The 72,089-nt window shown below is 36.9% G+C and overlaps 4 protein-coding genes across 4 annotated transcripts; 3 read left to right on the forward strand and 1 right to left on the reverse strand.

Annotated features, from left to right (window-relative positions):
* The first annotated feature begins 26,878 nt into the window (after positions 1-26,878).
* Positions 26,879-29,977, forward strand: LOC142641008 (putative serine/threonine-protein kinase PBL23). Its single transcript, XM_075815361.1, has 5 exons — positions 26,879-27,289; positions 27,974-28,155; positions 28,250-28,439; positions 28,861-29,252; positions 29,475-29,977. The coding sequence occupies exons 1-5, from the start codon at positions 27,166-27,168 to the stop codon at positions 29,736-29,738; spliced, it is 1,152 nt and encodes a 383-aa protein (XP_075671476.1). The 5' UTR covers positions 26,879-27,165; the 3' UTR covers positions 29,739-29,977.
* A 6,659-nt stretch (positions 29,978-36,636) lies between these two features.
* On the forward strand, positions 36,637-49,684 carry LOC142640381 (DNA polymerase I A, chloroplastic/mitochondrial). The gene is made up of 12 exons (XM_075814438.1): positions 36,637-37,026; positions 38,010-38,709; positions 39,338-39,529; positions 41,850-42,550; positions 43,490-43,940; positions 44,894-44,989; positions 45,613-45,705; positions 45,786-45,980; positions 46,701-46,793; positions 46,876-47,088; positions 48,028-48,117; positions 49,016-49,684. Exons 1-12 carry the CDS (start codon positions 36,902-36,904, stop codon positions 49,175-49,177), a joined length of 3,111 nt encoding a protein of 1,036 aa, XP_075670553.1. The 5' UTR covers positions 36,637-36,901; the 3' UTR covers positions 49,178-49,684.
* Positions 49,685-51,185: 1,501 nt separating this feature from the next.
* On the reverse strand, positions 51,186-57,204 carry LOC142641020 (microtubule-associated protein TORTIFOLIA1). The gene is made up of 6 exons (XM_075815372.1): positions 56,338-57,204; positions 54,733-54,924; positions 53,908-54,010; positions 53,096-53,811; positions 52,126-53,013; positions 51,186-51,576 (listed from the first exon to the last, which is right to left on the reverse strand). Exons 1-6 carry the CDS (start codon positions 57,052-57,054, stop codon positions 51,379-51,381), a joined length of 2,814 nt encoding a protein of 937 aa, XP_075671487.1. The 5' UTR covers positions 57,055-57,204; the 3' UTR covers positions 51,186-51,378.
* Positions 57,205-63,359: 6,155 nt separating this feature from the next.
* On the forward strand, positions 63,360-68,814 carry LOC142641218 (putative nucleobase-ascorbate transporter 10). Its single transcript, XM_075815621.1, has 14 exons — positions 63,360-63,534; positions 63,874-63,971; positions 64,053-64,229; positions 64,338-64,438; positions 64,548-64,623; positions 64,756-64,827; positions 65,358-65,542; positions 66,263-66,359; positions 66,601-66,687; positions 66,793-66,851; positions 67,651-67,742; positions 68,125-68,202; positions 68,324-68,487; positions 68,596-68,814. Exons 1-14 carry the CDS (start codon positions 63,366-63,368, stop codon positions 68,812-68,814), a joined length of 1,674 nt encoding a protein of 557 aa, XP_075671736.1. The 5' UTR covers positions 63,360-63,365.
* Positions 68,815-72,089: the final 3,275 nt, after the last annotated feature.

Genomic DNA, 72,089 nt, shown 5'->3' on the forward strand with positions numbered 1-72,089 from the left:
CAGATTTGTCCTCAAGAAGGACATCATTCCTAAGAAAAGATATGACCGGGTTAATCCAACTAGGTCCAGGCCTTATTAGATGGATGCGAGGTGTGTTGGCAATGACAACAGAGGGTTCTAGTAAATCCTCAACGAGGATAACCCTAGGTAAACCTTGAGCCGAGGTAGTTGCCAGCGTGGCTAAGGAGTCTGCATGGGTGTTTTCGGTCCGAAAGATATGAATTAAGGCGAAGGAGTCAAATTCAGCTTGTTGACGTTTGACCTGGGCCAAATATTCCTGCATTCTGGGGTCTCTAGCCTCCATGGTCCCCATGACTTGGCCGACCACTAACTGAGAGTCCGAGAACATATGGATTTCCCTTCCACCCATTCTACATACCATCTGCATGCCTACCAAAACTGCTTCATACTCGGCCTCATTGTTAGTAGCCGAGAATACCAATCTTAAAGATTTTTCGAAAACAATTGCTTCAGGGGACATTAGATTAAGTCCAACACCAGACCCTCTCTGATTAGCACCCCCATCCACATACACTTTCCAAGCCGAGGGCACTGCGGCCGTGATCACTCCAACTGATTTTACATCCATGTGTGCTTCCTTTAAAGCTTCTTCTAGCAATGGTTCAGTAAACCCTGCCACCAAGTCAGCAAGGACCTGGCCCTTCACCGAGGTGCGAGGCTTGTACTTAACGTCAAAAGCCCCTAGGATGGTCCCCCACTTTGCTATCCTGCCCGAGTAGTCGACACTACGTAGTACTTCCTTGAAGGGCAATTGGGTCAGAACAACCACTGTGTGAAACTGAAAATAATGGGGAAGCTTTCGCGTGGCATGAACCACGGCCAGGAGCGCTTTCTCTAAGGGTTGATAACGCACCTCGGCATCACCCAAAGACTTACTAACGTAATATACCGGTCTTTACACCCCGTTATCATCTCTTATCAGGACCAGGCTGACCGCGTGGACGGCCACTGCCAGATAAGCAAACAAAATCTCATGTGCCTCCGGACGAGACAGAATGGGTGGCCGAGAAAGATATTGCTTGAGCTGTTGAAAAGCTAACTCGCAGTCCTCAGTCCATCGAAACCCTTTCCACTTATTCAACAGTTGGAAGAAAGGACGACACCGGTCAGCTGACCGAGATATGAACCTATTCAAGGCGGCGATCATTCCCGTTAACTTTTGAATTTCTTTTGGGTTGCGAGGGGGCTGCAAGTCCTGAATAGCCTTGACCTGCGCCGGGTTTACCTCTATGCCTCTATGAGTAATCATGTATCCCAAGAACTTTCCAGACCCCACGCCGAAAGAACACTTTGAGGCGTTGAGGCGCAACTTGTGCTTTCTCAGTATCTGAAAAGTGTCGGCCAAATCTTTTACGTGTGAGGATATTGTTTTGCTTTTCACCACCATATCGTCAACGTATACTTCAATGGTTTTCCCCATTTGTTGTTCGAACATTCTGGTCATCATCCTTTGATAGGTAGCCCCAGCATTCTTCAAGCCGAATGGCATGACCTTATAATGATAATTCCCCGTCGGTGTAATGAAGGCAGTCTTCTCCTGATCCTCTAATGCCAAGGGAATCTGGTGATAACCCTGGAAGGCGTCCAAAAAACTCATCCGAGGATGTCCGACAGTGGCATCCACCAGTTGATCAATACGTGGTATTGGGAACGAATCTTTAGGACAGGCCTTGTTCAGATCCGTAAAGTCCACACATACCCTCCACGTTCCATTTTTCTTTTTAACGACAACTGTATGGGCCAACCACTCGGGGTAGAAAACCTCTTTGATAGCCCCAGCCCTCTTGAGTTTAAGCACCTCTTCCTTCACAGCCTCAGAATGTTCTCTGGAAGAGCGCCAAGGTGGCTGCCTTCTCGGAATAATAGCTGGGTTGACATTTAAGTGATGACAAATGAAGCCCGGATCCACGCCTGGAGCTTCATAAGGATCCCACGCAAAAACATCAACATTGTCCTTCAAGAATTCTAACAATTCCATCTTCTCTTGGGGTGGCAAAAGTACACCGACTTGGAAGAATCTCTCCGGGTCATCGGCCACTGGAAACTTCTCTAACCCCTCGCAATGTGTCTCATCTCCTGTCACCATTCCAGATGAATCAGGAGCCGTTAACTGCTATAAGTCTTTGGTGATTAAAGCTGAAGTCTCAGCTTCTGTCTGATGCAATACTGCAGCCGATATGCACTGCCTGGCTACCGATTGGCTGCCGAGGATTTCCTCGACACATTCCCCCGAGGGGAATTTAACTTTAACATGTAAGGTAGAGGAGACGGCTCCAAGCGAGTGCAGCCAAGGCCGGCGAGGATGGCTGTATATGGAAGCGTCAACCACAATGAAATCCACCTCAACCGTTTCTGAGCCGGATTGAACGGGCAAACGGATTTGTCCCTTCGGCACAACGGCTCTCCCTTCAAAGCTTATAAGCGGCGAATCATAAGGAGTAAGGTCTTCCAACTTCAACCTTAACCCCTTAAATAGATCAGGGTACATGATATCTGCACCGCTGGCCTGATCTATCATCACCCTCCTCACATCATAGTTCCCTATTCTGAGGGTGACCACAAGAGCATCGTCATGGGGCTGGATAGTCCCCACCTTATCCTCCTCGGAGAAATATAAGACGGGCAAAGTGCCATTCAATCTCTTCGACCTGCGACCCACATCCTCGGCCTGAGGATGGGAAACTGCCATCACCCTAGTGGGACCTGAGCCGGTCCTACCAGGGGCAGCGAAGATAACAGTAATTGTTCCCAATGCTGGCCGAGATGCATTGTTCCTCTGGTTATTTGAGCCAACTTGACTGACTTGCCCAGTGGGCTGACACAAGTGCTGCTTTAACTTTCCCTCACCGACGAGCTGCTCCAGATGGTTCCACAGGGTCCGACAGTTCTCGGTAGTGTGGCCCACATCCTGATGGTACTGGCAAAAGAGGTTCTGATTTCTCATCGCAGGGTCCCTTGACATCTTACCAGGCCATTTAAAGAAGGGCTCCTTACGAACTTTCTCCAACAGCTGATGTACTGGTTCTCGGAATACAGTGTTCACAGCCTAAGGTGCTGCCGAGGCGGACTGTCCAACGTAATCTCTCCTCGGCTTGTTGTTGTGGTACCTGTCCGACCTGAAATCCCTTCTTTCCTGCGGGATAACCTTTTCCTTACCCTTTCCTTACTGCTGGTCCTCCTCCACCCTCTTGTACTCGTCAATACGATCCATGAGACGACGTACGCTGCGAACGGGCTTTTTGGTCAAAGACTTTCTCAAGTCATGATCAGTAGGAAGACCCACCTTAAAGGTATTGAGCGCAACCTTATCAAAGTCGCCATCTATTTCATTAAACATCTCCCAATAACGATCGGAGTATGCTTTCAACGTCTCCCATTCCCTCATGGTCATGGATAACAGCGAGTCCAATGGCCGAGGTACTCTGCTACACGTAATGAACCGTGAAGCGAATGCTCTAGTGAGCTCCCCAAACAAACTTATAGACCCCGACTTAAGGCCGTTGAACCACCTCATAGCAACAGGTCCCAGGCTAGAGGGGAAAACTTTACACATCAGGGTCTCGTTGTGAGAGTGCACCGCCATCCTCTGGTTAAAGTGACTCACATGCTCCATCGGATCAGTCCGGCCATTATAGATGGTGAAAGAGGGCTGGGTAAACCTTCTGGGAAGCCTTCCTTTCTCAATCCTCCGTGCAAATGGAGATTTGGAGAGCTGGTGTAACGCCCTACTCATAGCATCATTGCCTAAGCCCCTAGAATGAGGCTTCTTACGTCTGCGAGTTGGCTGGTCGTCCTCCTCACCGGAGGATGTTGCACTGGTGGGAGAGCGCGACCTTGAGCTGTAGCCAGCTCCCCTATCCTCCTCTGAGGAAGAATTAGATGAGGACGGTGAAAACCTACGCTTGGCGCGGCGTAGCTTTCTCTTTAAACGGTTGATTTCCTTCTGCATGGATTTAGAACCCTCATCGTGGGTGGTGTTACTCCCCTCACGAATATGGCTAGCACCTGGGTATTCTGTATGGACACTCCCCTCACGATCCCTTCGATGTTCTAGACGTTCGAAATGATCTTCCGGCTGTGATCCCTGTGACTCTGCATGGTGAGCACCTAAGCCTGCCATAGTATCCCTACCTCTTCTAGACTAGATTTCCCACAGACGGCGCCAATTGTAAGCGCACAATTGCACCTGGCCCCAAGAACAGTTACGGGCTCAGGCCCAATGAGCCTTAAACAATATGAATTTGTAGAGTGTGGGCTTGAAACCTAGGTTAGAAGTGAATAAGGATTAAATGACAAGTCAAAGATTGCTAACACTTGAAAACAACAAGGTATATTGTAAATCAACCTGCTCGGACGCAAGCCGAGAGCTGTTCTTATATTATCTCTTTCTCTTTTTTTCTCTTTTCCTTTTGGATTACAAAAAAGTCAGTCCCCATTTTCTGTTCTAGGTTGCTCCTTAAATACTCTTCTTTTTGATACTTTGTACACGTGTTGCCCCAACTCCCCCCTAGCCTAGATATTTCTGTTCTCAGTGCCTTTGAATAGTAACCAAAAGTTTCCCTTCCACTGTTCAGGTGTCACTTCCCCATTGATGCGGCCAGAGTGGTAGGTGCAGGGTCTTTAATGTGGAGGTGGCAGCCTTTATCTTTGGTATTTCCTTAACATCGGTGCTTCTAGGACATTCAAGGGTTTCCCCCCTTTAACCATCGGTCTTGACCATGTCATTCCCTAACCTTTATCATGAAGTCCCGGGTTCTCCAATGTCCGTCCGTAGAGAAATTCACCCTCGGCTGGATCCTCGGATCCTCGGCGTATGGGCCGACCCGTAGTACTAACAAGTTCTAAACCCAAGAGCAGGTCGGCCTTCCCAAGCATGGCCCAAAGACCCACATTCCCATCGGGGTCTTTTTACCCCCCACATATATATATAAAATAAACAATCTCTTTCTCATTATGATGGGATTTGGATTTTGCACGTGGGAGCTGCAATTATTTATAATTAAAAAATACATTTTATTTACTCATTATTTGTTGTGGCGTACTAGCATATGGGGTTTTCATCATCTTGGCTGGTGGAGTGTCGGTGTCAACACGGAGCTGTTTCATACTCATAAAAATTTCAACAAATTAAGAAGTTATATCCTCATCAAAAACAAAGATTTAAAATTGATCTCTCTCTAGACTTTAGAGCCCTTATTTAACTATTCTTTCACTTTAACTACTTTAGTTTAATTACTCTACGAATACTCTTTTTTTTTTTTTTTGAAATTATAGATAAATTAATAATAAAAGGTTTATATGAAGAATTTGGATTGTAATCAAATTAAATTTTTTATCAACTTAGAAATTATAGGAGAAAAAGATAAGGACAAAAAATATATATCTATTTTTTTATTTTAGAGTTTGTTGATAACATTTTAGAGAGACACAACTGTTATAGTTGTAAATCAAATACTACTTTCTTTCATTACTTTATTTGTCATATTTATCCAAAAAATATGTATATATCTATTCTTAAAATCTATAAATTTATTAAAATTTTTGCAATTTAGTGAAATCACGTGGCGCAACCACAACTTTTAAGCCCAACTTTTATTATTATTATTATTATTATTATTATTATTATTATTATTATTATATAAAATAAAAGTGTTAATTTGTCCCACATCGATAAGGTGTGACATTGAGAAGGAATTTATCACTTGCTCCGCGATACTAATTACCGCATGCAGTTTTGGTGTTGGCGTGTGTGTGTGTATTCTCTTATCTCATCCCCCTTCCCCTATATATATGAGATGAGTTCAAATTACACATTTTTTAAATCATTGGATTTAAGTAGATCTAACAGTAAAAAAAAAAACCATCATTAATACTAATATACTAATTGATCTCATTTAGTATCCCTTATTTAATACATTTGATACTTATTTCTAACCCAAAAAAATTTATACATATGACTCTCTCTCTCTCTCTCTCTCTCTCTCTCTCCCTTTGCACATCTCTCTCTCTCTATCTCCTCTATGGCTCTTCCACCTCCACGGCCAGATCGCCGACACCAACAAAAAAAAAAAAAAAGCCATAGCCGCCAGACTTTGTTGAGTAACACAACTATTGCTTTTAGTTGTTCTCTACCTCCACGTTTCTCTCTCTTTCTCCTCCACTACTCTTCCACCTCCACGAATAGGTTGCCAACAACCCCCAAAAGAAAAAAAAAACAAAAAAACAAAACAAAACAACTGCTGGACACTAACATTAAATACTTTGGAAGAAATCAGTTTAAAATTCTAGTTTGAGCAATTATGTTTCCATCATTTTGTATTTGTGAAATTTTTATAGAGAATTATAGCGAATTTTATAGTGCAATTCTAGCAAATTCATTACAACAATGCAATCCTATTGATTAAGGTAACATACTAATTATCGAAGAATTCTTATCTTCCTTTCCTAGAAAATATTTAAAATAAAATGAATTTCTTTTTCAACATATGTATTTCATTAAAAGCCATCCTTTGAGGCATTAACACGTCTTGGGCAAAATTGTTATTCATTGATAGCCATCCGTTAAGGCATTCACACGTTTTGGGCAAAATTGTTATTCAATTGTTATACATTGAAAGCCATCCTTTGAGGCATTAACACGTGTAGTGGAGAGAGAGAGTCAAACGTATAATTTTTTATAAATTTAGAAATAAGTATGGAATATATTAAATAAGTGATAATAAATGAGATTAATTAGAATATTTGCATTAATGAGGGTATTTTTTTTACCATTGAATATACATAAATCTAATGGTTTAAAAAAAGTGTAACCTTTTAGAGTTACACTAGGTGTAACTTTGCAAAAATTACATCATTTTTAAACGATTGATTCCTATTAAATCTAATGATAGATAAAAAGTAGTGGTCATGTCGTTAACTCCCTCCAGCCAACTTATTAAATGTTTTGTCCCCTTATAAAAAATTAATAAACTTTCCTTTCTTTACCATAATTTTCTCACCACATCTTCGTACAATTGATTTTGACCCTTTTTGCCAACATAAACGTATATCTCCCCACTATAAATCCCGCCACTGAGTCTACAGAAAAAAAAATAACAACCCAAGTGAGAGCTTAGGATTTGGGATTCACCAAACAATTTAATTGTTAAAAAAAAAAATCAGCTACTGTCCTTAGTTTTTTAAGAATTTAGATTCTACATGGAGCTCACCAAGTAATTCAAAGATACAAAACCTAGGAGAGAGCTTAGGATTTTGGGAGAGTGCTATACCAGCATATGTGTTTTCGACTACATTTGATATTGTTAATTGTCATAGATGTTGTCTCCACTTTTGAGAGACAAAATGCAAACCCCTTAACCTTCCTCCACCATTCCCCTTATCCTTCTTCCAAAACAAAAACCCACAGCCAAACCTGCTCCCCAAACCACCATTCTCCACCTTTGTGACATGAAATCAATTTTCTTTTAATGATTGGGAAGATCACCAATCTATCTGTAACCAAAAGAAAAGGAGAATTAAATCATGCGGATGGGTCTTTGGTTTATTTCTACCCAAAATCAAATTAAATGGTTTCTGATCTTTGTTTTTTCTTTACTTTATAAATAAATATTATATTTTTATAATTAAAAGTGTTGTATTTGAACAGGCACAACAATTGCTTCAAATACATGCACAAATGATTACACCAGAAGCACTTGAGAGCGTAAAGGCTGCCCTTGCAAGCAGTGAGATTGAGCACAAAGTAGAAACCAAGAAGAAAGTAGCTGCTCACAAAGTTGCTGGCCAAGCTTGGGGGGACTCGACACTAGCAGCTTGGCCAAAATGTACAAATTATTTCTCCCTTCTCTTATTCACTATGTGTTGGTACTTAATTTATATGATACTAAGGCCAGATTTACTGATCTATAATGGGTGAAGGCTAATATTCATAATTTTGCAACCGATTTTTTTTTTCACAATTTTTTTATAAAACTCAATTCATTCAACTACTAGGTCTTACTCATGCTATCCTTTTATAACATTTGATCTGATTCTCTTATGATGATACTATGATAGTAACGTGGGAATTAAATAGTAAATTTTATTGTCTTGATACTATGAAGTTACTATGTCTGATTTTTATTTTATATAAATTGATAGAGTTTATGTTTGATTGAACTTGGATCAGTTTAAGGTTTTTTCACTAATTTAATTTGCTGTGTATGTGCTATACTCAATTTTCTTTACTAAATTTAATGTGAAAAAAAAAATGTTTTCTTACATGGTCTTGACATTGATTTGACTTAATTTATATTCAATTTATTTTTCATTTTTAAATTATTCAATCAAGCTCACAAATTACAATTCAGACCCTGATATTAAATTCACTTACAAAGGAACATGAATTTGCTATGGCTGTCAACTATGAAGATTTATTAGGAAAAAGAAAAAGTTCAACTATTTAGTTAGAATTCTTTTTTATCATTGGTTGTGTAATACTCCATTTTCAGTATTACATAACTCGCATTGCATATCATTCCTCTTTCTCTTTTGTCTTAATTTAAGTTTTTTTGTTTTTGTTTTTGCAGAGTTCCCATGTCTTCTTCTTCTTCCTTTGGATTGGATTTTTGGTATTGGACTTTATTTTTCCCTTTTTCTTTGTATGCTATTTTTATTGGATTTTAACAAGTATGTTTTTAACATGGGGATTGAGACTATAAACTAATGAGTAATGACCCCGGCACACTAGGACAGAGTTTATTATTTCAACATGATTTGGTTATTATGGTGCATGCAGATCTGCAAATGCTTGCAATCCTTTAGCAAACTCAATCAAAATATGAGCAAATATTATGTTCATAATAATGATCATATCATGGCTCTAAGCCAACTTCAATTCTTTGTTTTTCAATGATTTTTACACTTTTTTTTTGGCTCAAAACCTGATTTCCCAACAGCAAGATGCGATTAGGCCAACTTTATATTACAAATTGTAGATGATATGCTCCCATTTTTGCAGATGATTATTGTGGCTGATATTGATTTTTCCTTAATTGATTCAGAGAAAGCAAAGATGCCAATTGCCAAGGTAAGCTCTAAAACCAATTTCTTAAAAAAAAAAAAGAGCCATGGTTAATAAATAGAGCCTCAAAATTTATAATTGGAGTGGGTACTTTCTCTATTTATTAGCTGTGGACTAGTTGCCCCATTAGGCACAATTATACTGCCCTGACACTAGGTGGATATGATGTTGACGATAGGCCTGTATTCTTGAAGCTAGCATGGTATTTTAACAAGTATGTTTGATTGACATTGTAAGTACAAGCACTAGAAATTTGGATCTTTCTAGACTAAAATTACTACTTCTACCTAACATGGGTGTCTAGAGCTCCTCAAGCACACAACTATTTCTCTGGATGTGTTTAGTATCCCCATCTCTCTTACATGTACATAAGCTGCTTGATAAAATTCCTATGTGTTTTTTTTTTGTTTGTTATTCTAGGAGTCATATTACATGGAGATTGGTAAGGAAGAAGATAAGTAAAGAATGTGATGCCATGTTGCTGTTTTAATCAAGTTGAGACGTGTTTGTTGGCCTTCTTTTTTCAATGTCATTTTTTGTGATGTAAAAAAATGACTGGCTAGGTTGCTTATGCCTCTAGACAATTAAAGAATTTTGAACAAAAATTACCCAAACTTATGATTTGAAATTGGCTGCTGTGGTTTTTGCTTCAAATCTAATGGTAAAGTATTGAATGTTAATAATAGGCCCTTGGTTACAAAATTGTTATGATCCGATATGTAGGTATGATATATAAAAGGTCCATATATGATTTTGGATGAGGGATAGCATGAATGGTTTATATAATTAGTGTAAAGAACTCCACTCATTTTTCTTATGCTTTTTCAATTGAACTAGGATGGATTTTGTTTCTCCAACTTAAAACGAATGATTGGCTTTTATGTGCTACACCTATTCTTTGAACTTGCTTTAAAGTTTCATATGATTGTATTCTTTAAGAAAATATCTATTAAAAATTTGTTGTTTTTTACCTTGTGGAATATGCTTTTACATCCTTTATGAGATTTTGTGTTACCAACATTTGCTATAGCTTAGTTTGTTGTATAGTTTACAGTGGTGGAACGACTGAGTGTGTATGTTGGTTTCTACAATGAAAATAGTTGGTTTAAGATCTCTAAAGATGACAAGAATTATTTGCAAAGTTGTGAAGTTTTTTAAATTATTCTAATTATTCATATTATTTTTTTCCAATAAAGTTTTTTTTTCCCAAATTGTCACCATTAGCAATTCATTACTACTTTTTTTTTCTCAAAGTCATAATATTAATTTTGTGATTTTTCTTGGGTTGTCCTTGATTAATTTAAGTTGAATCTTTAAATTGAATAGTGATTTTTCCTGTTACATTTGTAGTTTTGCAATGATTTATGACTATTATGCTACTATTTTAAAGTTGAGCATGGACATTTTTAATAATGTTCACTTTCATTAAGTGTTGTTGCTTTTACATGTACACAAGGTGTTTGATGAAATTTCTTATGAGTTCTAGGAGCCATAATACATGGAGAGTCGTAAAGAGGAAGATAGGTAAGAAATGTGATGCTCTATTGTTGATCTAATTAAGGTAAGCTGTGTTTGATTCTTATTACTATTTATCAATTAGAAATGTATTGTATTCTAATCAAGGGGTTGCTAATATTTCCTAGAGGTATGAAAGGTTTGATTTAGCATTGACAAAAAGTAGATAACCCAATTCAATTATGATCCTGCTTTCATGGAGGAAATGAGGACAAGAAAAAAAACATCTCATGAGTTTCACATACACAGTTGTAGAACCATTTCATAAACCATAGAAATATGGAATATGCAAATGAACAAATGTCCATGTACAATGATAGATTTTCTAAGAAGTGTTCATAAAAGAAATATTCAACTTGTGGTGGTGTTCATAAAAGTAACGTTCAACTAGCATTGATAACACCGACTCTTCTAAGTTTATAAAATGTTACATGTATTACTTTTGTGATCTTTTGAAATTATGTTGTTTTAGGTTTTTACAAGTTCTCTGTTTATTTTTATTTTTATTTGAACTTTTATTTTGAACAAATTGTTTTTATTTTCATATAATTTCAAGTCAATACCTTGAACAAAATAAATATATTTAACTTCTATTTAACTATCTCATGCATCGCACAGGTTAGCGACTAGTTTTTTTAAAATCCATTTTAATATGATTTTTTTGAGAAAATACTAAAGTTATAACAAATTTTACTACAAACTGGTGTTGTAATGAATGTGATCAATGACATGAGGCTTACAAAAATACTGGAAATATTATAAAATTTACAACATGAGAATTACAAAGATATATCACCAATCACAAATATTCATTCAAAAATGCATTTAATAGTTCGTTGAAATTCACCTATCATATTCATTGTCACATCAAATTATAAAAGTTATAGAGACTACCACGCACTCTTGGTTCAATGATCACTCCATAAGTGTAAGTTCTTGTGGGGTGTGAGGGGCAATAACCGAGATTTAAGTCTCTAGAAGAGAATTTTGCACACATATACACTTAGATTAGACTAGGGTAGAATTTTTTTATCTTGTATAAAAATAATTAAATAAATAAAAGCTATGTAGTAAAATTTATAGTATTTTTAACATTTTCTATTTGAATTACTTGTGATTAGTAACACGTCTATTTGCAAGACCTATTTACTTAAATTTGTCTTATCTCTATCTCTAGTATTACTTAATTCTTTAAGCCTTCTTAATAGTGAAAAAAAATGTAAACTAAAATATTTTAATATCTCCAAAAAATATTTTTATATATATAAAAAAAAAATTGCCCCCAAATTTGGGGCCTTCTCTAGTAAGGGGCCCTAGGCAATGGCCTAATTGGCCTAAGCCTAGGGCCGGCCTTGATCACCTATTTGTAGAAGGTTGATGACATGACCATTAGAGTGTTTCTACCATTAGATTTATTACAAATCAATGACTTATAAAAGTTGTAACTCTTACAAAGTTACACCAGATTGGTTTAAGTTACACCCTGTGTAATTCTTGTAAAGTTACACATTTTTTAAACTATAGATTTCTAAGAAATCCAACGGTTAAAAAAACGTTATTAAATATTATTGTTTTTCACCTTATTACCTCATTAATACTAGCATTTATCTTCTCTCTCTCCTTGTTTATTGTGTGCCTCTATTTTAATTTGCAATCTATACTCATTTACTAAGAGCATTCTCATCAAACATTTTTAAAAATTTAGCATTTACTATCTCAAAACACTACTGTAAGTGCACAAGTGCACCTGGCCCCAAGAACAGTTATGGGCTCAGGCCCAATGAGCCTTAAACAATATGAATTTGTAGAGTGTGGGCTTGAAACCCAGGTTAGAAGTGTGTGGGGATTAAATGACAAACTAAAGGTTGCAAATACTTGGAAACAACAAGGGATATTGTAAATCGGCCTTCTCTGACGTAAGCCAAGAGCTGTTCTTATATTATATCTTTCTCCTTGTCTTTTTTCTTTTTTAGGTTACAAAAAGTTCGTCCCCTTTTTCTGTCTTAGATTGCTCTTTAAATACTACTCTTTTGAATACTTTGTACACGTGTTGCCTCACCTCCCCCTTAGCCTAGATATTTCTTTTCTCAGTGCCTTTGAATAGTAACCAGAAGTTTCTCTTCCACTGTTCAGGTGTCACTTCCCCATAAATGCGGCCAGGGTGGTAGGTGCAGGGTCTTTAATGTGGAGGTAGCAGCCTTTATCTTTGACATTTCTTCAACACCGGTGCTTCTGGGGCGTTCTAGGGTTCCCCCCTTTTAACCATTGGCCTTAACCATGCCATCCCCTAATCTTTACTATGAAATCCCGAGTTCTTCGGTGTTCATCCGAGGGTAAGGTCACCCTCGGCTGGATCCTCGGATCCTCAGCGTATAGGCCGACCCATAGAAATAACAAATTCTAAACCCAGGATCAGGTCGGCCTTCCTTAACACGGCCCAAAAGGCCCACGTTCTCATCAGGATCTTTTTGCCCCCCACAATAGCCCCTCAAAACTCTAATTTTCAACGTCCGAGGAGAAAAATAGGGTTTTGATCCGACGAGAACCTACTCCACTCACTTTGTGAGTAATGGCACGTGTGGAAATCGTTTCGCGTCCCAGAAGATGCCACTTGGCGGTTTTATTTTCAAAAATGCGCGCATTTATTACTGTAAGTTACTCTTTGTCTCCCACGTTCAACGGTGAGATGGACATCCAACGATCCTCGTTACTCCACGAAATTTTAGGCGGGACAAACATAATTTCGAGGCCGCCTTTTCGCACGTCGTGACGCTTCGGGAACCTGCGCCTTCATTTAATTCATCAGGGATCAATCCCATCAAAACACCAACAATCATTCTTTACCAGCAGAAAACTGTGGAAACCCGTACCTTTAACTTTGTAAGTTCTTGCTCTCTTTATTCTTAACCTTTTCTCCTCGGATACAGTCCTCGGCTGTCTTCGTAAACATTCTCCCCTTTAGAGTTTAACCTTTCGTTCTTTTCTAATGGGTAGGTTTAAGTGTCTAGTTGATACCGCTGCTGGGATGGAAGGCTTTAGGGCTAAATATCGTATTCCCAGCGATGTAGAACTAAAATATTGCCCGGCAGAAGCTGTGGCCGGTTCTAGGAAAGAGGGAGAGGTTATCATCCCTATGATAGCCTTTATAAAGGGTGGGATGACCCTTCCAATGAAACCTGTAACTAGGGAGTACCTTCGCAACCACCGGTTGTGTCCCGATCAATGCCTCCCAAACGTTTTTAGAGTTCTAGGTAGTGTAGATGCTCTAAACGAGCAGATGGGTTTAAACCTCACATGGCACGATGTCGTGTTCCTATATGAGTCCCATAAACTTTCTAAGGTAGGTTATTATATTAAGTCTCGGTCCAGCACCGTTAGGCTAATCTCCTGTCTGCCCAAATCAAACAAAGGCATGAAGGACGACTACTTGATCGTGTCTGGGAACTGGCACGACGGCCTCCACTGCCCAGTTGAATGGGGGGATCCAGGTGCGATGCCGTAGGATTAATCTCCCCACAACACAACTTCTTCTAACACACACAGAAATGCGTATTCGTACTTACTTAAATTTGTTAAATATCCATGTGAATCTGACCAGGTTTGTTTGTTTTGACGTCTTTTTTGCAGATAAGCAGCACGTACGTCCTCGTCTGAGTCACTGTAACATCGCAGATTTAAACAGAGTACTTCGCTCCGAGGTGTTCGTTAGCGAAGACTTACAACTCCGGGCTGCTCACCTCATTCTAGGGTACACTCCCCTTTCCTTGGACTTCCAGGAGATAGAGAACGCCATAATTGCGGGCGACCGAAGACGAAGGAGGATAAACGTAGCTCGGCCCCACTTTCTGGACGACCGCGACCTTCCGGACGCTCCTAACACCTTTTTATACAACCAGCCTATAGCAGCAATTCCCCTTGCTGTGCACTCACAAGCAACTGTCGTTCCAGAAGAGCAGGTGTCTTCTTCACACACACTTGACGACGAGATAGATCAATTCTATCTCGAAGACACCGAGAGATCTCGCGGAAACCAGTTTGTGGTACTTTCCAACGAGGAGGAAGAAGCCACTGAGGCCTCTGGAATTGCAGGGTTTGTGGTTGCCCTTCCCGAGGACGAATTTGAAGAAGACATGGGAAGAATGGAGGGTCTCCTCATCAATAGGACTACTAAGGTTGCAGAGAAAAAGAGGGGGACGTCTCAAGTTCCCCCATCCTTACCACCTCCCCCTCCTCCAGCTGTGCCAAAACTTCCAGCCGAGGATCCAAAGAAGAAGAGGAAAGGGGATAACGAGGGGACGATTAATAAAGACCCCAAGAAACCACGACAACAACTCCCACTGGCCAAGCAGCAGAAGGTGGACAAGGGCAAGGGTAGGGCCCGCTCGGTTGAAATCGGGGAATTCAGGGACGAGGCTGAAGTGCGCCGAGCACCGACCACCTGGTCCCCCGATCTAAGACTGGACGGCGCACCCATCTCCTGCCAGTCCAGTATAAGGGCGATTCAACAAGGCCATGCCCACCACCTGGCCGAGGTCTTGGAACGCCCTCTCCTGCTGCCCAAGGACATGGAGACCTTGGAAAAAATGGGCCAGCCACAACTATTCCTCTCCCTAAAAAGAGACTTAGTGCTGGTAAGTGTTTCTCCTTTTTTCCGGAAGATTCCACTTTTAACAATATATATAAGTAAGTTTGTTTTTTACTGTTCTTAACTCCATCATACTTTGTTACAGGCTATTCAGGAGGTCTTTGTAGCTGAGAAGTTTATTGAAGACACTCGAAAAATACCCAGAACTGAGCTCGAAGTCAGGCTGGAGACTGAAAAGTCCTTGGGTACAGCCCTTGCCGAGAACGAGAAGCTGACCTCTGAGGTGGCGGATCTGAGGAGAGAGAAAAATGGGGTCGAGTCAAACTTGAAGACTATGAAGACCCAGATAGAAGGACAGCGCAAGCTCCTTCATGAAAGAGATGAAGAACTCTCCCAAACTCAAAGGGAGTGCTCGGATCTGAAGAAGGAACTGGCGTTGATGAAGAAAGAAGCCAGCTCCTTCCAACTCTCTCTCCACGCTGCCAAGCAGGCAAGTTTCGATGAAGGGGTAGCAACCACAGAGGAGCAGCTGACAGAGGAGTTCGCAGCTTTATGCCGCGAATACTGTCAAAAAGTATGGGGGGAAGCTTTAAACGTAGCAGGAGTTCCCCAATCTTCGGATCTGAGGAAGTCCGAGAACGTTTGGCTTCCCCTAGAAATACAGGAGATTGAAGAGGCTCCTGCTGCTACTCCTACCCCCGAGACAACTCTTCCTGCTCCACCTCCGGTGGTCCCAACAAGTTCTGATCCTACAGAACCCTCTGGTTCCAACAAAGAGAAGGAAGGAGAAGGGGATGCAGAGAAGGACTTGAGCCAGATAGTGGAACCCAACGTCCTTCCAACGAAGACAGCAGATAAAGGAAAGCAAGTTTTGACTCCTTTTGAGCTGGAGTTGAGAAAGACCGAGGGTACCAGTACCTCTCAGCAAGACCCCCCTCTAAAGGCTTAGGACTTATCTTTAGGACTTCTCTTTTTCCATGTTTGAATTATATATGTAATGTATATTTGACTAATTAATGAAGAACAATTTCACTTTGCTTTTCACTTAGGTTGTATCTGTTTTTACTTTATACTTTTTGTTCTTATTACAGAGGTTTCTCAGAGTAAACAACTCTAACACCAAGGATCGCACAATCATAACTTTCATATAATCACACACATATTATTAAAGACTTAATAAAAGGTGACATGGTTAATGTATTTAAACAATGCCTTGACTAAAAAGAAGAAAGGACTTCATATAACGATTAAGCCCTTATAATGCATAACACTGTTTCTAGTAGGATGTAAGATCCGAGGACCGTTCCTTACAAAAAATTGCTTAACAACCAAAGATATGAAACTTAAGATCCGAATTTAATAAACAGTAACGCATTAACATCCAATCATAATAAGGAGACAACCTTGATCAAAGTTGTGGTCCGAAGATAAGACTTAAACCAATTTTCCGTTTGATTCTTAAAAATTATAACTTCAAATGTTAATTTTCCCAAAGTAGGAGATTCAAAGACCCGACATAACTAAGGTTCTGTTTAACAAATGACAAGACATCAATTTCCACAAGGTTTATGGTCCGAGGACTGCACTTAACCAAGTTTCTGTTTGATTCTTAAAAATGATAACTTCAAATGTTACTTTTCCCAAAGTAGGAGGTCCGAAGACCCGTCATAACTAATGTTATTTTTAACAAATGACAAGACATCAATTTCCACAAGGTTTATGGTCCGAGGACTGCACTTAACCAAGTTTCTGTTTGATTCTTAAAAATGATAACTTCAAATGTTACTTTTCCCAAAGTAGGAGGTCCGAAGACCCGGCATAACTAAGGTTCTGTTTAACAAATGACAAGACATCAATTTCCACAAGGTTTATGGTCCGAGGACTGCACTTAACCAAGTTTCTGTTTGATTCTTAAAAATGATAACTTCAAATGTTAATTTTCCCAAAGTAGGAGGTCCGAAGACCCGGCATAACTAAGGTTCTGTTTAACAAATGACAAGACATCAATTTCCACAAGGTTTATGGTCCGAGGACTGCACTTAACCAAGTTTCTGTTTGATTCTTAAAAATGATAACTTCAAGAATCAGAGCTACTCATAATTTTGAAATATATTGACAAAAGCTCATTTTCATTAATAGTAATACCTTCTAAGATTATTTACATTCCATGGACATGGTACAATTCGTTCGTCTAGGTCAGCTAGCCTATACGACCCTATGCCTGCTATTGAAACAATGCGATAGGGGCCTTCCCAGTTAGGTCCGAGCTTACCCCAAGCTGGGTTCTTAGAAGTGTCTACAACTTTCCTTAATACAAGATCACCAGGCGCAAGTGGCCTTAGCTTCACGTGGGCATCATATCCTCGTTTTAGCTTCTGCTGATAATAGGTCATTTGGACCATAGCTGCCTCACGCCGTTCCTCAAGTAAATCAAGATCTTTCTCTAGAAGTCCCTTGTTATTCTCTGGGCTAAAACAACTTGTCTTTAGAGTAGGAAAACCAGATTCCAATGGTATCACCGCCTCGGCGCCATAAGTCATAGAGAATGGCGTTTCTCCAGTGGATCTGCACGGTGTGGTCCGATATGTCCACAGGACATGAGGGAGCTCTTCTACCCATTTACCTTTCGCATCATCCAACCTCTTCTTGAGCCCGTTGACTATGACCTTGTTAACGGCCTCGGCCTGCCCATTTCCTCGAGGATAAGCTGGGGTAGAATATCTATTTATGATACCCATGTCACCAAATCTAGTAATAATATTTTTCCATATAAATTTCTTTGAATCAACATCTCGGATATTGGCTAAGGGCTCTGCTTCAACCCATTTAGTGAAGTAGTCTGTTCCCACGAGCAGCCATCTTTTGTTGCCAGCAGCCCTCGGAAATGGCCCTACAATGTCCAAGCCCCACTGTGCGAAAGGCCAAGGGCTAGAGAGAGGGTTAAGAACCCCTCCAGGTTGGTGGATATTAGGGGCGAACCTCTGACATTGATCACATTTTTTGGCATAATCCTGAGCCTCCCTCTGCATATTAGGCCACCAATAACCCTGAGTCAGGGCTCTATGGGCTAAGGATCTTCCCCCGGTGTGGCTCCCACAAATTCCCTCATGCAGTTCCTCCATTAATGTTTTTGTTGATTCAGGGTGCACACACAACAAATACGGTCCTGAAAAGGATCGTTTGTATAGCTTCTGGTCCTCGGACAACCAGAAACGCGGCGCCTTTCGACGTACCTTTTCTGCTTCAACCCTGTCTTCGGGAAGAATGTCACTTTTAAGAAAAGATATGATCGAATCCATCCAACTAGGACCAGGCCTTATTAGATGGATGCGAGGTGCGTTAGCAGTTACAAGAGAAGGTTCTACCAGATCCTCAACGAGAATAACCCTTGGTAGACCTTGAGCCGAGGATGTTGCCAACGTAGCCAAAGAATCTGCATGAGTGTTTCCACTCCTAGAGACGTGAGCTAAGGCAAAGGAGTCGAATTCAGCCTGCTGACGCTTGACTGGGCCAAATATTCCTGCATTCGGGGGTCTCTAGCCTCCATGGTTCCCATGACTTGGCCGACCACTAACTGAGAGTCCGAGAACACATGGATTTCCTTGCCACCCATCTTATGTACCATTTGCATGCCTACCAAGACTGCTTCATACTCGGCCTCATTATTAGTAGCCGAGAAGGCCAATCTCAAAGATTTTTCGAAGACAATCCCTTCAGGGGACATTAGAACAAGTCCAACACCGAGACCCTTTTTGATTAGCAGCCCCATCCACATAAACTCTCCAAACCGAGGGCGATACGTCTGTGATCACACCAACTGATTTTTCACCCATGTGTGCTTCTTTTGAAGTTTCTTCTAACAATGGTTCAGTGAACTCTGCCACCAAATCAGCGAGGACCTGTCCCTTTACCGAAGTGCGAGGCTTGTATTTAACATCAAAGGCTCCCAAAATGGTTCCCCATTTTGCCACCCTGCCAGAATAATCAGCACTACGCAACACAGCCTTAAGAGGCAGGCGGGTCAAAACAACCACAGTATGAGATTGGAAATAATGAGGAAGTTTGCGCGTGGCGTGGACTACAGCCAGAAGTGCTTTTTCCAAGGGCAGATAGCGCACCTCGGCCTCATTTAAGGACTTACTAACGTAGTAGATCGGTCTCTGTACTCCGCTTTCGTTCCTTATAAGGACTAAGCTCACCGCATGAAGAGCCACGGCCAGATAAGCGAATAAAACCCCGTCCACCTCAGGGCGAGATCAAATAGGTGGCTGAGAAAGATATTGCTTAAGCTGTTAGAAAGCTAACTCGCAGGCCTCGGTCCATTGAAACCCTTTCCACTTGTGCAACAACTGAAAGAAAGGACGGCATCGGTCAGCCGACCGAGAAATAAATCTATTCAACACAGCAATCATTCCAGTCAATTTCTGAATCTCTTTTGGGTTCCTAGGCGGCTGCAAATTCTGAATAGCCTTAACACCTTTGGGTTTACCTCTATGCCCCTATGAGTAATCATATATCCCAAGAACTTTCCAGATCCCACACCAAAAGAACACTTGGAGGCGTTAAAGCGCAACTTATACTTCCTTAGCACCTGGAAGGTGTCGGCCAGATCTGTCATGTGTGAAGGTACTGTCTTACTCTTCACCACCATATCATCTACGTATACTTCGATGGTTTTTCCCAGTTGCTGTTCAAACATTCGGGTCATCATTCTTTGATAAGTAGCCCCAGCATTTTTTAATCCAAATGGCATGACCTTGTAATGATAGTTCCCGGTTGGAGTAATGAAAGCAGTCTTCTCCTGATCCTCTAACGCCAAGGGAATTTGGTGGTAACCCTGGAAGGCGTCCAAGAAACTCATCCGAGGATGTCCAACAGTAGCATCTACCAGTTGATCAATCCATGGCATTGGGAACGAATCTTTAGGACAGGCCTTGTTCAGATCAGTAAAGTCCACACATACTCTCCACTTGCCGTTCTTCTTTTTAACAACAACAGTATGAGCCAACCATTCAGGGTAGAAAACTTCTTTGATAGCCCCTGCCCTTTTGAGTTTAAGAACCTCTTCCTTCACAGCCTCGAAATGTTCTCGGGAAGATCGCCGAGGTGGCTGCCTCCTCGAAACGATGGCAGGATTGACGTTTAAACGATGACAAATAAAGTTCGGATCTACGCTTGGAGCCTCATAGGGGTCCCACGCAAAGACATCTAAATTATCCTTCAGAAATTTCAACAACTCCATCTTCTCTTGGTGTGGCAAAAGTATGCCAACGTGGAAGAACCTCTCTGGATCATCTGTTATTACAAACTTCTCTAACTCCTCACAAACGGCCTCGTCTCCTGTCATCGCTCCGGGTGCCTCGGAGGCTTAATTGCTATGACTCTGGATGGGCAAGGTTGATGACTCAATTTCGACCGACGAAGCACCGCGGCCGATATGCATTGCCTAGCCACTACCTGGCTGCCGAGGATTTCCTCAACATGCTCCCCCGAGGGGAATTTCACCTTAACATGTAAGGTAGAGGAGACAGCTCCCAAAGCGTGCAGCCATGGCCTGGCGAGGATGGCTGTATATGGAGAGTACGCGTCAACCACAATGAAATCTACCTCAACCATTTCGGTGCCGGATTGAACGGGTAAACGGATCTGTCCCTTCGGCACAACGGCCCTTCCTTCGAAGCTTATAAGTGGGGAGTCGTAAGGGGTTAGATCTTCCAACTCCAATCTTAGCCCTTTAAATAGATTAGGGTACATGATATACGCACTGCCCTGATCTATCATCACCCTTCTCACATCATAATTCCCTATCCTGAGGGTAACCACAAGAGCATCGTCATGGGGCTGGATAGTCCCTGCTTTATCCTCCTCGGAGAAACCCAAGATAGGTAAAGTGCCCTTTAACCTCTTCGGCCTGCTACCCACATCCTCGGCCTGCGGATGGGAAACCGCCATCACCCTAGTGGGACCTGAGCCGGTCTTGCCAGGTGCAGCGAAGATAACATTAATTGTTCCCAATGCTGGCCGAGATGAACTGTTCCTCTGGTTGTTTGAACCAACTTGACTGACCTGCCCAGTGGGCTGACACAAGTACTGCTTTAACTTTCCCTCACCGACGAGCTGCTCTAGATGGTTCCACAGGGTCCGACAGTCTTCAGTAGTGTGACCCACATCCTGATGATACTGATAAAAAAGGTTTTGATTTCTTCTCGCAGGGTCCCCTGCCATCTTGCCGGGCCATCTGAAGAAGGGCTCTTTGCGAACTTTTTCTAATAAGCGATGCCTTGGTTCTCGGAACATAGTATTTACGGCTGAGGTCTTTGCCGAGCCGGATTGTCCGAAGTAATCCCTCCTCGGCTTGTTGTTGTGATATCTGTTCGACCTGAAATCCCTTCTCTCCTGTGGGATAACCTTCTCCTTTCCCTTTCCCTGCTGCTGGTCTTCCTCTACCCTTTTGTATTCATCAATACGATCCATAAGACGGCGTACGCTGCGGACGGGCTTTTTCGTCAAAGACTTTCTTAGGTCGTGATCAGTAGGGAGACCCACCTTAAAGGTATTAAGCGCCACCTCATCAAAGTCGCCGTCTATTTCATTAAACATTTTCCAGTATCGATCGGAGTATGCTTTCAGTGTCTCCCCTTCCTTCATGGCCATGGATAACAACGAGTCCAATGGCCGAGGGACTCTGCTACACGTAATGAACCGCGAAGCAAATGCCCTAGTTAGCTCCCCAAATGAGCCTACAGATCCCGATTTGAGATCGTTAAACCATCTCATAGCCACAGGTCCCAAGCTGGAGGGGAAGACTTTACACATCAAAGTCTCGTTGTGAGAGTGGACTGCCATCCTTTGGTTGAAGTGACTTACGTGCTCCACCAAATCAGTCCGGCCATTATATATGGTAAAGGTGGGCTGGGTGAACCTCCTGGGAAGCCTCCCCCTCTCGATCCTCCGTGAAAACGGAGATTTAGAGAGCTGGTGCAACGCCCTACTCATGGTATCGTTGCCTAAGCCCCTAGAACGAAGCTTCTTACGTCCGCGGGGCTGGTGGTCGTCCTCCTCACCGGAGGATGTTGCGGCGGTGGGGGAACATGACCTTGAACTGTAGCCAAGTCCCCTATCCTTCTCTGAGGAAGAACTAGACGAGGACGGGGAAACCTTACGTTTAGCACGGCGTAACTTTCTCTTCAAACGATTGATTTCCTTCTGCATGGATTTAGAACCCTCATCATGGGTAGTGCTACCCCCTCCATGAGTATGGCTAGCACCACAGGTATTCTGTATGGACGCTTCCCTCACAATCCCTACGATGTTCAAGACGTTCGAAATGATCTTCCGATTGTGATCCTTGTGACTCTGCATGGTGAGAGCCTAAGCCTGCCATAATATCCCTACCTCTTCTAGAATAGGTCCCCACAGACGGCGCCAATTGTAAGTGCACAAGTGCACCTGGCCCCAAGAACAGTTATGGGCTCAGGCCCAATGAGCCTTAAACAATATGAATTTGTAGAGTGTGGGCTTGAAACCCAGGTTAGAAGTGTGTGGGGATTAAATGACAAACTAAAGGTTGCAAATACTTGGAAACAACAAGGGATATTGTCAATCGGCCTTCTCGGACGTAAACCAAGGGCTGTTCTTGTATTATCACTTTCTCCTTGTCTTTTTTCTTTTTTAGGTTACAAAAAGTCCGTCCCCTTTTTCTGTCTTAGATTGCTCTTTAAATACTACCCTTTTGAATACTTTGTACACGTGTTGCCTCACCTCCCCCTTAGCCTAGATATTTCTTTTCTCAGTGCCTTTGAATAATAACCAGAAGTTTCTCTTCCACTGTTCAGGTGTCACTTCCCCATAAATGCGGCCAGGGTGGTAGGTGCAGGGTCTTTAATGTGGAGGTAGCAGCCTTTATCATTAACATTTCTTCAACACCGGTGCTTCTGGGGCGTTCTAGGGTTCCCCCCTTTTAACCATTGGCCTTAACCGTGTCATCCCCTAATCTTTACTATGAAATCCCGAGTTCTTCGGTGTTCATCCGAGGGTAAGGTCACCCTCGGCTGGATCCTCGGATCCTCGGCGTTTGGGCCGACCCATAGTACTAACAAATTCTAAACCCAGGATCAGGTCGGCCTTCCTTAACACAGCCCAAAAGGCCCACGTTCCCATCAGGATCTTTTTGCCCCCCACAACTACTTTTAAAATTTTAACACCTCATTTTACAATACACCAAATATCAAACATTCTATTTTTTTTTTTTTACAATTTTATTTAAATATTATTTCATTTAATATTTTTATTCATTTCTCTCACTCTCCCTCTGCCTCTCTCCCAGTGTATCTCCATCCTTCTGAACCCGTCTAGAAGCTTCTCCCACCTCCATGGCCTGAGGCTTTTCACCTCTAACCATGACACTCAACAGCATATTAAAAAAAAAAAAAAAAAAACCCACCCACCACATGGCCTCAACCCACGGTACAACCCACAACAACCAACTACCAAATCAATTAACCCACACCCATAAGCCAAAGCCACCCCAATCAACTCATACCCACGACCATAAAACCACTCAAGGCTGCCGAAACCCACCCACAACCCAGATTCGATTTTACAAAACCCACCCACTCATATCCATGACTCAAGGCTTGTGATGGCTCCGGCGAGGCAATCTTGAAGAGCCGGTGAGGCGATCTTGTGGGGTGGGCCAAGGCGATTTTGAAGAGTGCGAGGCTTGCGGTGGCTCCAGCGAGGCAAACCGTTCGAGATGAAGAGCATAGAGGGAGACGAAGAGGATAGAGAAAGAGGCAGAGAAACAGAAAAAGAAAAAGAAAAAGAGACCTGGAAAGAGAGAAAGAAAGAGGCATGAGAATAAAAAATCATTTTTTTTTTACAATCCAAGCTACAGTGAGCTTGTATTGATACAAGCTCACTGTAGCAGTATGCCAAAAATTTTACCATTTGAAATTTTTGATGGAGTAACTTTTTTGGTGTTTTGATTGTAAAATTTAGCATATGCCCCTTTTAGCATTCTTGATGGGAATGCTCTATAAAGCACCCAATGTAGCTTAATATATGGATCTATTTTATCTGAAGCTTTCAAATCTATGTTAAGTGGGTGCGATTGGATTTTTTTTTTTTTTTCTTTTGTAAAAATCATGGTTGAACTCTTGAGTTGTGTCACTATGAGCATAAATAAGGGAGGTAGAGTTCCCAAGTCCTGTAAGATGATAACTCGTGTTACTATGGTACTATCAAAAAATTGTGGTGAAGCAAATTAGATAGCCATGATAAATTCCTAGCTTAAGAAATTAGTGAGCATAGATTAAAATTAACAAATCACTTGACCCTTGTGCCTTGCTTTAGTAGCAAAAGGGAAGAAACATAAGACATGCATCTTAAGGTTCAACTATTCATATAGCATTCACACCAACAGGCTCCCACTCCAACTCCAAACGGACCAAACCCCTTTTACACTGTCAAAAAGTAAACTCAATCCACTAAAAATGTTATGAAATGAGTTTTCTTTGAGAAATTGAATATAATTTTAGGCATGTGCATCCATTGGAGGAGTTCATGGAGAGAGAGAGAGAGAGAGAGAGAGGTGGGGGTTGAAAGAATTTAATGACTCTTTATTTATATTTAGAAAAGATTTATGACTTAATGATATTAGAGATTTGACATATGACTAGTGTCTTTTAAACCATTAGATCTAATGGAAATCAATGGTTTAAAAAATGTGTAAATTTTGTGAAGTTATACTAGTTGTAACTTGAACCCATCTCATATAATAAATTATTGAATTTGTAGTCTGAAAAGTGATTAGAAAATTATCGTTGATTGCGATTTGCTCACATAATATAATCTCTATGAAAATTATTTACTAGAGTTCTCTGATTCTTCTCTCCAAGAGTGATTTTGATTCGAGTAGTTCAATAAACATGTTTCTCATATCAAACAAGGTTGGCAAGTAACCTATGAAAGAACAATAGGAAAATGTTAAAAGTAGTACAAATTTTACTATATGATAGGGATAAATCCCAAAGCAGACGGATCCGATTTACAAAGTTAATAATAAGTGACGATGTTACCAAGAGAGACGGTTTGGATGGCCTAACAATCAAAGAATTGGTAGATGGAATCATGTCTTGAATAGAAGGCAGAGAAACGGATGGATTCTTTAAGGTGGACAGACTCGACGAAAACAGGTGACAAAGCCACGCGGTGCCTACGTGGACTAAGTGGTCTCCAAAAATCCTAATATGGAAATACCTTGCATTCTACGCCCAACCATAATCAAGGGAATCCCTACAAGGAAAGGATCCCACGAAATACGAGCATTAATGTGAATCTTCCCTATAAAGAAATATCCTCTCCACCAAGAAATTAAGGTTGATTTTGCACTACTATAAAAACTCCAAAACCCTCACAAATCAAGGTACGAATAATTACACCCTAACTCTAACACTCTAGAGTGATAGAAAACTCTCTTTTCTAACTTAACCTTCGGAGGGTCTTTGGTCGATACCACATCAGTACTCTTTGCAAGGTTTTCTTTTTATTTGTGTTGCACAAGTTACCGAGGGCACGTGAGGACTATTCGGCTCATTGATGATTTTTAGCATTATCACTATATAACATTTAAAAATAGATGTGTCAATGAGTGATTGATGGATTTTAAAAAAAATGATAAATGAATGTCTGAATTACTTATTTGTGATTGATGATTATCAATTTGTAAAATTGATGTAGTAAACATGCTATTATTCCTAGTATCACTCAAAAGTCAAAACAATTATCAAGGAAAAAAATCTTTCCACAGCCTATAATGTAGCCGGTTTTGATTAGTATATAATAAAGCATTGTCAGTGGTGGGTTTGTGTAATGTTGTTAATTACAACTTGACGTTTAGTAAGTTGTGAAAATCTCTAGGCTTTGTGGTTGCTTAAAATTTTTTCTTTCCCTTTTTCAAACGTTTTGTAACTTTTGAAGGTTTGGATATTTAAAGGGCTTGAATTTTTTTCTTTATTTTTTTGAACCTAATACGTTTTCAAAGAGCTCCACTAATATAATTATCTCTAAATGTATTTATTTTATAAGAGATAAATATCAATGACAAGAATCTAAATTTAATTGGAAAAATTACATGTTTTCTTTTGCGGGTTTAAGTGACGTGTGTCAATTTTTAATCCTTGACATATTTTTTGAGGGGGAGCATTGGTGTCTTTCTAATCGAGAATGGAGATATGGAGAGGTTTAAATCTCTCCACCTAACGATCAATATATAAATACAAAAAATGAATTTTTTTTTTAAAATCAATTTTGTGGTGCTGAATTACTTCAGTGAAACACTTAAATTTAGGATTGGTTCACTAAATTTGAGGTAACAATTACAAATGGGCTTAAATTTGTTTTGTTTTGTTTTATTTTGTTTTGCAAATCATAGTTTATCTTAAAATGCTTACTCATCCACACTAGAAGGTAGTATCTGCCATATAGTTGGCTATGATGATGTCCCGATTTTAAGGCATATTACAAATCATGATATATAGGGGCCTAAAAAAAAGCATGTACAGAATCAAAATCCATTTTGCCTAAACGGATTTTTGAAAATGAGAGAGAGGAGAAGAAGACAGTTAAGAAAAGATGGGCGTAAGCCTCCTTTTCCAAATATAGCAAAATTGACCAAGTCATTTGCCAATTCGGAGTCAACGGATTTGTTGGAAAAATGAAGCAGAACATAATAATGGGATAATCTTCTTTGGTTTCCTGAGGGACCAGCAGGAAGATCTGGTTTTTCCGGTGCCTAGGAAATTGATAGAGAGAAACGGATTGATATCTTCATTTCAAACTACATTTCTTGTGCTAATTGAATTTGATCAAACATCTATAGACGTGCCCGTCCGTATAAAGTTTTATGACAATTCAATGCAAGATTTTGATGATCTTTTGAATGTGGATGTGGAAGGGTTGAAGCTGTAGAGGGAAGAGGAAGATGAACTGCTTTAGTTGTTGTATGTCACAAGAGAAAATCAACAGAAGGTCATTGAAAAAGAGCATTAAGGAATACCACGACACGAAAACTTTAGCCTCATTCACTAAGCTGTCCTTCAAATCTGGTAATTTTCTTAGTTTCAATGTTATTTTTCCTCAGCCTTTGCAACTTATACTGAATTTAAAGGAAGAAAATTATTTTTCTTTCAATCATGTATTCAGATTATGAGATATAAGCCTCTAGTTTTTGGTAGGTACAATAATCTTAGTTCTTGGTTTCTACATTGTTAGCAAGTGACATGGACAATATCCATGTACAAATATCTGCATTTTGCTGTCCCATTGTCTTAGGTTCGGCCTTTTTCTCAATCCAAGGATCATATATGTCCTTTGTCATGACAGTTATATAGAGATATGGACATCATGTACTGCCTGGTTCCTGCAAATCCCACAAGTTCGGTCATTTAAATCAATGCAAGCACTAAACCTTACAGATGTATAATGTTTATTACACATTGTCACAAAATGTTTGTGAACATAAACTTTGTATAAATCCTTCATTTATTTATTTATTTTGGGGGGAGGGGTCGTTAATTTGATGAAGATATTGTTAAAATTTAGAAAGGGACATTTATAAGCACCAACTTATTATCTTTGTTATAAATAAATAATTACCCTGAATACAATCATTGATCTCCAAAAGTTCCGTGGAAAAATAGTTAATCGAAACTACTCATTTCTTTTGAAACAACATTTGCTTTCCAAAACCTGGATGGCCAATGTAAATTTGAACACATTTTATCTTGCAGATAGCAGTAGACGACGGTACATAACTGAAGAGATTCAGAAGATTGGAAAGGGAAATATCTCTGCTAAGATTTTCACTTTCCGTGATTTGTGTGTCGCAACTCAAAACTTCCACCTTGACAATCTACTAGGTGAAGGAGGCTTTGGGAGGGTGTACAAAGGAATCATTCCTAGCACGAACCAAGTACCATTGCCATCTATACTTAAGTCTATCATGTAAAAAGAAAAGAGTAAAGGGTCTACAAAGTTTAATAATTTTGTGTTTTCATCTCATTCAGGTTGTTGCAGTTAAGCAACTCGACAGGAATGGGTTCCAAGGAAACAGAGAATTTCTTGTAGAGGTTTTGATGTTGAGTCTTCTTCACCACCCTAACCTTGTCAATTTGGTTGGATATTGTGCTGATGGGGATCAGAGGATTTTAGCTTATGAGTACATGCCCAATGGTTCTTTGGAGGATCACCTTCTTGGTATCCCCAAATAACTCAATTTGCATCATTTATTAAAGCATTGAATTAGATGGGAGAATTGGAAAAAAATGAATAAATTATCCCATTTAAAATATAGATTTTGAACCTTCTTTCCTTCAAACATGGTCTTTTCTAAATTAGCTAATACATATGCCAACAACTTAAGATGATTATGCTCATCGTGTGCTTAAAATGTCTTTTTAGTCAAGCAAACTAAATCCAAGGCTGAATTTATTTTCATTCAACATTTTGAATTTGGCATCAAAGTCTTACTTTCAAATCTTGCATACTGTAAAAATTTTGTTGTGCGCCTTTCATTTTTTCTTTCTAGCAAGACAAATCATCCATGCAACATGCATTGCAGCTAGACCATAAGGTGTCTTAACTACTATTTTCTGCTACGCATAAATTTGATTTTCAGAGGCACCTCCCGACGCAGAGCCTTTGGATTGGAATACCAGAATGAAAATTGCTGAAGGAGCAGCAAGAGGGCTTGAATACTTACATGAAACAGCTGATCCCCCAGTGATATATCGCGATTTCAAAGCATCAAACATTCTATTGGATGAGAACTTCAATCCGAAGCTTTCTGATTTCGGCCTTGCAAAGCTAGGTCCAACAGGGGATAAGACCCATGTCTCCACCAGGGTGATGGGAACCTATGGCTACTGTGCACCAGAGTATGCACTCACAGGCCAGTTAACCACAAAATCTGATGTGTACAGCTTTGGAGTAGTGTTTTTGGAGATAATCACAGGAAGAAGAGTCATTGATAATGCAAGGCCCTCAGAAGAGCAGAATCTAGTTTCTTGGGTATGTCTATTAGGTTGAAGCTCTCCAAACAAATCTTCTCTTCAACATAATTAGACTTCAAACTTTGCACGTTTTGACACTCCTTCCAATGGAGAACTAAAAAAATGCTCCAATAGTTTTTAAGTTTTCTTGCATTCTTTTTGTTACTCGATAACAGTTTGATGGTGCAAGCTAGAACCAAAACTTGAAGCCTTGAAAATTGATCACATTCATCTTTTGCAGGCACAACCACTATTTAAAGATAGGAGAAAGTTTACGTTAATGGCTGACCCGTTGCTTGAAGATAACTACCCTGTAAAGGGTCTATACCAAGCTCTGGCCGTTGCAGCCATGTGTCTCCAAGAAGAAGCTGATACTCGGCCTTTGATCAGTGATGTTGTAACAGCTCTTGAATTTTTATCCACACACAAGAATGAAGAGGGTTCTGGGAAGTACAGTGGCGATGCTAATCAACGTAGCAATGGAGATGTGCAGTTTGATAGCTAGATGATGGTATTGAGGGGGGCAGAGAATAAGAAAAAGGTACCAGTGGGGCTTTTCAACCGTTTCTTGAAATTTCATCATGTTGTTGTAAAATAGTCAAGAACTAACCCCAAGCTGAGCTGCAAATATTGTAAAAAATTAAAGAACTACACCAATACCATTTACTTTAATATCGTTTTTCTTTATTTTTTTCCTTCCCTAAGTTTTTGCCCAACAATTTTTAACAACGACGCCCTATGATATCATGTACAACGAACATTGTGAATTTTATCATTTGAAATAAAACTATAAATTCAATTATCTAATTATAGAGTCCGTTTGGATAGAACTTATTTTGCTGAAACTGAAAACTGAAAACACTGTAGCAAAATAATTTTTAAATATGTGAATAGTACCGTGGGACCCATTTTTAATGAAAAAGTTACTGAAAAGTAAAATTTGTGGGACCCATGAACAGTGCATTTGTGCACTGTTCATGGCTGAAAAGTCAAACCTTGCGGCTGGGTTAAAAAAAAAAAAAAAAAAAAGAAGGAAGCAAAACGCGGACGTGTACACTTGGATCCAAACGCCCTCATAATATACAATCATTAAAAGATTGTAGCTCAATTAAAACCTCTTAATATTTCCTGTAAAGATTGAAAGCTCGGATTTGTACTAAAACACAAGAGCTTATTCAGACCCAAAAAAGAAATTACGGCTAGATTGCTTTTATTATAACTTAGACTAAGTGTAGAACAAGAGTAAAGAAATTACGGCTAGATTGCTTTTATTCTAACTTAGACTAAGTGTAGAACAAGAGTAAATAAGCTCAATGAACTAATAACTCTACCCTAAGCCATATTCATCTATCATCGACAATAAAATGAAAGCTTAAAACGTAAGGAAGAGAGATGCAAATACAAAATAACACAGAGACGTATTATCGAAGAGAAAACCGAAGAATTCGGCGAAAAACCTCTCTACGATCCTCCAAGTTGAAATCGATCTACTAAATAATAAAGTTAGAATACACGAATAACAAAAGACCCTCCAAGCCTAATTTATATAGTGTACTTGAGTCCTCCAAGCTCCTGCTACCAACGGACTTTTCGGAGTCTTGTCTTCTCTAACTTTCCAAATCCCGCAATTTAGCCCGATTGCATCCGCCAATGAATGACTCATTCCAATGCTTCCTAGTAGCACCAAAATTTACACTCAGAATGAGTGTGGTATATGTTTGGGCTAGCAACCTTTCAAAGATCTAGAGATGGAGAGGTAGGAGTTGAGGAAAATCACAAGGAAATGTGTAGATGATTGTGGGTATGACAATCTCTAACTCTCAAGTGTATTTTCTAGGGTTTTTTCTCTAAAAAACACTCCTTACAATTTGTGGGTAATGAGGGTATATATAATGTAGGTAAAAACTTGGTAAAGCAACACACAACTTTTTGCCAAACAGAAACTTTTGCGGGTCCTTTGTGGGTTGGCCCTTCTCACGAGTTAGTCGCGAAAATAATAGCTTCACACGATTCTTCATCTTCCAATCGTGTGCTCTTCACGTGACCTTTTCGCAAGTTGCTTCTCGTGAACTACTCGCGAGCCAATCGTGAAATTCATTTATTCAACTTTTGAAACTTGATTCTTTACTGATTTATCACACTCATCCCTTACATATAAATCCACATATATACAGGAAAAATGATTGAAGAAATTACAATCAAATTTGGCCAGAATTAAAGTCAACACAATATAGTTGGAAATCACTATTTTACAACAACATATAAGTTAAATCCTCCCTTCCTACTATAACTATCAAATTGCAAATATATATATATATATATATATATATATATATATATATATATATATATATATATAATCCTATACTTTTAATGTTAAGTGTCAACTCTATAAATTATCGCTTATCCAAAAGTTTGAGACCATCTTCTTAGATATCATGATAAATTATTGATTGTACCAAAAGTTTAAGCAATTAGAAAATTGTAAATTTAATCATTTAAATATCATCCTAACAAACTTGTTTTCTTTATTTTTTGTTAGCTTAAGGGATTTGAATCAAATCTCATCAAGCTGATCATCTATCTTTTTACATACTATTTGTATCTTATAAGTTTGAAATCGCATCTAAATCAACCATTTCACTAAAAAAAAACTTACAATTTACACCTTTAAGATTAATATTACATCAATATTAATATGCCCAACATAACCCACCCATAAACAATATTCTTTGGTATTAGGGAGACATTGTTTTTAAGTGAATTAACAATGAAAATGTGATGAAACAATAAGGAAAGAGGCACATTTACAATGTTATAATGGACAATGATGTAAATTGAAACTAATTTATAACTCATATCAAACATCATTTTTCCCTTACGTAGGAATGGGTGGGGTAGAAGGTATCTCATGAGACGATCTTATAAGACTTCTCTCTCATACACCCACACATGGTTAAAGTAAGATGGACACGTGTTGCTAGGAAATTTGGAACCACCAAATGTTATTCATACAATACAGTTAATGCTATAAATATAATAGTTTTTGCAACAAATTTTACATTTGATATGTTGGTAGGTTATTATTAATTCTCTTATAAACTTATTACTAATAATAGTCTAATACTATTTTATTATGCACCACTAACAATTTATCACCTCAATCAATTTTAAAATTTGTTGTAAATTATGTTAGGTAACTTATTATTGGTAAACAAAAAGATGAACCACATTTGCACGTGTGATGCATGTACTAATACTATAGCGTTATAGCTTAAATGGCCGCAATTCACTGATAGAATTTCCCGCCAAGAGACAATAGGGTTTACTCAGAACACACAATAGTTAGACAACACGTCATCTCTTGATTTTCTCATCATTTGAATAAGAGTTATGCTTGGGTGTAATATTTTCCCCCTTTTTATTTTTATAATTGATTTATATGACTTATTACAATTAGAATAACCTCATTTTTACTTGAATTTATTGTTAATATCATTTCTTTTATGAGAATACTAAATAATTTTAACAAACACACATGGAGAGACGAGAGAAGGTCTTAAAGAAACTTACAATGGTGTCTATCCAAAATGACCTAACTTTTGGATACACAGCACAGACTTTAAACCTCTTTAACAGTAATAACAATAATTAAAATAATATTATTACTGTTAATATCATTTTTAGATGTATTAAACTATTAATAATATCATGTCATATTATTAGTCCGAAAAAAAATGTTACGTCTCTAATCCTATATTGCATATTTACATGATTTGTGCGCTAGCTTTAAGCCTATAAACAAACTTTAATTTTTCTTTTTAAAGCATTCTATAAAATAATTAACTTTTTGTGCATAATATATTTGTTTTCAAAGGTTCATTCTCTCTAAAATCACTATGGACCAAAATGCAACGAGAAAGCTCGTAAAGAGAAATGCTCAATTAGGAACTGAACTTTTTTTTTTACTATGCACTGAAACTTTATTCAGTAATTTTCTTCTAATGTCTCATCTAGAAGAAGTTTTACTTAAGCTTAAAGTGGAGACAAAAGTGGTTTTAAGCAAATCAACTAGTGTTTTTTTTTTTTTTTTTTTTCAATAAGCTAGCTTATTGATTTGATGTCCCCTTCGATCAAGATTTGTAGACAACTAGCTAGAGAGGACCAAGTTGATGATAAATATAATTAAAAGTCAGCCATATTAATTTGGTGTTCTTCTCAACATCAATATTTGATAACTTTACTTTGGATTAATTTTTGGCAAATTTATGGTTGTATTACATTGTCACTTTTATACCCTTTTTTTATTTTATTTTTTTATATCAGGATAATAAGAAATTAGTAACTAGTTTCATATTTAATGTTTTAATTTCAAGTTTTTAATTTTATAAAAATAGAAAACTTTAAAATTAGGAAACTATACACAAAACCTCAAACCCTAAAAAACACGAAATCCCTTCATGTGGTATTGCTTAATGCTTATGTGTAAATCATTAATTATGTACTCCTAACATTTAACCCATTAGGGTTTTTGAATGTAACACAAAGTCCCTTATGTTTTTTTTTTTTTTTTTTAAAGAGTTTCAACTTATGGCGTTCGTTCCTAATGATAACTCTTTATTATCAGACCAAGACACCAATCAGTTTTTGGTGCAGGCGGAGATTAAACCCCAGATCTCTTATACAGCCATCAAAGATTTTATCAGTTGAGTTAATTGGAACCCACCCTTATGTGTTATTATTATAGGCAACTCACTATTTATTTTTAATAGATGTTTAATGGTTTACATATATAATAATTCCATAGAGATGTTAAGTGTTACACTTAAAATAATGGTCATGTTAAGGAGAAATTATTAGGTCTACTAGGAGGACTACTGATGTGGTCCTCCCAACCAATGAAATAATGCTATTTATACAAATATGTGAATGAATTTCCTAATCAGCACAAGGAATAAAAAATAAATTTACTAAGTGATGTCACATTTGCATAAATATGAGCATTTATTGGTTGGGAGGTTAATGAGGATCACGTTAGCAGTCCTTTTAGTTAGGGGTGTCAATTTGTGTTAGCGTGTCGGGTTCGTGTTGTGTCGAGGTAGGAGTATTCGACTAAATGGCTCAACCCTAACCTGACCCATTTAATAATCGTGTTATAATCTTTCAACCCTAACCCGACCTATTAATAAGGCGGGTTGACTTGACCCAACCCATTTGACACGCTTAATAAACGAGTTGTGTTGGGTTGACATGAATCTAACACAACCTATTTCAACTTGCATGACATTAAATATAACATCCATCTAGAAACAATTTTTTTTACGTCCCAAAAGTAGTGCATACACTTCAAATCTTCAACCCACATGCAAAATAATATAGTTCAACAAATATATAACATTCTTCTAGAAATAAGTTCTTTATACTCCAAAAGAAGTGCATACACTTTAGAGAAAGAGATAGTAAAAACCGGTTTAAGAATTGACACTTTGAGTTTGAGAATTGGGCGTAAGAAGAGTAGTACGGCTGAAATTTAAAAAAAAAGAAAAAAGAAAAAGATATTTATAAGAAGGTTTAGAGATTTAGGGTTTGTAGGGTTTAGAGATCTAGGGTTTGTAAATTTTTAATTTCCAATTATATCCCTTGTAAATTTTTGTAATTACTCACTTTTCTTTTTAAATGTAAAATATATGTTGGATATAAAATGTATTTGACAAATCTAAAATAAAATGAATATGTATTTGTTATTTGAGTTAAATGAGTTGTGTTAAGTGGGTCATTTTAGGTTGACACAAATAAATTGGCGTGTCAAACGTGTCTATTGTGGGTTACACGGGTTGACCTACTTATGACACGTTTCTTATCGTGTCGCTTTCGGGTTGACCTGTTTATGACCCAAACCCATTAAGGCCCAACCCTAACCTGAAAAAACCTGTGTCGGGTCCATATCGTGTTTGCGGGTTGGGTCGAACATTGATACCCCTACTTTTAGTGGACCTAATAATTTCTCCATGTTAAGGAGTACCCCAAAGGCACAAATTAAATATTAATAAATGCTAAATTATGAGCAATAATGCACATTTAAATGAAATAAAATATACATATTAATGATTATTGGCTTACATGCACAAATCCATTGTGGTTATATGTGCTTTTTTGGATATATGTGTATATTTTGACTTTATTTTTTAAAAGTTTTATAAAATTATTATTTAATAAAAAAATTAAATGAATCTTAACCATTTTCCTTAGGGCATTTGTTAACAAAATCCTTAAAATAATACCACAATAGGGTTAAATGTTATATTCAAAACTTCAAATGTTTTTGTGATTTATGAATAAATCATAGGAGGTCTTGTGTGCTATTCCTATAAATTTTATATATATATATATATATATATATATATATATTATTGTTTCGTAAACCATATGTATGAATGTTGGTAAACTGTGTCAAACTATGAGTTTTGTTGTGTTTCAAAGTTGAAATTTGAAAATCAAATCGAAAAATGAAAGATTGCTCAAGAACAATTTAAGAAAGTGAAGTTTTTGTAACCTTGACTCTAACCAAGATAGAACCCACGATCAATCAAGCCTTGATCGAAACCTCAACTCCAATCTCAATCTATTTAGATTATGTGAATGAACAACTTAAAAGGCTTAATAATTTGTTAACCTCAATTTCATACCCTACTTTTTGGAATATAAAAGGGACACTATAAGTTGACCCTAGAGAGGTTTTCTTTACAGTTGGGGAAGCTTCATTTATGAGGATGAGGTTTTGTAATCAAGTTTTTCTCAATTTCACCATACTAGAGAATATTCAAGTGCAATAAAATTTAAATTCAATTAAATAATATAAATTAGAATAATGATGTGTAAATTATGAGGTCGAATTCAACCAAAAATAAAGGGGATGTTTGGCAGGGGTGTTTAAACAACAATTTTTAGTGCTTAAACATTGATATACACATTTTCACAACATTTTTTAACCACGGGTATTTTTCACAACACTTAAATAACGATATTAGAAATCTCTAATCAAATGGGTCTTAAATGTTTATATGTTTTATGCTTAGTGGGCAGTCTCTTGTAATAAGAAATTGTGGTTCCAATCTTACTTACATTGAAAATCAATTGATGTTTCAACTTAATAATAAAGAAAAATTTCCATGAAGCATGTGACACAAATTGAAATTCTATAGTATTTATCCCAAAATTTAAAAAAAGAAAAAGAAAAGTAATGTACATTTTAACTTTTATGCTTATCTTAAAAAAGAAAAATGTTTTATAGAATGAGCTCACGTTAGCAGGAGGGAACTAATATAAAAAGGTGGAATTTTAGGGGCTAATTTGAAAATTAGAATAAATATTACAGGACCAAAATCGAATTTAGGCCTAAATATTGTAATTCTTTGTCCGTTTGTTTTTCCTCTTGAGAGTCTCTCCAGGGTTTAAGAACATTAGCCTCTTCTGCTTTCTTCTCTCTCTGTCTCTCTCCTATGGCGTCACTCTGCTCTTGCTCTGCTTCACTATCAGACTCAGCAGAAGCCCCATACCCAGAATAAAAGGAAAGACCCCTGAAGCCCCACTCTATTTACAGGATTACCACCAGCCACACTCGCCAACACGGCTTCTTGTATAAACAAGCTGGGTAGAGTTGGGAGAGTCATGGCTATGGGGTTCAACACCCAAAATGGTCTCTTTAGACCCTCTTCTTCCTTCTTTTTACGCCCTTCTTCCCATGGTACTTTCTCTTGTTGTTCCCTCTTCGCTTTCTCTATAGTCCTGCAAAGGTATAACACTTTTCTTTCTCACTCAACCCTCTAACTTTTTTTTTCCTTCATATTTTATGCCTTTTGCTATCTGGGTTTTCAGTTTCTGTCACACCCATTTGCCTGTTTTGCTTTTTCCTGCTTTTTTTTGTTTGTTGGTTGTTGTAGAGAGGCCATTATTGGGTTTGTGGGGGGTTTTTTGCTTATGTTGTATTAATTCTTTGGTAATATTTGTAATTTGCTTTATGCTTTTTGCAAATTTTAAGTTGGTTGGGATGCTCTTTGTGATGCCTCTTTTGCCATGTGTGCTTTTTTTCGTTTCTGTTGTACGCATTTTCTTGTTTTTGTTTTTGTTTTTTCTTGGCTAATATATGAGAGGTGATTGGGTTTTAGTTAAAATGCCAGAATTTATTCTTGTGGATATACAGAGTGTTGTGTTCTTGGGTCATATAGGTTTTTTTGTTCCTAGGCTGGGTATATACTTTCTTGATGCATTGGGTATTTTCAGTTGCTAGGATTTTTGTTGGAATGATTGTAATTTGAAAATGAATTAACAATGCCACCTCTTCTCAATTATTAGAAATTTCAATATACAATTTTTTCTGCAAAATGAATAATTACAACTTACAGTTTGCCTTCTAATTTAGACCCATGTGGATTTATGCTGATTCGTGACATAAATTTTTTTGTGTGTCTGGGTTTATAGCTTAGGTTCTTAATGGTATTCATGTGGTTCACTAACTCAATGATACCAAAAAAAAGAGGTCAAAATGGAAAAAAAAAAAATACTACATGATGATTTTATTGAAAAAGATCAAAGCCGCGGTCTTTATCTCACCGGGGGTTGTGTGACTTAGCAATAAAAAAAAAAAATCTTTGTCACTGCTCTTTATGTATGTATTAATTCTGCCCCTTTTCATCCTTAACATGCAGCAACATTTAGATTATACCAGTTTATTGTGGTTTTTATGTCCTTGTTATTGTTGCATTGGGAATAATTACAGACGAGGAGGGTGCACAATCCAGAATGACGAGAATTTGCCTTGGAAGCTTGAGTTTTTTTCTAATTCAGAACCTAGGATGCTTCGCAAACCAACTCTTAAGATTGAAGGTCGTAGTGCTAACAGAAGTAGTGCTTTTCTTGATGCTTTTAAAAGCACTTTGCCTGATAGCCCATTGGTCCGTCCTGCTAAAAAATGGGAAGAAGCAACACATGAGCTTCAAGATAATAAGAAAAAACATCAGCGTGATATCTGCAAACATCCTAGTAATCAAGTACATGCAACAACTAGTCTGGTAAATGCATCTTCTACAAATAGCGAACAACATGTTTTAACTTCTGATCGTGCTCCCCCTGACTCAGCTTCTGCTGAACAAACATGTGGAGGCAACAGCGATATAGCCATGAAAGATGCGAATGGTCAGGGCAACAGCAGTATAGCCATGAAAGATGTGAATGGTCAGAAATGTTTGTCCTCATCAAGGAACTTGGAGAAAATTAGAAAACCAAGTCCTGAACTTACCAATGGTTTAGGCAAAGAGTTCACTACAACTAAACAGTCATCTCTGCAGCTGGATCTTCGCAAGAGGCTTACTAGCATCTATGACAGTGTTCTTCTTGTTGATAATATCACTATAGCAAAGGAAGTAGTTGGGATGCTTACAAACAAGTACAGACATCTTGTTCATGCATGTGATACCGAGGTATTATTCTACTAAGGTTATCTTATTTTTACTGTTTACTAATTTCCATATGGTTGTTAGAAGTATATATTTATATGTATTTCCATTTATAAAGAAATTCGTTTAAAGATTGGGGTGGCCCTTTCATTCCTGATGAAGGATAAGGGAGAGTAGATGGTTTGACTAAGGTACTAGTGAAAAGTTGTGATTTGATTCATGTCACATGTACAAAATAAGGTAGAGGAACACCTAAAATAACATTGGTAAATGTAATTAAAAAGGGCACATAAATTAAGGTGGTGATGAAGAGTATAATTTTGAATATAATAGAATGACAAAACAGAATAATTATGGCTGATCTTGAATAGTCTATTGAGGATCTATAACCATCACCAATGAGCTCTAGGTCAATTGGCACCTCTTCCCCTTATAAGTTCTAGGTGCATTGGAGGGTGAGGTCTTGAGTTTAAAACCCATTGGGTGCGTGTGTAACTTACCAATACTTTATAGTCGAGGCCAAGGCTTTGGAATTAATGCTTTGTTGTCATTATCTCTGTGTCTATGTATATTTACAGATGTGTATTGTTAAGCTACTTGAAAATCTTACATCCATGCACTAAATTATCTTCTGTTAATTACTTCTTTACAGGTAGCGAAGATAGAGGTGAAGCAAGAAACACCTGTTGATCATGGGGAAGTCATATGCTTTAGTATATATTCTGGGCCAGAAGCAGATTTTGGAAATGGGAAGTCCTGTATCTGGGTTGATGTCCTTGATGGTGGTGGTAGGGAGCTTTTGGTTGAATTTGCTCCATTCTTTGAAGACCCATCGATAAAAAAGGTAATTTTTGGCTGCTTTATGTTTTTCTGGCATAAAGTAGACATTCTTTTATAAAACTTTTTCTTACTTGTAAAAAAAAGGTAATTTTTTTTTCCTTTTCTTTCAAATTTCTCTGTGGTCCTCTTGATTTGTGGCACATTTTGATTAGTATGGTTGCTAATTAAATAGTAGATGTATCATGTAGTACAAGTATTGAGAAATAGCTCATGTCAACCACCTTATAACCGCGATTACAATATTCCTTGTGTAATTGGGGGCAATTGTTTGACCTCAATTAGTTTGCTAAGGATCCATAGCTGACCCCAAAAGTTCTGAGACTAAGATTTTGTTGTTGTTGTTGTTTACTTGCATGAAATTGCTTCAGTTGGGAAATCTCTGGAAAAAAGGATTTCAATGATTTCTGCCAATGGAATAAGGGACTTTTTAGCATCTTCACCTATCATATGGCTACTAATGGGCTAATTTCAAGAGTATCATGATCTGTGTCCTGCCGTGATAGGTTCGCTATGTTCTCTTACCGTTTGCCCGTCATTTCATTCTCTCTGTGTGTGTGTATTATAGATTACAAGATTATTAACATGCTTAAGCCTACCCTTGCCTTCTGCAACCATAGGCTGAAGAGAAACTTTTGTTTATAGTTTTTTGTAAGAATTCAGATTTTGAGTCTATTCGTCTCCGAGTTTAGTCACTATCTTAATTGCATTCTATTGGTAAGAGAGAAAGGAAATATTTGGAATATGGTTCCAGCTTGTTTGATATGGTTAATTTGGCAGGAATGTAATAATCATACATTTGAAGATATTGTGAGATCTTTTGAAGCCTATGCTAGTTAGGACTTTGTTTCAGTGGGTTAGAATTTGGGGTTTTACATAATGTGCTTCCATTTCTGATTTTCTCCCTTTTGTTCATATCTCTTCTTGAGTTACTTGTATTCGTTTTAAGTACAGCGTACAGAGTGTTCACCATCATGAACATGATGTCCTTTTTATACAATAAATCTTTGATTGCCTATCAAAAAAAGAAAGGAAATAACACAAGATAATTACTAAGCTGTGAAGAATCCAGAAACTTGTGTGTCAAAAAATTTTCCCCTAGGGAATTGCCAGCACCTCTACCAGACTGCCCCCGCCCGCTGTCTAACAGCAAAATTGTGAGGTCCTCCGGGTGGAGAGGTGGTTGTAATTAATTTAATCCTGTGGTGTTAACATGGGAGAAGAAGCTTGTTTTGCAAGGTATCGAAAATATTTGAGATTGTGGTGAAGGGGATACTGCTTATAACTTGAAAATTTACGAGTGAGATCTATACCATCCTCACTCTAATTTTTTGGGTAGAAATGGAGCACAGTGGCTTTTGGAAGATTCCACTTCATTCAGTCCATAAGGGAGAACGGGAAATCCTTCTTGAAATGACACTGAAACCAATTTGGATGATTCTTGGAAATTACGGAATGCTAGAGGGGCTATAGGGGAAGGACCATTATACAGGAGGGGAAAATTTTGGCTGGTTGATATTTCTACTAAGGTAGTATTTTTTCCACATGGACAGCAACTTGAGGATGAATTCTTAGTTTGGAGGATCTTTGAAAGCAGAATATCTGCTTTGTAGAGTGATTTTGCATGTGTAAGTACAGCGGGAGACCACAAATCATTTACTACATTGTGGTTATGCACACGAATTAAGGTCTTTGGTGTTTTGTCCATTTGGAGTCCATTGGGTTATGCTGAAGAGGGGTGTGGAGTAGTTGGAGTGGAGTCTTTGCTCAACATCATTATACTAGTATAGTGTGTGTGGGGGGTTGGGGGCGGGGGGTTCCACATTGTGTTATGCAGACCATTTGGAGAGAGCAAACAGCATACTTTTGAAGAGGTTGAGCATTTGTCTTTGGAGCTAAAATTGTATTTATTAGGTTCCATGTTTTAATGAATAGCTGCTTTAAGTGGCCATTCTTTTTCTACCTTGGATAAATGTCTAGATTTATGTAACTTTTGGTGAATTTTTTTGCCTCCTTTGTACACTGCCTGTGTACATGGGGAGCATACTCATTTTCATTTCAAAAAAAGTTTTGTTACTTATAAAAAAAAAGGGTCTTCTTGACCCTGAGGTCTTCCGATTTGTATTGGGCCAAGCTTATTAAGGTAAGTTTATTATATATTGCCAAATACTTGTTATGCCAATATGCCACTTTTTTTTCTTTTTTTTTTTGTAAGAGCTGTCCAATTTCCTGTGCATACCATTTTACTTGACTGTGAGAAACTACTAGTGTGTACCTATACTTTTGAAACATACTTGGAAATGACAATTCACTTGTCTTTTCTGTAGGTTTGGCACAACTATAGCTTTGATAACCATGTTATTGAGAACTATGGGCTTAAGGTCTCTGGTTTTCATGCTGATACAATGCACATGGCACGGTTGTGGGATTCATCAAGACGAACAAAGGGTGGGTATTCTCTTGAAGCACTTACCGGTGATAAAAAGGTTATGTCTGGTGATAAAAAGGTTATGTCTGGAATTCAATTGTGCCCTGAAGAAGAGTTGATTGGTAAAATCTCGATGAAAATCATCTTTGGCAGGAAAAAAATTAAAAAAGATGGATCTGAAGGCAAGATTGTCACCATATCTCCTGTTGAAATTCTACAAAGAGAAGAGCGGAAACCATGGATTTGTTATTCTGTTTTAGATGCAAAAAGCACACTAAAGCTTTATGAGAGCTTAAAAAGCCAACTGTCACAAATGCGATGGAAACTTGATGGGAAAGCAGTTGAAGGAAAACACATGTTTGACTTTTATGAGGAATACTGGCGGCCCTTTGGTGAGCTTTTAATTAAAATGGAAACTGAGGGAATGCTGGTTGATCGGAAATATCTTGCTGAGGTGGAGAAGGTAGCCAAATCCGAACAAGAGATTGCTGCAAATAGATTTCGCAACTGGGCATCTAGGTTTTGCTCTGATGCCCAGTACATGAATGTGGGGAGTGATGCACAACTACGCCAGCTCTTTTTTGGTGGCATTGCAAACAGGTACAATTTATTTATTTCTCTGGGTGCATTTGTTTTTAATTCTATTTGTTTGTGGACAGTGAGGAAGTGCAGCTGCTATAGATTAATTGCATCAGAGATGCTCAGCATTGTTAGGAATTCTGTCATCTAGTTTACTCTGAAATAATATAAAGATAGCTAAGAGGTCAGATTCCAGTGCAATGAAATTTGTTCTTAATTTAGAACCTTTGATGGTAAAATACATTGTAATTTATTCTGTGGTAATACTTAAAACTTTGCCTAACCTTTGAAGAAAATTATACCTACTCTTGTGGTGCAGCTGAAAGATTAAAATTTTCACGTACACAATTATTACTCATTATTTATTTATATAAAATTTTCCTTGATATCTTTTAAGTTTCCCTATTTTTTTTTTCTTCAATATCATTAAGGCTTTATTTTATTTTTATGACTTTTTTTTGGGGGGGGGGGGGTGTTGACATTAGAAGAATGCAATTCTTTGAATGTCACAAGTTCCGGTAAAATTTATAGTTGCATATGGTAGAAAATTGGCCCCAAGGCCAATGGTCCTGCTTGAGAGACATTTGTGAAAGTTAAATGTTACGTTTTTTGTGAAAGTTATGATTTAAAAAAAAAAAAAAAAAAATTTGGTAAGTTACATGCGCGCACAATGAGTTTTGAATCCATGATCTCAAGTCTCCAACCACACTTGTGTGAGGAGGAAGTTCATTTGAGCCAAGGCTCATTGGGATGTTTCCTATGAAAGTTTATATTCCATGTTATTGAAAGGGAAGTAATCATACCATACACTACTTAATAAGGAAAGGTGAAAGAAGGAAGGGAAGAATTCAGAACATGTGGGCCTAGTGAAGAAACTGACCTTACTATTGCACATTCATCCCGGGCAAATGGGGTCCCAATAAAGTCTGCACTCTTTAACCTTTTTATTTTCTGTTACAGCAAGTACCCTGATGAAACTCTTCCAATTGAGAGGATTTTCAAAGTTCCCAATGTTGATAAAGTGATTGAAGATGGCAAGAAGAGTCCCACAAAATATCGCAATATTAGTCTGAGTAGAATCCTTAATGAGCCGTTACCAACTGACATCTTCACAGCATCTGGTTGGCCCTCTGTTAGTGGTGATGCTTTGAAGACCCTGGCTGGAAGCGTTTCTGCAGAATATGATTTTGTGAATGATGAGCAACCAGATGACAACATTGAAAGTGCCTCTGAAAATGAAGTTTCAGAAGAACAAAAATCAACTGTGGATGAGGATAAATCTGCTTATGGAATAGCTTTTCATGCTTTTGAAAAGGAGGAGGATGGGAGGGAGGCTTGTCATGCCATTTCTGCTTTATGTGAAGTTTGCTCCATTGACTCCTTGATATCCAACTTCATACTCCCCTTGCAGGTGATTGCTACTAACATGTCTTTCTGGTTTTGGTCATCATATTTACCTCGATACCAAATATACTGCATCTCCGTAGCATGGATAAACTTTATATCCATAGTATTGTAATTGACTCTTTGCATTAAGTAGTTGAGGCATTATTGGTCCAAATTTCTTCCAAGCTATGGGAGTTGTGTGGTTTGTGTATTGAATACGATGCTTATAATGTTAAAGATGATTGAGACCAGAATTGGTTCCATGTTTAGTTATTTTAGATTCAACAAATACCCGTGCACAGATAAAATCGTGCCTATTTTTACCCATATTTGTGAGACATGTTGTAGATCTAAACTGTTCAAATGTATCTATGAACTGTAAAGATGGATATCATGTAAGGTTTGCTTGAATTTAATGAGCCAAATGATTGATACTTTTGCTCATACTTGAATGGTGAATAAGGAAAGAATATTAAGCTTCTATTTATTTTATTTTCACTTTTTTAACTTTTAAAGAACCCTTAACCTATTAGATGTCCTAAGTTATTTCATAATTATACCAGTATAGGTGCAAATGAACGAGGCCCTATCAAAACCGATGGACACCATCTGGTCGATCCTTATCATAGTTTATACCTTGAATTATTGTAGTATCTGGTTTCCAGCATTACTCTAAAGAATAATGATCTATACATATGTGTATCATTTTAGACTTGGAAATAGGAAAATTATATGCTAGGTGCTTATTATGAATTACTACAAAACTTGCATAGTGTGCATATTTTGGTTTGACCGAAAGAAACACCTGATACCTTTACTCATAAGAGTTTTACTCTGGATTTGGAAAAGGAAGAAGCCCCAATGTTAATCAGTGGCAGTGGGCAGGAGAGTTGTTTAAAGCTAACATTTCTTTCTTGCTTCTGTTTTTAGTGTACAATGTATGAACTACCTTATGATGCTGGTTTCTTTCTACCACAGGGAAGTAATATATCAGGGAAGAATGGGCGTATTCATTGTTCATTAAATATCAACACGGAAACTGGGCGCTTATCAGCTAGGAGACCAAATTTACAGGTTCCTTTTGTATCTCTTCACTATTCATATAATCAGTTAACCTCAAAAAAACAATGAGCTCATATTTTGACTATAGATGTTTTAAAATAGTCCAATCCATGTATCTTCGAATGTGTAAACTAAAATAATAGACAACTTGGCTAGAGATAGAATTTGCAGTCATGTATAATTTTTTTAGAAAAAAGATATATATTTAAAACCTCAATGGCTAATTAAATATGCTTGCATCTGAGTGCTTTTAAATTATTTAGTGCTAAATCTCTTGAGCGCGAACTATTCCAAGTTTCAACTACACTATTTTCTTTTTGAATTTTTTTTTTCGGATGCACCATTGTAGTATGTGACAAATTCAGCACAGGGTTAGATTGCAATCTAAATCCCTTACGTTTTCTTTGACATTTTAACATTGTCCTTTGCCTGAAAACAAGATGCAAAAGAAAATGTGTTTTTTTTTCTTAGTTATTTAATGTTTTATACTACTCCATGTCTCATGGAATCAGACAACTAAAATATTAACAACTTGGGGCTAGGGATGGAATTTACATAATCATGGCTAGATTCTGTAACTTCATGTTTTTAAAAGCTATTAGAGCCTTACACGTGTAATGTTCTTGCTTCATCAGAATCAGCCTGCTTTAGAGAAGGACCGGTATAAGATCCGTCAGGCATTCATAGCTTCACCTGGGAATTCCCTTATTGTTGCGGATTATGGACAGGTAAGTGGTTGTTTTAATTACCTACCTTCAGTAGTTGCATTGAATTCCATGTGTTGATTGAATTTGGCATTCAAATACAGCTGGAACTTAGGATTCTTGCACATCTTGCCAGTTGTAAGAGCATGATGGATGCCTTTAGACTTGGTGGAGATTTCCATTCAAGGACTGCAATGAATATGTACCCATATATTCGTGAAGCTGTTGACAAAAAGCATGTGCTTCTTGAGTGGCATCCTCAACCGGGTGAAGATAAACCCCCAGTTCCACTATTAAAGGTAAACTATGACTGCATAATTTTCCTATTTCCAAGTCTAAAATGATACATTTGCTGCAGAGAACAAGAGATATATGCCTGATGCATCACTCTCTTGTTTTAATATGTAAGAGGAGATATAACAATAACATAAAAATAGCAAACCAGTTATTTGTCAAAAAAAAAAAAAAAGAAAAAAGAAAAAGCAAAACAGTTTGGCGTCAGATAGGACTGTAGAGGGAGGACAGTTCCTTGCATGTCTCCCTCTTGCTAATGGGTGGAGAGAGATTATTTTAATTGTCTACTCACTTGTGGTAATTAAGGCATGGCTTTTATTCTTAAAGTTGCAAGTAACACTGTTATGGGGCTTATATTATATTAGTTGCTTTGTCCAGCTGTTAGTGAAGGTTAACTGCCCATTGTGAGCACAATTCCCTTAGATTAAATTATGAAAATAATTAAGCAATCATGTTGACACCGATATGTGTAAACCTATGTTTCAAGAAGACTATGTGTAAACCTCCTCAATAACATGGAATTTGTATGATTTCATAGATTCTGTATTTGGATTGTAATAGTGGGTATATTGCCAACACAACCGCTGGTTTTCCCTTTACCTTCTGTATATCCTGTTATTTAATGCAATTGACTTGTCAAAAAAAAAAAATCTGGAAATATATAACCTGGTCTCTGTCCCCAAGATTCAAACTCAATTTCTTTTTCCCCCTTTTAATGGTTTCAGGATGCCTTTGCTTCTGAAAGGAGGAAAGCTAAAATGCTTAACTTTTCAATTGCATATGGAAAAACTCCAGTGGGGCTTTCTCGGGATTGGAAGGTATTTTTTAGTATGAACCTTCAATTATGAGGGACTTGCATTCTTCCAATTTGAAATGATTTGATCGCCTCTTTGTACTCAGGTTTCTGTTCAGGAAGCAAAGAAAACAGTTGATCTGTGGTACAGTGATAGAAAAGAAGTGTTGACCTGGCAAGAAGAGCGTAAAAAAGAAGCCCGTGAGAAAAATTGTGTACACACATTGCTAGGACGAGCCCGCCAGTTCCCTTCAGTGGCCAATGCTACGAACTCTCAAAAAGGTCACATTGAGCGGGCTGCTATCAATACCCCAGTACAGGTTTGTCCCTTCTTTCCCTTTTCATGCTCCCTATCTCTCATAGTTTAATAAGCTCCCTTGCCCTTTTTCCTATATATCATATGTCCCAAATTGTGTGGATTTGCTTGGTGAGTGTGTTGTGCGGGCGTGTGGTGAGTCTAGAATGGGTGTCGTCTAGGTGGATCTTGGGTTTATCAGTGATGTCGAGGAACCCCCGATTGCAACTAGTGTTTTCCTCATGTTGTTCCAAATGGCATCCGAGCAAATTTGGTAATGCCATGTGGCTTGGGGGCACTACAACACAACGTAAGCTCTAACGAGGACATCAGGAATTTAACTGGGGAAGTTGTGATTCCCCAAATTGTGCGGATTTGATTGAATTAAATTGTTTGAGTGTGTATTATACGGGTGTGTGTTTGGGTTTAAAAGCAATTATGAGGAGCCCCAATTGTAACTTGACCAATCCTTTTGGGGTATAAGTGCAAATGTGGATAGCAGTTTCCTTAGGTTGTTGCACAATATCTTCTTTTACAACTACCCCAATAACACCAACACAAACTCCTGATCAGAGAAAGAAAAAAAAAAGCCCCATTATATTTTATTTGAAACCCTGCATTTTTAAGATACTTGTTGATATGTTTCACTCTCAATAATTCCTATAAGGCTTGCCTACACCTCTCATGAACTTATTCATCTAATCCTCCTTCTCACTCCAACTTTTCATTGTTTAACAATGTAGAATAACACCCTCCCATCATTAAAAGGTCAAAATGCAAACCTCCACAAGAACTATTAGCCATTGCTTAAAAATGTCAGTTTTGGGATCTGATGATGTGTCTTTTTAAATCGTATTAGTTGCTAATAAATAGGGCAGATTCCTCTTCCTGCTTTCCCCTCCCTCTAAAATAAAATTGCGATCGGCCTTTTCTTAGTGGTTTCTGATTTAGGTGATTGAAACAGGGTAGTGCTGCTGATGTAGCCATGTGTGCTATGTTAGAGATATCAAAAAATGCACAGTTGAAGGAGCTCGGGTGGAAACTGCTTTTACAGGTTAATATCATGCCTTAATACTTTACTTCTCTCTCTACCTAATTTTCTTCCTGGAATAATATACATGGCAGGACTAGTATATGTATTGGTTCAAATTTATTGCTGAAGTAATTTTTAAATGCTTGCCAATGTTTTCTTCTTGCTTAACCAGCTACTAAATTTATGATTTCAACCATCAACAATTATTTTCTTAGTTCTCATTCCAGTCTTTATGCACAACAACTAGTTCGTGTTTGTTTTGACCTCTGCACTTCTCTTCATATCTTGCAATTGAGTTATGCGTACACTTCAAAGCCATCTTGATTGGCTTTTTATCCAAAACTTTTTCACTCATTAGTGCTATTTCTTGATAATTAAAAACTAATAGATAGTAATTTTCGATAGCCTTATCCTCATCTGATATTAGCCAGCTATACAAGTGTGATTTTCCTGCTTACTGTGTATAGATGTTGCCTATGGTGTTGGGCGTACCCTGAAAGTGTTGTTCAAATAACTCTGTAGAAGTATGGAAAGCTCTATACAGCTCCAGTTTCATGTATATCAATTATAGTTCAACACCATAGGCAAATTCCATTGACTATCTATAAGTTTTTAAAAACGAGAGATGCTAATATATTTCAATTATAGTTCAAATATATTTCAATTATATTTCAAGAAATGCCAACTATTGAAATTCATATATTTCAATTATAGTTCAAATTCCATTCAACCTTAGTACAAATTGTTGTGCTCTCCATCTATACTCTTAATATGCCTTATATTTGATATTGAGGACATCCGAAGTAAGCTTTCACTTGTATTCCATGCGACCAAATCTCTTGTTATGCCATATTATATTCCATGTGACCTTCGTACATAATTTGTTGAAAACTTTTGACTATCACACCATGGAAAGCAGGTTCATGATGAAGTTATCTTGGAAGGACCAACAGAGTCGGCTGAGGTTGCAAAGGCCATAGTTGTTGAGTGCATGTCCAAACCCTTCAATGGCAAGAATATCCTTCAAGTTGACCTATCGGTTGATGCCAAGTGTGCTCAAAACTGGTATTCGGCCAAGTAATAAGTGGACCCCCAATTGCAACAAATGACGCTGGATTTTGGTTCAAAACTCTGGAGTGTGGTAGCTGATTGACAATGATGGAGTTTCTGTGCTAGCAATGTGAGAATTATCTTTGACAATGGTACATCTGCAAGCGACTTGAAAATTTTTCCCCTGCGAAATCAGGCTTCATCATATGAGCAGATGTAAAATTTTCTGCCATATTTGATGTTGCAGCATTTCCAATTTGGCAAGTGGTTGAGGATGCATGCAGTGCCTCGGTGGCCCTGTAATTCTTGTGATGAAGGCCCCCTGTAATTCTAGTGACGAAGGTGGGTGCACTGGGATGTAGAATGTACTATGTAGAGTGAGCTTTGTACATATGAAATCTTTCCATTTTAGTTGGTTTTTTTTCCATGTAACTTGATGAATACTCAGATTCAGTGCTTTTGTAAAAGAAACGAAAGCCCAAGTCCATTTTCTGTGCACTTATTTAATTAATTCTATTTTTTGTTATCATTTATGTTCTTTGTTTGACCAGTTCACGGCAATAGCCAAGAGCCTTACAGCTCAAATAGATGGCATTTCTTGATATTTTTAAAAACGAAAGATGTTACGTTCACAATATTTTTACAACAAATTATAAGTAGTTAGTTATTATTAGTTCCAATTTGGCGAAAATGGGCAATTAGCCATAGTTACTGAAGAATATGGTTAGTAGGCACTGTTGTGAAAGATAATATGACAATAACATCTCGAGTCTAAGAGAGTTGATATTGGGGGCCAAAATCGAGTCTCAAAGACTCGATTTTCATGGTCTATCACGTCTGATGTGGCATTTTATCCACGTGGTGTCCACCTGGAAATCGAGTCTTAGAGACTCGATTTATAAATCAAAAAAATTTCAAGTCTCTCCCAAAAAAAAAATTAAGAGATCCCAGAAACTGGTCGCGCGATTGGGCTACGACTTGGGCGGCGACCTGGTTGCTCCGCCTGGGTCGCGCTGCTAAGTCGGCGGTGATGGGCTTGTGGTGGCTGAGCTTGTGTAGGAAGAAGATGGAAGAGATGCACAGAGGATTTTAAATGAAACTCAGAAAAAAAGGAGAAGGAAAATAGTGAAAGATATAAATCGAGTGTCAAATACTCGATTTCCAGGTGGAGTCCACGTGAAAAAAATGCCACATCAGACTTGATCCGACTAATTATAATGTTTAAAAATTAATGTTAAATTCTCATTTTCGCCTTCAAATTTGAACCTAACACTAAAATTACTTTTTTACCTTAACAATAACAACCAGTAATAACTTACTACTTAGAATTTGTTGTAAAAATATTATGGACATATTATTTCTCTTTTAAAACATATAAGATTTAAATCTCTCACTTACTATTATAACCATTGAATTAAAAATTTTATTAATAATAATAAAAAAAATCTACATTGCAGTTTTTTGCTCTTCCATATCTTTGTTTAATATACATTACTATGAAGAATGTACTATTTGAACTAAAGTCCTTGGGTTAAAGTTCTTTTGCATTTAGTTTCTCCATCAAAGCTTGCTTGTATTTTCAAATTTGGATTGAGATCTGCAAAGAAATCCCATAAGATGGTAATTTTTTCAGTCAAGTGCAAATGTCCCCTTCACCCAAACTGAATGGCTGCAGCATCCTAATTTGAAAAATATAGTATCCATTGGTTCACATTAGGGGGGATAAATTAAACAGTATCACCGAATCACAAAGCTTTTGACCCATTAGTTATTGAGTCTGCTTTAAATAAATTAATTTTTTTTAATAAAAAAGACAAAATGGGGAAGTTGATTCAAGTGAGGTGGGCGTTGTCCTCCATTATCTGCTTGGATGAGCCATTACGTGCAACTCCATTGACTTTCATGTTCTTAAAACGTTGCAATTCCTCTGATTTGTCGATGCACAAATAAGATTTTAATAAGTAATAGGAGACCAAAGAAGCAGTAAACTGCTCAGCCTGATGATCTAATGTAAGATTATGTTATTAAGAAGACCCATCTTGACTCCAGTTTCAATTACTTATCTATTGATGCATAATGCTCAATTGCGTAACTGTTCAAAATATTGTCTGTTCATTCACAATTTTTCACTCAACTTATGTAAATACATGATGTATTAACCTGATCAACCCAATCAAAATAAGTTTGCATATAAAGTACAGAATCCCATTACCTAGGCTGTCAACTGGGGGGCTACTTCTCATGCTGTTGCAGATCAATTCCCCAGGCTGATGCCAACTGCAACAAGAGTTGGTCAGGCATCGCACCTTCCCAATCCTCAGGGGGATCCATTGCTGTAGAAGCTTCATGTAAATTCAACAAAAGCTCCTTCTTCACTTCCATAGGAACACTGTAAACATCGGGTCCATTTTCCAACAATACTTCCACCAACTGAACACAATGAAGATTGAGACCAAATGGTAAGAAACAGACCAACTTAAGAAGGAATTTTAACGTTTAGAAAGAAACAGTTAAGAACAGATTGTAATATGATAATATACCATTCAGAACAACTTTTTGAATTATATATAGGAACACAACTTATTATAGAACTCAAAACATCATCAATTTTCCTCTCAAATTGTACATCAAATACAACGCTAATTTCATTCAAACTATACTTTAAAGCTAACGGTGGGAAACTTCTTACTAGAGCAGTTGTCAACATCTAATTCTATCTTTTCAGATTTTTTTTAATTAACCCAAAAAGAAAGATTCCAATATTTTCTTAATTTTTTTAAACCCTAGTACCAAAAGGTTTAACAATTTTTAAAAAATTAAATTAAATAATCAATAGTGTTGACATTATTTACATGATTCATTAGAAAAAGTAGAAGACTGTAAACTAGCAGGTCAACGAATACCAATAAGAAAGATACATGCCAATATGCCATAATCAGCAGCTTGAAGAAAATTTGAAGATTATGAAAAAAGCCATACCTGTTGAATCCAAGATAAACATAAGTCAAAAAGGTTCTGCTCTAGTAGAAATTGTCCAACAGCATGCACAACCTCAGTTGCTACTTCTCCTGAAAGTTGATCAACCACTGGGCCTGATCTGTCCATTAGCTTCACAAGCAAGTGATCATCCCCAGTAGATAAAACTTCAGCATAAGCTGAATCCATATCACCGACATGAAGGGCATCCATTGCATTACTCCAAGATGTCCACACTGGGTCCCTGTCATGGCCAACATTATCATCTCCCAAAGCTTCTGCAGTCATTTCAGGGATAGCTACTCTTGCAGTCCGAGAAGTTCCACCGTCCTCCCCAGCCACCCGAATTGCTTCCAATGTAGCTTCATCCTTTGAAGCTTGCCAAACGCTTCTTGCAGAAGGCCCCTCACCAAACCTAACAGGTCCAGCTCCTTTATCCCAAGCTCTCCTGCTGCCACCCTGATCACTCTCATGGTCTGATTTAGGTGACCTACCATCCATGCTACTGCCACCTAGAGCTCTCCTTGAGCCAATTTGCCCATTTCTGGAAGCACCAGATGTGGGAAAATCCCAAGCCTCAGACATGTCAGATCTCCAAGGAGGACCTCTTCCTCTCATGCCCAAAGCAATTCCATCAGACTGCGCAATTCTTTCTCCAAATGGCATCCGCCCATCACTACCCCTTCCAAGTTTGGTAGTAGAGTAATCAGGGAAACCATTATACTTGCCTAAAGGCCTATTAGAAGAACCCTCAAACCCCATTGCAAAATTACCACCCCTCCGACCTGAGGATATTGACAAGTCCCGTGCCATGTCTTCAACAACTCTCTCAAGACCTCTTACTCTGTTCTCTAAAGTTACCATGCTATCATGAGAACCACCCATGAAATCCTACAATATAAGAAGTTACCACTCATTTAAAAAAGCATATACAAGAACATTCTTATATAATTGATGCCTAAATTGAGTATACCTGCAGCATGTTCATCAGATGAGCTTGTTGCCTCTCCAGCTGCAATAACTGCCTCTGGATAGCCAACCAATTTCCTTTGTTATTGATGAAGGATCCTTCAGATTGACCATCAGTTTTGGAGAAACCCACACGATTGCCAGATGAATCCCTTTGATTTATATCAATTCTATCATCACCATCTAATGCTCTCATTCTAGCGTCTTTTCCATTTACCCTCTCTTCAGGCCATTTATCCCGTGCAGGGTCATCAAGATCTCGTTTAGAATATGGAGCAGAAGCTCCTCTCTCTATGTTACGATATTTACTGTTGGAAGATCCATGAAAATCGTCATGCTGGATATTTCCAGTGCGATTTGACCTTCCCCTTGATTCTGTATCATTTAGCTCTGATTCTTCCTCGTTGTTTGCATTTGAAGAACTGAGACATCTACGAGGAACGACTACTTCCACTGGCAAATCATCAGAACCCCTCGTTTCAAGTTTCTGGAAGAATTCTAGGTTTAGCTCTTTCTCAGTAAGTCCAGGTGCTTTCTTCTTCAATATTACAACTGCTTTTTCTGAAAAGCTGCTACCTTTGGCTTTAGAAACAGAATCTGAAGAAGGGGAAGTACCATTAGATGAATTCTTAGATGGTTGCTCTGATCTCCTGTCACTAGGATTTGGATTTTTCATGCCATTCTTCTCAGATGATTCAGCAACCCCAGGAGTTTCACCATCTGAAAATTCAGCAAAACAAAGACAATTCAATTTTGACAAACAACTGAATAACTTAAGGATCATTCTGAAGAGCAAAGCATTAGTGATGTGCCTACCACAAGAGGGTTTCTCAGCATCTGGAGATCCATCTCCTCCTTTGCCTGCGATCTTTTTCCATAATTGCAGTGCTTCTGTTATGCTCTCTCTAGCAGGTTTTATCTGCAAACCAATTAATCACAAGAAAGTTTAGTTATTTTCACGAAGATAGTTATCTTTTAACAAATTAGGAATTAAGGAGAGACAAACATGAAAATAATTCTTCAGCTATAAAAATTGAAACATGTGTTTAGTGTAAAAATATGCACAAATCATAGAAATTTAATCCAACTTGATGCTTGGTAAGAGAGTCAATGTTCTAAACATGTCATCAAACAATCAGTTTTGAGATGTTTGTATGATTGGATGGCTGCATTGGGTAGCATCCCCTCATGCTCTTTTTATAGAATTCTTAAAAAATTTGAATTGTAAATCTTTAGGGGGATGATACATATTCTAGTTATCTAAACTATTTCCTCTTATGAATAAAAGTATTTTTACTTGTTAAAAGATTAGCAACTTCACCTTCTATTACATGTCCTCAATTTTTTAATGATTATATACAAATGACAAAAATATTAGCAAGAATTTTTTTTTTTTAAGCATTGAAGCATACATCGTCTATTGGATATACAATTACAGAACCCCACTGAAGAACGATCATGTAACAAGGCCACAAACAAAAGTATACTGATCTTCCTTTATTAAATTAAAAAAAGAAAAGAAAAGACATTACACTTAGTGACCAGCAAGGGAGAGAGAGAGAGAGAGAGAGAGAGAGAAATAGGCAACTATAAAGTACAAATACAGACAACAATAATTTCAAATAAGATTGCAGAAGCCACCTTGTCAAAACGGCAAGACTCAAGCACTGTCAGTGTGGAGGCAGCTTTATCCGAAATCAAAACACTTGAATGCAATGCCAAGGCAGTCAATGCATCAGCTGCTGCCTTACGTGTTGCCCAGTCTGTACTCCCAAGGCACTCGTGAATACTTTGCAACAAATTTTCCAAGCTTTGAGGTGCAATTGCTCCCACCTGTAACAAAGTCACACTACTTGAGAATTCATTATCTTGCTCCCACGGACAAAGCCAGAACTCTTTGTCGGGGGTCCCAGTAGTATCAAAATATAATTAATACACACACACACAGTTGTATATAGGTATACAAGAATATATATGTTTTACTTGAAGGTGTAAGCGAAAAACTCTTAGCTTGACTAGTTTTTAAGAAAGGACTAAACTAACACCACATGCAAGGTTCTAGATTCAATTTCTCTTTGGGATTTCATAACATTATAAGTTTTAATTAGACATCATCTTTTCATGTAACATTGTGTAAAACTCAATAATTATTATCCAATATTGAGAACTTTAAAGACTAAATTTTTACAATAGAAAATGAATGTGAATTAGATATTTATTTTGCCTCTGTAATATATTTATAGCTTTATTCTCATTTTATAAGATTCTTTTTTTTTTTTTAATTTATTGGTGGAATCTGGAACAGTTGTTTATAATACTTCTACATCTCAAACACAAAATAACCAGCTATTTTCATTCCTCTCCCGGTAAAGCAAAATATGTGTTGTTTTTTTTCTCAAAAAAATTATACAAATTTTTTGTTCAACTAGTTGTAAATGGCCACTCAAATCCAGCTGTAGCATGCAATGAATATATATTTTTCAGTCCTAAATTGTGCAATATAGGCCTAAAGATATAATAGTTGTTCCTACACTAGCTTGTTTCAATTTATTAACAAATTAATCTGTATATTTCTAACAAATGAAACATACAGAGCTTAGATTTCAGCCAATTAATCCAATCATAACATAAAATTTCCTATAAAAAAACCCCACCAAATGTACCACAAATTCAGCCAATAAGCTCAAGCTCAAATGGAAATCTGTCCACTTGTACGAATAAAGTCAAGGTAAGGACGTGAGTTCAAGACCCACAAAGTGTTTTGTGTAATTACCAATAATAACAAAGTTGTATCACAATTCAGTTCGATTATTCCCACAGTGTATATAGTAACTAGAACAAATCTGGTCACCACATACAGTTTCAATTAAAATCACTAAAATCGTCAAATCTACCACAAACTTCAATTCCTTTCTATTCAATTATTACAATCGAATTCAATAACCACATACTAAATGAAACGATTGCAAAACCAAATACAATGCAAATAGCATAGCAAGCAATATACATAGTAAATAAACCAAATGCACATACATTTTCAACTAAAACTGCCGAATATGGTTCATTTTTTCCCCCTAAATTAATTTCAAGTCACTAAAACCGCCAAATCTAACACATTTTTGAATTCAACTCCTCCCTATTCACCTAACAAAACTACCACAATCAAATCCAATAACCACATTTCAGTTCAAAATTACAGCAATTGAACACAATGCACATAGCAAAGCAATGAAATCAGCACAAAACCTGAGACAAGCTAGCGACGACAGGCAAGAGCGAAGCCTTATTGAGGAAGTTAGGATTATTAAGCAACCTACAGATCCTGGGGCAGAGCTTCTGGAACGCGGAGACCGGCGGCTCGGCGGCGCACTCCACCATCTTCGCCATGCACATTGCCGCACCGGACTGCACCACCTTGTTCTGCTCCCCCATGGCCTCGAACAGCGGCCTCACGAACAGCCCCACCACGCTCTCGTTGTTGCCGTTGCCGGCACAGGCGGGGGGCTTGAGGTAGAGGTTGGAGAGGGAGCCAATGGCGTCGCGGCAGGCGTCGCGGACGGCGGAGTCGGAGTCCTTGAGGCGCTTGATGACGTGGGCGATGATTTTGGTGAGGTGGGCGGAGGAGGAGTCGGGGTGGGCGGCGCAGGTGAAGGCCAGGAGGCGGAGGGAGTCCTTGCGGGCGGAGGGTTTGGGGTCGGAGGATACGGCGTCGTAGAGGGAGTTGAGGAGCATTGGGAGGGCTTCAGGGGAGAGGTTTTGGATTGTGGTTTGGAGATCTTCGATGGCGATTTGGTGAGTGTCGCGGTCGGAGAGTTTCGAGAGGGAGGTCAGGATTTTTTGCTTCAGCTCCACCATTGCTAGGTGGGTTGATATGGACGGAGATCTTGTGTTTTGCTTTGTGCCTTTTGGGTTGGATTTGGGCTGCTGCTGCTGCTGCTGCTGCTGCTGTTGTTGGGATGACATTTTTGAAGGAATGAGAGAGAAGAGTTGTTACATTTGAGATCTGGGTGGTGTTTTTTTTGAGTGAGTTTGAGTGAAGGAAAGAAAAGTGTGCGTATTTGTGGGTGTTTTTCTTTGGTTTGTTTCTTCTTCTTTTTTTAAAAAAAAATGAATGGGGAATGTGATTATGTGAGTGAGTGAGTAAAAAAGCGAGAGAGAGAAAGGAGGTTGAATTGTGTGAAAGGGAGGGAATATGTGGACCAATGGTGACTTTTAATGGAAGGGAAATGGTGATTTGATTTTGGGGGTGATCTTGACTCTTCATCTTGTTTGGACTGTCAATGACAATGTGGATGGAGGGTTGGGGTTGTGGGGGATAAGTTTCTTTTCTTTTTTACTTTAAATTTCTATCTTAGATTGATTAAAATTTTAGTTTGGGTAATAAAAACAAGATCTTTCTATTTCTATTTTTATTACTATTTATATGGATAGTCCGTTAAAAGTAAGAGGGAAACAGAAAATTTAACGTTAGATTTGACCGTTACAAGGAAACCATGTCATTTAAAATTTTAAATGACTCGGAATAGATCTGTTTCAAAATAGAGTAAATTCTAATACTTTTTATTTTTACATTGAATACATATTAGGGTAATAAAATAAGATTAATATGTTTCTTTCTTCTTCACTTAAAATGATAAGTGTTCATTTATATTGATGTCTTAAAATTGTCATATTATTTAAAATTTTAATTAGGATAATAAAACAAAATTCATTCTATTCTAAGGATAATTAGATAAAAATACTTCAATGAGAGGGATTTAGGGAATCCTCTCCTAATAAAACTCAAAAATTCATTTTGAACAAAGAAAATGGTTCCATTTTAAACGGGGAGGATCTTAATACTAACTTGATAATGAGTACACAATTAGATTTATAATATTTAATTTGAATCATTAAATATATTTTTAAAGGAAAATTTTAAAAATGTAATTAGTAATTACATTTTAAAATGGAGAGAGAGAGAGAGAGAGAGAGAGAGAGAGAGAGAGAGAGATGATTGGATATTGACGTTTGAAAAAAAATTGTGAGTGGGTATGTATTTGTTAGAATTGGTTATGGGGCGGGTGAGGTTGTTAATGGAAGTTAAATAAAGTGATTAGGTTCTTAATTGTTTTTATTATAAGAGTGAAGTTAAACTTGCTGAATGGGAGAGAATTTGATTAAGGTAGACCCTACAATGATAAAGTAATATCTATCGGTTTGAAAAAACAAGAAGGTGGCATTTCATATTCATGAATGACAAGTACGACCTCTTAGATCCTTGGCCTTGGGCATGGAATTCGTCTTCATGTTTGCTTGAATTGTTTGCTAATCATATTCTATCATGATCCAACTAAAATAAAATTAAAAAAAAAAGTCTACCATGAATATGATCTGTACTCCTTTCTTTATCAAAGATTGATACTGCTCTCGTAATTAAAAATGGTGTCGTACTACAATGGATCAAATTCATTGTTTATTCAGGACACAAGATAAGGATTTCACATTATTCAGTTTATTTGGGGTAGCTATATATGTGATGTGACACAATTTAGCTCTTCCTCAAAACAAACACTGCAGATAGTCACGGCAAGAACGTGAATTCAATCAATCTAGATACTAGAGACTCGAGGGAGAGAGATGAATAGGGGGTTGACAATTCTGGTTGTTTACAAAGCAGCTTTGGTGCATGGAGGTCCCTCTTCAATCCTGGTTGTTTCAACTTTCAAGTTAAATGTTGGTCATTTCAAAATTCTCTAAATAATACTACAATATATAGAAGAGAGAGAGAGAGAGAGAGAGGTGCAATTATCCCTTATTAACATGTTGTTGGACTTGGATTAGTATATGCAAGAATCAAAATCTCACTATTGGATTATATATTTTCACTATGCAAAATTTCATGTTACTTAAATGTGATATATTCAATCAATAAACTTATTTATTGCATATAACTTTAAAATACTAAAAAATAAAAGAAAGAGAATAAATTTAAGTATTTTAGGAATAATATAGTTTTTTTTTATGGGAATAATATAGTTATTGATCTTTTATTATCTTGATATCTTTTGAAAGTGTGAAAACTATAACAGAGACATTGGGACTTACTACTGGTACTATTTAATAGTCTATTGACTCTATTGTCCCATATTTGCAGGTTGTTAGAAACTCATGAGAAGCCAAAGAAACATTTTTCTTTTTTAATAAAAAAAAAAACCCATTCCACATTAAAGTGTTAAAGTATATTTTTTAAGGCATTGTAGAGACACTATGATTGTAATTATCAAACTATTAATAAATAGTGATAAGATTCTCTCATTGAACTTCAAATTTCCTTAAATTTTCCTTTCTATTAGAATTCGCTAATAATTCTGTTACAAACCCATAGGTAGAACTCATCCTTGAAAACTAGCTTGTAAAGGGATGGTATTCAAGAGCTTATAAACACAAGGTTAAGCTTACACTTAATTTATATAGGACACTAGGATCATAATAAATTCCCTCCAATTTTTAACCAATTTTGTGAATTTATTTAATTTTGTGGTTTACGTGGGGGCTAGGGGGGGGGGGGGTGTTAAGACCATTAGATTTTTTAAATGCCACATGTCCACATCTCTCTCTCTCTCTAAAAATTAGAAAGAATAGGAAAATTAAAATTTTAGGGGATCCTTTCACACTAAACTCTATAACCTTAACTTTAGCTTAATAAGAGTTGTGGGTTTTAGTTGTTTCAACTAGTAAAAGTCTTTATCATCGAATAAAATATTTGGAGAACAATCATTTAAAGCAAATGCCATAAATTGAAATTATCTCTGTTTTTATAAATAAAAACTTAATAAGGGCTAAACTCAATTAAATTGGAGTTTACATTAGGTTCCCCAAAAGTATGGAAAAGACACAAACTTGGGTGCCATTTCTTAGGAGTTTTTCTTTTAAAAAAAAAAAATCCCTTAAGAGATATTTATTAAATTCTCCAATTAAAGAAAACCATATAAATGCTTTAAGGAATGAATCATCCGATTGAATTTAATCTCTCTCTCTCTCTCTCTCTCTCTCTATATATATATATATATATATATATATATATATATAAACAACATAAAAAATGAGCAATCAAATGCATTGGTTTTTTATCCTCAACTTCAAACCATTTCTTTCTCCAAAAAAAAAAAAAAAAAAACTTTCAATTCATTTTATTGCAAAATACAAATCGCTAAAAATAAAAAAAAAGTAAGAGTTTTAGTTTTTTTTTTTGGAAAGAGATGACCATTTTGGGTGAACTGGGGACAACCTTGTTCAAGTGAACATTTATCCCAAATCTTAATGTTCAAGCCAATTAAAAAAGAAAAAAAAAACAACAAATGAAAGAAAGAAAATAGTTGAAGATGGATCATTTTTTTTTTTTGTCGAGAAGAATTTATCTAATTGCTTTTTTGTTAATTAATCTAAGATCTTAAAACCAAAATTAAAAACGTTGATATGAAAATTTATTGTGGGGAGTAAAAGGACCCAAGTGAGCATATGGGCCATTGGGCTGTAACATGGAGGGCTGACCTGCTCTAGGATTAAACTCTATGATTTGGCCCATACGCCGAGGGTCCGAGGATACAGCCGAGGGAGAGTTTCACCTCGGACAGATCCAAGAGAACTCAAGATTCATTATAAAGGTCAAGGCACAACTCTGGAAAGACTAATGGATAAAGGGGGACATCCTGAATCTTCTAGATGCACCAGTATTAAAGAAAATATCCAGAGTAAAGGCTGCCACCTCCGCATTAAAGGTTCTGCACCTACCTCCCTGGCCGCATTAATGGGGAGTTGACCCTTGAACAGTGAGGAGGAAACTTCTAGTCACTATTCAAAAAGGTATCAGGGAAGGAAGTATAAAAGGGGGGTAAAGGCCAAAGAAAAAGGGGGGGCGGTAGTTAAGAAAGAAATTGAGAAATTGTAATCTTTAAGGAAGAAAGAGAAATACTAAAGAAGTACTCCTCGGCTCGAGTCCGAGAAGATCCATTGCAATTATTGTTCGTTATTTACCTGTATTTGTTTATAAAAGCCTGTTATCGAGCTCCCAGTACTTCTAACCTAGGTTTTAAGCCCACACTCTACAAATTTTATTGTTTAAGACTCATTGGGTCTGAGCCCGTGATTGTCTTTGGGTCCAGGTGCAATTGTGCACTTACATTTATAATAATAAAAAAAGTGAGACAAAAATTAATAATGAACATTAAGGCCTGGTCATTGTAAAATTCAATGGTATACATTTTCCTATATATTTTTTTTGTAATTATTAACTCTAGTCTTTTCCTATATATATATTTTTTGTAATTATTAACTCCAATTTAATCTAAGTGTATATCCATTTTTGTAGTAGTAAGAGCATCAACATCAGTATGTGCAAAAAAAATTTCATTTTGCACATCTAAAACCTACTTTTTCTATTTTACACACTTATTTTTACAAAATACTCACACCAGTTTGTCTATTATATACATTTATTCAAATAAAATATTCATTTCTTTAACACTGTGAACAGTAACCATGAGAGTGAGGTGAGAAAGGAAATAAGAAAAAGAGAGTGGAGAGAGAGAAAAAAAGAATAAAAAATTGTTTACACGGTGAATAGTAATCGTTTATGTATGCATGGTTACTGTTCATTTACAAGACCATTGTGTATATTTAGACATTTTTACAAAAATTGATGTGGGAGATTTTTGGGTTAAAATATGTAAAATTGAGCACTTTTTGTATTTTAGAAGACTATTCACGAGCTGGTGTGGATGCTCAAGTGTGTATGTGTTTAATAGTTAGTTTATTTCTAAAAGGTAATGTGTTTGAGCTGTATATGTATGTGAAGCTCACTCCTACAAACTTAAACTCCGACTCTTACCTCCGACATTTCACAAACACTTATACTTATAGAGTGACCATTGCGTTAAGGGTGCACAATGGTTGAATAGTATATTTCTAAGCACTATAAAATATGAAAATATAATAAATGTATTGGCTTTTCAAAGGTGATTTAAAAAGGAAATTATGGAGTAAGGCAATTTAAGGTAATCAATGTAATATGAGAACAAGAAGTAAAATAGTGTAACTGACAAAAATATTCATGTAGTAAAATTTGTAGTATCTTTAATATTTTTCATAATTCAATAACTAGATATGATTAGATATTAAATTCAATGGTCACAAATGTGGATTAAGATTTTAATTTGAACGTTTAAAAGTTCATTTTCTTTGGAGTAATTGAGTTTGGATAACCAACTAGAATACTTTTTTTTTTTCTAAAAAAAATTAATGGGAAACCAACTAGAATGCTAGATGGTGGTAGTATTTAATTAGATACTAACAGTAGTACTGATAAGAAATGAATTCTTTGGCAAAAAAAGAAAAAAAAAGAGAGGAATGAATTAGTGGTCATACTGTGATATATTTATTCTACTAATAACATGATTTTATGTTAGGGTTTTATCATTTTACGTACTAAAATATCATTACACAAATTCTTAAACTCTCAAAAATACCTTTATTTTTTAGTTAAACAATTTTAAATTAAAAAGCACAAAATAGTTAAAAGAGTAATTTATTGTTCCTAAGTTTTAAGCAATTTCTTTTCTCTTTTTTTATTTGAACTACCACTTTTTATCTTCTAAAAAAAATAGAATTACCATTTTTTTTTAAAATTCAAAATTTCAAACTTTAAACCCATGTACAAATAACCATGTAGAGAAATATCCTAAAAGTTAGCACATTATTCTTTTATCACTTTTAATTATGACACTCAACCAAAAAAAAAAAATCACATTTTTCTTAATAAATTTAATTTGGTAATAATGAAAAATTAGCCAGCAAATTGACATCAATATCCCATATATTTTAGTTAAGCATATATAATTTTTGTTAATCCAGTGCTAAATACAACGTCGACCTGCTAGAGCAAGTAGATTGTACATTGTAGAAGATGATGACCTTGCTCATGGCTCTGCGAAGAAAAGAGTAAATAATTAACCACTTTAATTTGTTTCTTTCTTCTTCTTCTTCCCAAACCATTTCAAATTTCTTATAGTCTTTATAGCTTCTGCAATAAATGGTACAAATTTCTGATTATCATTCTTATAATTAATAAATTAATTTGATTTTTTTAATAATAATAATAACTCCTTATAAATACATGTAACGGTCAAATTTTTTCAAGAGCACTAGTCACCACTTTAGACTTTTATAGCTCTCCTTCTTCTATAATAAACATTTTCTTTACCATTCCCTCCTCTGTAACAGTTTCAGAAAATAACATGGCCCAAGGTGGTGGCGGTGGCAGCGGCAACAATGCTGGCAATACTGGTAATAATGGTGGTGGCAACAACAACAACAACAACAAAAAGCCTGAGGAGGTTCAACCACAACCAGTAAAAGAGCAGCTACCCGGCATTCAGTATTGCATTAACAGTCCTCCTCCATGGCGTCCGTACTCTTTCTCATATGTCTTATGCTTTTTATATTTTATAATTTGATAGTTATAGAACATGTTATGCCATTGAGCTACAAGGCTTTTTGTATAACGTCTTGCATTGAGATTTACTGATTTTGCTTCTTGATGTTATATTTCTCCTTTGATCTTTATGTTGTTCTATTGGATCATTATACTGATCCTTTCATCAATTAGATTCATTTACCAATACAGTAATTAATGTATAATCTTAATTCAATATTTATGTCTTTTTTTTATAAAATTCTTATTTTGTTGTAATTTAAGTCCAAATTTGGATAAGGAGAAGGACTTACATTTCTGTTATGATGCAGCTGAAGCTGTTGTGTTGGGATTCCAGCATTATCTTCTGACTGTTGGCATTACCGTTTTGATTCCAAGTATCATTGTTCCTCAAATGGGAGGCGGTGACGTAAGGATTACACTACATTTTCTTTCGTGTTGTTTCTTTTCTTTCTTAATTAATTTACTAGAATTTTTTTTTTCATCACAGGCTGAGAAGGCTAGAGTGATACAGACATTACTTTTCGTTTCGGGATTGAGCACACTCTTGCAGTCTTTATTTGGGACCAGACTTCCCTCTGTGGTTGTGGGTTCATATGCATATATTATACCCACAACTTCAATTGTATTAGCTCGTAGATACAATGCATATGTAGATCCTCATGAGGTCAATCTTTATACATTTCTTTGGTTTCTCTTTGGTAATTTTTCATTTTAATTGAGTGTTTTGACATTGTGCTATACTAATGACTTTGCCTCATGGGTGAATTTTCAGAGGTTCATAGAGACTATGAGAGGAATACAAGGTGCTTTAATTATTACTGCATGTTTCCAGATTGTGATGGGTTTCTTAGGCTTTTGGAGAAATGCTGTAAGGTACATTATCCATAATTTCCCCGTTTCATAAAATCTTGGTCTTGTTACAAGAAAATAATATGTTAGCTATATCGTAATCATGGATATCTTTAATTTCTTCTTGGACTAGGTTTCTTAGCCCCCTTTCTGTCGCTCCATATGTAACTTTGACGGGATTTGGTCTTTATCATCTTGGTTTCCCCATGGTAAAGAGTTCTAGAACTTTAATCTTTGCCCCTAGTTAATATTGCTATTTTTTTTTTTTAAATTTATCAAAGCATTATTTTTTGTTTGACTAGCAAGATTTTCCCTGTTTTTCTTCTTTTCTTATGTTGTAGATGGCAAAATGTGTTGAAATTGGGCTTCCTGGGTTGATTGTTGTGGTTTTCATCTCACAGGCAAGTAGCCAGGTTCTCTACTTACCCCAAGCTTACTTCTATTTATCCTGGGTGACACCCATTTAGGATCATACCACATCATATCAGTTATTTGAGAATTGCTCAGGGATTAAATTCTCTCTAGGACAAACCACTAGAAGGCTCTCTTGTTTCTAGGGAGAGACAGAAATGAAGAAGACTATTACTTTGTATGCAATAACAATACTTGTTAAACGAAGTAAAGTTGACTGGACCATCACTTATAAAAAGGATGCATCGAGGAAAATAGTCATTCAATTGGTCTACTATGTTTTTAGGGCATTAGTAGATATAAAAAAGGCCTATTTCTCCTACTGCATAATATTTCAGTTAATATGATCATCTTTTTTTTCAAATTGCCAATTAGCTCTAGTTCAAATCCATTCCCTCCTGTCATAAGATGGAGTGGAGAGTGAGGTAGATGTGCTTTATATATATGTGTATCTCTATCATTTGAAGTTTGATGAATGTGATTCTTATTGCTCTTTAATTTTCACTACTGTTGTTGGTTTATGCTTTTGCAGTATCTTCCTCAATTTTTGAAATCAAAGAGGCCAATATGGGATAGATTTGTAGTGCTCTTCACAGTTGCAATTGCATGGTTATATGCACAACTTCTCACCTCAAGCGGTGTGTATAACAACAAACCTGCAAAAACTCAGATTAGTTGCCGCACAGATCGGGCTGGACTCTTTACAGCCGCCCCTTGGTGAGATTTTACAAACAATGTCATATATGTATTTAGTTATTGTTTTCTTCCCTCCTCTTGAAAACACAGAAATCTCCCCTCTTACTTTGATGAGGACTCGTCAACAAGATATCTATGTTTGACCACCCCTTCCCCCCAAACTCAGGAGCTAGACATCATTTTCTAAATCCATAATGGCCTCTTTGTAAAGTATATTTTTATCTTCCGTTTTGATATTCCATGCTTATTGTTCATAAAGCCACAAGAGATTCTACATTAATACTTTTGACATATAAGATAATGAGAAAGAGGTTTTTTTATTTATTTATTTATATTTATATTTATAATTTTAATTCCGTGTTGTTTAAGCGCTTTAATAGCATCTAGAGTAGGATGGCCTGAATATATCCTTTTACCACATCATGGTGATCCTATGTATCATGGAGAGTGTTATTTCTATTCTTTGCATTTTAACGCTTCCAAGATGTTACAAAAATGTGAACCAATGCAAATCAGTGCCACATTTATTACTTACATAAGACAGAACATTGAAATTGTGTTGTATTCTTTCATTCTGATAGAACATTGTCCTTCCCTGACTTTACTCGTTCAAGGTTTGAATACACCCAGTTAAATGGGAAGACCATAATCATTCAGACAACTTAGCCTATGTTTTTCAAATTCTTACAACAAATTTTGACTACATTATATGACATTATGCCATTCTGTCATCACATGCAGGGTTTATATTCCTTACCCGTTTCAGTGGGGAAGCCCCACATTTCATGCCGGAGAAGCTTTTGCTATGATGGCCGCTTCTTTTGTTTCACTTTTTGAGGTTCACTTCTGAACAACAATTTCATGTATTTCTTGTTTATTAGCTAGCTACTCTGCCACCCACCAAGTTCTCTAATTTACTTCTGAAAGCAGAAACTACTCTGCAGCAAATAATGCACTTAAATTCAGATTTTTTGTTAACTTTATGAATTTGAAAAACCTGTTTTCTTCATCATCCTAAAGTCAAAGATATAGAAAGACCAAGAAAAATACTTGTCCTAATTTTCCCCTTCTATTTGCAGTCTACAGGTACATTTTTTGCAACAGCAAGATATGGCAGTGCTACACCTGTGCCACCTTCCGTTATTGGCCGTGGTGTTGGCTGGCTGGTAGGATGTGCTTATGTGACATCTCATTTACATATCATGATTCTTTCTTCATTCTAGACTAAAGTTTTGCCACTACTTCACTTTTGTAATTTGTTTGATTTTCAGGGAATAGGAGTTTTGCTCAATGGCATGTTTGGCTGTGTAACTGGCGCTTCTGCTTCAGTGTAAGAAGCTCAAACCTCTAATTCAATACAGATTATAATTGAGCATATCAGATGCAGGTCTTCTGGTTCCACCTCAGACTCTAGTTTATGGACTAGTAGGTTTATTTTAAATATCATCTGTTAATAGCGATCTGAACTGAAGTAATTGAAAAAACATAAAATGATCGGCATTATCAGAATAATGGTTAAGTGATTAAGTGAACAAGTATTGAATTAGAAATAAGCCAATATGTAAAAGTTTTAGATATAGAGATCCAACTACTTCACCATTCATTTGATATTTTTTCAATTGTCCTATATGAATTTATATAGTAGAAGATAACATTGTGTGGTACTAATAATAAATACGCATGAATAGAACAAAAGAGGACACAACATGATTAGCCTCTGTTTGGATACCAATGAAAAATGAAAATTATTTCACTATTCAGCTTATTTTTGCTACTATTTATGAATTTTATTACACTTTTGGTACTATTCATGGGTCCACTATATTCTTTCAACTAACTTTTACCTTTATCTAGGTTACATTCAGTAATAAATTTTCAGTTTCAGCAAAATAAGCGGTATTCAAACAGACTCTAATTGAATTTAATCCATTGATTAAGGCAAAGTTCTATAAAAACTCCTGGCTTCTTTGAAATATCATTAACAGTTCCCATAAGTTGAGCAGCCCTTTCAATTAGCATTTTCCCTATGGTGAAACATGATTTACAGAAAAAGGAAAACACCCAAAACGTGCACTCGAACATTTTTGTCCCTTATTACCTTTCCTAATTGTGATTTGCTTCATGTATAGGGAAAATGCTGGTCTATTGGCATTGACAAGAGTTGGAAGTCGAAGAGTCATCCAAATATCAGCAGGGTTTATGATTCTCTTCTCCGTGTTTGGTATGCTAGCTCAAGTAACTCTAAGATATCAATGCTTGTAGCTTGTTGGCGCTTATAGTAAGCGGTGGTTAATATTAAATAAGAGCTCTTTCAGATACATTTTTGTTCTAAAATAAAATTCACTGACGAGAGCCTGTCAGTGTTAAGTGTTAAAATTAATCAGGTTCTAAACCATGCCCGCTTGAATGCAACATTTCGTCCTGTTCTTAGAATGGGAAACTAGAAGAGAGGACAACTTCTATCATTCACCCATCAACTACTTTCTTTGAAATCTTCATAACTGAAATGCATCTAAAAGTATATAGAAGATTTGAAGTCATGAATATTGCATTATATTTAAGATTTAATCATTTTAAATGTGGGTAATCTTGTTCTTGACCAGGAAAATTTGGAGCACTTTTTGCGTCTATACCTCTACCAATCGTAGCAGCTTTATACTGTGTGTTCTTTGGCTATGTTTGTATGTATTCTATTTCACCCTAACTTCCCAATGATTAGGGAATCATGCTCAGTTTTTAGTGATTTGTTTTGTCCTGTCAATGCAAAATTAATGGTAACATGGTTTATAATGTTGCATGCAGCTTCTGCTGGTCTTGGCTTTCTCCAATTCTGTAACTTGAACAGTTTCAGAACAAAATTTATATTGGGTTTTTCTTTCTTCATGGGCATTTCAGTACCACAATACTTTAGAGAATATTATCATATAGATTCCCGCTCTGGACACTTTCACACCAGCTCTGGATGGGTAAGAGATTTTAACTAAGTTGGTCTTACAGATCCAATTATTTAGTCAATATATATGTTCATGCTCCCACCATTGGCATTTTACTTAATTTTGATTTATAAATTGCAGTTTGACGATATGGTGACTGTCATCTTCATGTCTCACACGACGGTGGCTGCACTGGTTGCTTTGATTTTGGATTGCTCACTCTCTCGAGAAACTGATGCCACACAAAAAGACACTGGCTTGCATTGGTGGGAGAGGTTCAGCTTATATAGTTCGGATATTAGAAGTGATGAATTCTATGGGCTACCATGCAGGCTTAATAATCTTTTCCCAACCCTTTAAAACTATGAAAGAATGTATTTGACTACTACAGATGGAGTTCTTATCTTTCACTTATGAAGCGAAAATGCAATTACAAAATTTTACTTCATTGTGTAATATATATTTATATATGTCCTCTTTAAAGCTTTGAAATGTTTTGTTAAAACTGTTAATTCTTTTCCAGTTTGATGTGGTTAGATTATCACTAAGTTTGCTCTTTGTATTTTCTTTTTCTTCACTGCTTTTGTTGATTATATCACACCATCCTGGCAAGATTGATGTTGCTGCCACAGTCTCAATCTATGCACCGTTACTAGTTAGTATTTACCTTTTTTAGAACTTCATCATACCAGTGTTGGCTTGCATTGGTGCCATGGTGCTCCTGGGGTTCTTTGTAAGAAAACATGTATATATAGTCAAGATGTAGCCATTAAGGGCTTCTTCATGAACTTAGCTGCTTCAGCTCTTCCACATTTTATCAATTGCACATTTTCTTCTTTAGATACAGAAAGGGTTTCCTTTGTGGACAAAAGCTGTCAAGCCAAACCATGTAATCACTGTGTCATTTTCTATTTGGCTTCCACCCTTCTGCATCTCAACATCAATTTCCTATTTTCTTTTTTAATTTCAACAAAAGTCATCAGAAATCTTAGTGGGGCTGTATATTGTGTTATAAAAGTCATGCTAATAAATAGTTGGCTAATTTAACTATTTAAGGGACAGTGAATGCATGAATGAATAATACAAAGGCGGCTAAGATAAGAAGTTTGGACGCCAAGTCACACAAGTTAGTTATTTTAGTTACTGATTCAATACTCTATGGTTCACATTCAGTTGAAGACTGTCACACATTCCAAGTCTACTTCCTTAATTCCATCTGTTTTATCAACCAAACTTCGGCGCAGTTTCCAGAGTCCCAAGATTTAAGAGAGACTCCTCTCTTTCCTTTCTTTATTCATCCCTTTCAAAACCAAGAAACGCAACAATGTCCTTCTCCTCCTCACCACCATCGTTGCATCGACAATCATCATCATCAGTGAGAAAATGTAGGGTGGATAACTGTGGAAAGGTACTCGACAACAATGTATCTAGAACATGCAGGGAGTACAAGGTCTGTGAAGACCATAAAAAGGCTCCCAGTGCCACTGTTCAAGGCTTAGACCAGCGCTTCTGTACTTTATGTCACAAGTAATGTCTTCCAGTTCCATCTCCTTTTTTATGTCATTTAGACTTCATGTTAGACTAGAGAAGCAAGTCCAGAAAACTAATCCCAAGAACATATAGGATAGGAAAAGAAGATTAAAGATTCTACAATTTGATCATTAACTTTTTGTCTTTTCCTATACATGTGCTATTTACCTTTTTGAATAGAACTATTTTTCTTTGAATACTAGTGGGCATCTTTTATACGAGAGAAAATTTCTATTTTACTTGGTTAAACAGATATGTAGTGAGAAATAGTGTTTATATTATACAAGATTAATGGGTGTGAGCATGGGTGGGTGAAATGAGTGCAGGTTTCATGAATTGAAAGAATTCCATGACCAGAAAAGAAGCTGCCAGTGGCGATTAGAGCAATTTAGGCAGAGGAATCTAGACAAAAAGAAATCTCAAGGTATATACTAATTTCATCAAGTATTTTTTTTTCTTTTATATTTTCTTTTGATTGCCAATTGATTTTGATATACATCAATTAGTTTGTATATAAAAGATGTTGCACTTGGTATTCATGCTGCATTTAGATCTCCTGCACGATTTATGGTACCCTTAACTCTCTTATCTTTTAGAAATTTCTGCAGATTTGCTTCTTCTACTCATTCTTGAATGCTAAGGAAGATGTAATCATCCTTGAAATGCAGTATAAGATCTGCTTATAGTTAGAGAAACTACCACTAAAAGATTCATGGTCATGTTACTATGTTAGAACTTAAAAAGTAGAGACGGATGTCTAGTGACATTGTACAGTCAAAAAACTATATATGCTATTCTAATGATACAACCTGATTCTTTCTTTGCAGGATTTAATCAAATGGGCCTCTTTTCTTCTCTCATAAATTTTTGTATTTGTTTTAAGTTGATTGGTATATTATTTTCTCATATGAAAAATTGACTCTTTAACCATGTGCATCTTTTTGTTACATTCTATTGCCCTTATTTATAGGCATCATGTAGGGTGGGTTTGCAAAACTACTACTTCTACTAATTAGTATTTGTTGTCAAGCTGACACTAAAAGTAAGCAAACCAAATATTTTGTAGCTCCAAAGCCTAGCAGAAAAGTTGCTAATTCATCACAAGAAGATCTTGCTAATGCACAAAAGAAAATAGAGCCTAGAAGAAAAGTTACTCTTCCATTGCCAAATGCAGAGAAGAAAAGAAATCCTAGCAGAAAAGTTATTCATTCATCACCAGAGGATTCTGCTAATGCACAGAAGCAAAGAAGGCCTGGCAGAAATGTTACTATTCCATTGCCAGAAGATCTTGGTGAGGATGCTGCCTATTGTACTAATCGGTCTACTTCTGCTCCAGCTTCTTTTAGAGGCATTGAGGAGAGATTAGCTTCTTTGTATGATGAGGTGCATCAGGTTCGAGATACTCAGATCTACCATGGGCAGAAGTTGGACACTCTCCTTGTTAACATGTATCAACTGAACAAACGTGTTGGTCGTGATGCGCCTGTGGATCCACCAGCTGATGATGACGATGATGATGATGAGCTTGTTCCTTCTGATAATGAAAGCAACTATGGTAGTTAGGCTAGTTGATAGGGCAGAGTAAGGAGAGTAGAGTATATATTATTTGATTCCTGTAGTGAGGGGGCGAACATTTTTATCTTTTTGATGTACTTGCTTTACTTACTTTCTCATGAACCTTTTTAATTGTTGTAACCATTTGTCATACATGTTCTTTATGGATATAAACTTGTGATTTTGTATTTTTTTTTTCACATGCTCGTTCTTAGTGACTATTATGTGTTGCATGTGTTACTATTACTTTGATCCGATTTTTATAACTTGTCATGTTTTTCATGTGGTGCCTTGATGCGTCTTGTTTAAGTGTATTTTAAGAAAGATAGGTTTTCAGTAGTGTCAAGACTAGAACTTTGTTCTTGCAAATATCTTCTAGAGTTCAAGTTTAGATTAGGCTTATTTATTATGTACCTTGAGAAAAATGTATTCCATGATATTTATGTAGTCGTGTTTTTGTCACAAATTGTCAAATGAGGAGATTGTTAGAGTTAAATGTTTTCATGTGTTCTAGATAATTAATATGTAGTTCTATATTAAAGTTGACATTT

This window comes from Castanea sativa, chromosome 6 (genome assembly GCF_040712315.1).
Source record: "Castanea sativa cultivar Marrone di Chiusa Pesio chromosome 6, ASM4071231v1".
NCBI classification, from domain to species: Eukaryota; Viridiplantae; Streptophyta; class Magnoliopsida; order Fagales; family Fagaceae; genus Castanea; species Castanea sativa.

Coding starts and splice junctions, on each gene's coding strand:
- LOC142641020 (XM_075815372.1), bottom strand. CDS start 57,054: ATGTCATCCCAACAACAGCAGCAGCAGCAGCAGCAGCAGCAGCCCAAA. Junction 54,925..56,337: donor TCGTCGCTAGCTTGTCTCAG/GTTTTGTGCTGA, acceptor ACTTTGTTACAG/GTGGGAGCAATTGCACCTCA. Junction 54,011..54,732: donor AGTCTTGCCGTTTTGACAAG/GTGGCTTCTGCA, acceptor ATTGGTTTGCAG/ATAAAACCTGCTAGAGAGAG.
- LOC142640381 (XM_075814438.1), top strand. CDS start 36,902: ATGGCTATGGGGTTCAACACCCAAAATGGTCTCTTTAGACCCTCTTCT. Junction 37,027..38,009: donor TTCTCTATAGTCCTGCAAAG/GTATAACACTTT, acceptor GAATAATTACAG/ACGAGGAGGGTGCACAATCC. Junction 38,710..39,337: donor TTCATGCATGTGATACCGAG/GTATTATTCTAC, acceptor ACTTCTTTACAG/GTAGCGAAGATAGAGGTGAA.
- LOC142641218 (XM_075815621.1), top strand. CDS start 63,366: ATGGCCCAAGGTGGTGGCGGTGGCAGCGGCAACAATGCTGGCAATACT. Junction 65,543..66,262: donor CTCTTTACAGCCGCCCCTTG/GTGAGATTTTAC, acceptor CATCACATGCAG/GGTTTATATTCCTTACCCGT. Junction 66,360..66,600: donor CTTTTGTTTCACTTTTTGAG/GTTCACTTCTGA, acceptor TTCTATTTGCAG/TCTACAGGTACATTTTTTGC.
- LOC142641008 (XM_075815361.1), top strand. CDS start 27,166: ATGAACTGCTTTAGTTGTTGTATGTCACAAGAGAAAATCAACAGAAGG. Junction 27,290..27,973: donor TAAGCTGTCCTTCAAATCTG/GTAATTTTCTTA, acceptor TTTATCTTGCAG/ATAGCAGTAGACGACGGTAC. Junction 29,253..29,474: donor AGCAGAATCTAGTTTCTTGG/GTATGTCTATTA, acceptor CATCTTTTGCAG/GCACAACCACTATTTAAAGA.